The sequence below is a fragment of the Chenopodium quinoa genome, unplaced genomic scaffold (genome assembly GCF_001683475.1).
Source record: "Chenopodium quinoa cultivar QQ74 unplaced genomic scaffold, ASM168347v1, whole genome shotgun sequence".
In the NCBI taxonomy this organism is placed as follows: Eukaryota; Viridiplantae; Streptophyta; class Magnoliopsida; order Caryophyllales; family Amaranthaceae; genus Chenopodium; species Chenopodium quinoa.
In genome coordinates, this window is record NW_018742415.1 from 327,045 (window position 1) to 399,133 (window position 72,089).

The 72,089-nt window shown below is 34.3% G+C and overlaps 3 protein-coding genes across 3 annotated transcripts; all 3 read right to left on the minus strand.

The window, feature by feature from the left end:
* Positions 1–5,076: 5,076 nt before the first annotated feature.
* Positions 5,077–8,361, minus strand: LOC110706632 (dnaJ homolog subfamily B member 13-like). Its single transcript, XM_021884582.1, has 2 exons — positions 7,949–8,361; positions 5,077–5,521 (listed from the first exon to the last, which is right to left on the minus strand). The coding sequence occupies exons 1-2, from the start codon at positions 8,359–8,361 to the stop codon at positions 5,077–5,079; spliced, it is 858 nt and encodes a 285-aa protein (XP_021740274.1).
* Positions 8,362–19,124: 10,763 nt separating this feature from the next.
* On the minus strand, positions 19,125–22,971 carry LOC110706642 (glutamic acid-rich protein-like). The gene is made up of 14 exons (XM_021884594.1): positions 22,816–22,971; positions 22,575–22,683; positions 22,386–22,492; positions 22,269–22,298; positions 22,024–22,101; positions 21,515–21,577; positions 21,329–21,403; positions 20,843–21,244; positions 20,622–20,752; positions 20,323–20,512; positions 20,114–20,230; positions 19,797–19,929; positions 19,493–19,669; positions 19,125–19,404 (listed from the first exon to the last, which is right to left on the minus strand). The coding sequence occupies exons 1-12, from the start codon at positions 22,969–22,971 to the stop codon at positions 19,849–19,851; spliced, it is 1,539 nt and encodes a 512-aa protein (XP_021740286.1). The 3' UTR covers positions 19,125–19,404; positions 19,493–19,669; positions 19,797–19,848.
* LOC110706827 lies at positions 22,640–27,575 on the minus strand. The gene is made up of 10 exons (XM_021884794.1): positions 27,146–27,575; positions 26,598–26,852; positions 25,979–26,383; positions 25,608–25,727; positions 24,528–24,665; positions 24,129–24,257; positions 23,786–23,857; positions 23,061–23,668; positions 22,816–22,934; positions 22,640–22,683 (listed from the first exon to the last, which is right to left on the minus strand). Exons 2-8 carry the CDS (start codon positions 26,616–26,618, stop codon positions 23,477–23,479), a joined length of 1,077 nt encoding a protein of 358 aa, XP_021740486.1. The 5' UTR covers positions 26,619–26,852; positions 27,146–27,575; the 3' UTR covers positions 22,640–22,683; positions 22,816–22,934; positions 23,061–23,476.
* Positions 27,576–72,089: the final 44,514 nt, after the last annotated feature.

Here is a 72,089-nt window from a genome sequence, read left to right on the forward strand (position 1 = left end):
AATACAACTTTGGTGTACGACTCATTCGAGTCCCGTGTACTATGTAGACGAGCAACGCTTGGGCCTCAACTCTCTCCATAATTGGAAATCAATAGCAACGTGGAAATCACGCTACAAAGGTATAATTATGTGATTTTTGTGTTTTACATGCAATCTTATTTTAGGTGCGTATAATTGAGATTCATGAAATTCCACTTAGAGTAATAAAATCCCTACAATTATGCCCTCTTCTAACCATTATACTTTATGGAAACATTTTAAAAGGAAGAGAGTTATTAAAATGAGGTCTTATTGTAACTACTAGATTTGGGAAAACCACCTCATCCTAGCCGACTCTTCCATTTGCAATCGTGTTACTGTTGAAATTCATTTTATTATTGCTCGCTGGTGTATTTCAAATACTCGTATCATTTTTTATGGAGCTTGGAATCTTGATAGAATAACATACATTGTCCTTCCCACATCAAACACCAAATCTTGGCCACTCATCTTTCTTTAATTGTCCACCATCCTAATAGAATCGGATTAAAATATATTGCTAATGTCTTAAATCATCTTACACTACTTTTGCTACAAGCACCCTCTTTACCTCTTCTATAAATTACAACAAGAAAAGCATATGGGACATTTAAGTACCCTTTAAATATAAAATGTAATTCTAGTAAGTTGTGCACACTATTTTACTTGTGGAAACTAGATTTCATAAAAATTAGGATAATTTTCAAAAAACCACCCAAAAATGTGTTGAATTTCTAACTAACCACCCAAAAAAAAAATTATTTTAAAATACCACCCATTAAATTAATTTTTTGCTCAGATTCCCACCCAATTTGAAAATCCGGTGGTTTTTTAGCTTGTGGGGCCCACATAATGGCTAGTTTATGCTTTTATTTGTTTTCTTCCCCCGATTTTTCCTATAAAAGTGTATTCCTTATTCAATTTTTGCAATTAGAAGCAAGCTTAATTTTGTGTAATTTGGGAAAAAATTTTGTTTAGGAGCAAAAATTGAATAAGGAATACACTTTTATAGGAAAAATCGGGGGAAGAAAACAAATAAAAGCATAAACTAGCCGTTATGTGGGCCCCACAAGCTAAAAAACCACCGGATTTTCAAATTGGGTGGGAATCTGAGCAAAAAATTAATTTAATGGGTGGTATTTTAAAATAAAATTTTTTTTGGGTGGTTAGTTAGAAATTCAACACATTTTTGGGTGGTTTTTTGAAAATTTTCCTAAAAATTAATCACAAATTTATTTGAGCCCCGTATACTCTTTATGTGAAGGAGCTTCTAAGTGTTGAAATAAATAAAATATCAAAAGGCTAATAAACGAAAGTAGCAAGAGGAGAAAATGATAATACTGATTGTATATTCCACTCAATGCAAGTTACACAATTTATAGGAAACATAGTTAACAAACTAAGCCTAAGAATCAGGGGATAATCCTAAGATTAAACTACATAAAAATAGGCTGACTAAGCTCACCACTAACGGCATACTCCTAGATAATATTAAGCATATATAACTTATTAAAGACTAAATTCATTAAACAACTACTTCTAAAATTTAGCCACTACTAATTTTGAATCATTCAACTAACATTCCCCCTTGATTCAAAATTACTGAACTCGACTACGGACTACCAAGATACAACTTACACAACCACGACCATGAACATGCAAACACGACCTTGAGCTCGACATGCATTGACTCACGACACTTAAGGCACCACAACCACGACTTTCATGACATAACCACGACACTCGATTTTAGAAGAGCTTGCTCTCTTCTTCTTCGACCTTTTGAGCATAGTTGTTTTGTCCACCACTTTGCTCGTCCCTTTGCTTATCCCAACAACGATCTTCTTTGTGACTGTACCTCTTGCAATAATAGCATTGGACTCTACTCATGGATGAACGTTGACCTTCAAATTGATCACCACTATCATTTTCTTCACGACCACGACCGCGACCACGACCACCTCGACCATAACCACGACCACTTCCATCACGACCTCGACTACCCTCATAATACCTTCCATTTGACATTTGTCCTTCAACTTGAAAGGCTTTTTCATCTCCTTCATTCTCATGAGACTTTGAAATTCTATCTTCATGAGCTATAAGGGAACCCATTAATTCATCAAAACTATAATTAGACATGTCTTTAGACTCTTCGATTGCCGCAACAACATGATTGAAATTAGGATTTAAACTCCTTAACACCTTACACACAACAGTTTGATCACTAATATTTTCACCAAATGATCTCATTTGGTTAACAATATTTGATACTCTAGACAAATATTCTTGCACCGACTCTTTTTCTTTCATTAGTAGTGACTCAAAATTACGACGAAGGTTTTGTAATTTAACAGATATTACCTTACTGTCACCCCTATACTCAGTTTTTAGGATATCCCATGCCTTCTTAGATGTCTTTGCAGATGAAATTCTAGGGAAAATATCATTATCTACTCCTGATTGAATAAAAAACAATGCCTTTGCATCCCTTTTGCGATTTTCACGCAACTTTTGATTTGGCTCCGCCGGCGACTCCGTCGGTTCTATATACCCACACTCGACAATATCCCACAACTCTTGAGATTTGAACATTGTTTGTATTTTGATACTCCAAAGATGATGTTTTTCACCTTTGAAAACTGGAATTAAGGGTTGTGTATTTGCATTTGAACCATTGGTTGCCATACTTACTCAAAAAAACTTGCCCACAAAAAATACTACGACAATCATGCACTAAAAAAATAAAACACGACTTAACCTTTTGGTTTCACTCAAAACCAATCTCACGACACTCACGACATTTAATTTTGTTTTAGGATCGGAACCTGGATTAGCTCTGATACCATGTTGAAATAAATAAAATATCAAAAGGCTAATAAACAAAAGTAGCAAGAGGAGAAAATGATAATACTGATTGTATATTCCACTCAATGCAAGTTACACAATTTATAGGAAACATAGTTAACAAACTAAGCCTAAGAATCAGGGGATAATCCCAAGATTAAACTACATAAAAATAGGCTGACTAAGCTCACCACTAACGGCATGCTCCGAGATAATATTAAGCATCTATAACTTATTAAAGACTAAATTCATTAAACAACTACTTCTAAAATTTAGCCACTACTAATTTTGAATCATTCAACTAACACTAAGGATCATTTGCACCTTTTTAGAGACTATCCCTCCTCATCTGGATATTGGAGTATTGTTTTTGAGAAAAAAAATCAAATAAAATTGATTCCTATTTTGATTTGGCTCAATTCTAGAATTATCATGGTATGATTGGATTACTTTTAATTTAAATCAAGATAAAAAGTGGAAAACTTTGTTTTCATATCATAAGTTGTTTGGCATCGTTGGAGTTACTAAAATAAACCTGTCTTTGAGATATCTATGGCTCAAATATTATTATTATTTTTTTTTTTTGGCAAAGTTCAATTGAGATCTTTATCTCAATAATCAAATTTTACAAATAGAGAATGGCGATGATATTTCGAACATATTTGTAACTGAATGAAAATAATTTTAAATGGGCTACCAAAAATTGAAACGCATGGCAGCTGGTAGTGATATAGTAAAGTGGGTGGTGGGGGAGTAATTAGAAACAACATTGGTTTCTCCATGGAATTCTACCCGGTCTCCCCTGAAGAAGCAAGGTTTGGTGATAACAAAGAATTTTAATCCGGTTTTTAAATACTTGCTCCGATCCACTTTTCATTTACGACCGTTTTTAAATAATTTCTCTATTTCTTTATTTGAAAATCTTTTTACAATATTTAATTTATTTCTCTCACATAGTGGACCCAATATAAATTATATTCTATTAATTGTATATTCTCGCTTCTCCAATTTCTCCACAATTTTTTATTGTTTCACCAACCCCACTACCTCCATATTTTATTACTTAATCCAATTTCTCTTAGAACTCTGCGCATGGTGAAATGAAGCAAGTAATTAAAAACGAAGGGAGTATATGTCATCTCGAGCTTGAAACAAATGCAGATGCCTTGAAAAGGAATGTACAAAATGTAGAGGAGAATTTAAACCATGAGCTAGGGATGATTATTCAAGACATTGTTCAATAATTGAAGGAAGATTGGATGGTGATCATTCTTTATGCCCAAAGAGATTATAATGATGTGGTGCACAACCTTGCAATGTATGTTCTCACATGACTGATTAATTCCACTACTTGCCTTCTAATTGTAATGTTGATGCTTTCACGAAATATAAGAAGTGGGAATGATTTGTTGTCTTCTCTAGGAACTTCAAGCAAGCTTCTGGTTTGACGCCTTGCTATAGTACTATTTGTGGTAGTTGTGTTAGTTTATATGTTGTTTTATCGCTGCTATGAAAGCTTGTTATTATGTTCTTTTAAATAGCCTAAAGTTTCTTTTTCTTGTTTGGAAAAGGCAACCCTTAGACTTAGCCTCTTCGAACTTGATTATTAATAACTTGTTATGTGGGCCTTAGGCCATTAATATAAAATGTTTTCCTTTTTATGTTAAAATAAAGACAACAGAGGACAATATAAAGCATAGTCATGCTCCAATGAAATACTAATCTTCGAGCCAAATTAGGGTAACATGATGACACTTAATAAGATGGACAAAATCAATCCATGTAACATTTGTGTCTCTTAGTATATAGTTATTCGAATATATTTACTTTCAACTTCCTTCTATCGACTTACCACATACAGTCATTATAATTTATTTATATAGATTTTTAAAAATGTAAAGTTAATTTAAAGTTCTGTTAAAAAGGGTAAATTTTGGTTGCAATGTTTAAAGTTGCATTAGGGCAAAGTATATAACATTGAATTTCTTTTTTATTATTCTAATACAAAATAAAAGTAAAAATAATACAAAATTAATGTTGATGTTGATCTGATCTGTATTAAAAGGTTTACGTTTACTTCTCATGGTTCATCTAGGTAAAATGAATTAATTATGATGTGATATGATTTTAATGTAGAAAAATATAATAACTTTATGCTTAAGGAATTTAATAAAAGTTACACTTGAATACTTTGATAAACAAAATTTCATATCAAAAACAAGTTTCTAAGATGTTACAAATTTTTATACATTTATCATCACTTAATTTATTTGGAAAATTTACAATAAATTTTAGTCGTAGGTCACCTCGTTTTCCACATTCATTAGACATAGGCATTCCTTGATCTTGAATAACTTTTTCGTATCCTGGATACATTACGTCATCGACTCGCAAAAACATTTTTTTGCCCCCTAGTAATGGCAAGGTTATGCTACAACCAACAAGAGCGTTAAGTAGAGAGATTTCAACACCCAACTCTAAGTCATCGCCTACTCTTTTAAATAAAGCATGTCTTTTTTCATCTATCAAGAATATGATATCTGCAGGTAAATATCCTGGTTTTTCGTCACCTTTTCCTTCAAATATTATTGTTGTTCCTTTTCTCCAACTCGGCTTGACATTAATATGTAAAGTTTCCTCTTCTTGAACAATTATTCTACAATAAATAATTGATCATCAACAACACTAAGGCTTCAATTCTGACATGATTTGACAAAAAATGAGGGTGACAAAATTTTCAAACTAATACAATAAATTATGGAAGTGAAAAAAGGAAGTTAAATGTAGGACCCGACTTAAGTTAAAAGGTAGGAAGAATTTTGTATTTTATTTTACAAAGATGAGATATGTATATTTAGCCACTCCTTATATAGTAGGGCAAGGGAGTAATTAATTACTTTACACTACGGATGCTTTTTCACATCATATTGAACTAAAAACATGATACAATATTATAATAGATAGATGAGATATAATCAAATTGAAAAATACATTTGTGTTATATTGATATTAGGAAATTCATACATTTTAATTATATATGTTACGATATGATTTGCTTAATAATTTCTCTAATATAAAATATTTTTTTAATGTAACTTCCAACATACAATTAATTATTCAATAGGAATAACGCATATTAGTAGTTCATAGCTTGTCCATGAAAAACTTGAGGCACAACCCATCCAAATTGACATCAAGCTTGAATAAAATTTGTAAATTGCTAAAACAATATCCATACATTTCATTTCTATGCTTTTCACTTTCTATATGACTAGTTTGCAATTTTATGTTTCAAATAAAGTGAAACATTTTAGTAAGTGTGATTACTCACCATTTTTTTATTTTGTTGAAATATAATAAAAAATTGTGTTGTAATGTGTTGCACATAGTGCCTATGGTACTAATAAAATTTTTGTTAAATAATGCACGTAATACCCCACATTTTTATTTATTTTTCTAATCTTGGAAAATTGTATTTTCTTTTTGGTACAATAGGAAGAAACACAATTCCAATGATAACTCTTATTTCTTAATTATTATCATTCATAAAATTAAAGAAAATTTGTATGGAAAGGACATATATGTTCACTATTTTATTTGGAAGGACCTTATATGTTTAAAATGGTTTAAAAGAACCTTATAAGTTTATTTTGTTGTTTGGGGGACCTTGAGGTCATAATTCGACAATTATTGACTTTTTTCTCTAACGCTGACCTCTCATGTGACCTTAAAAAATGACCCCTTTTTCCGTGATTTCCATCGCGTGATCTTAAAAAATGACCTCACTAAAGGTGCACTTTGCACCTAAGTCATTAGTTTGTGGTGATTTGGACACTAAGAAAAGTATAGGGTGCTAGGTGCACCAAGCTATAGTTCAGAGTGTTGAGGCCAATTTTACCTAGAAAGGGGTTTCCATTTTTTTTATGAAGAATATAATTTTTAATTAATAGTACTGACATTAAGAAATTAGTCAATTTTATCAAAAGCAGATGCAATCTAATATATATATATATATATATATATATATATATATATATAAAGGGGAGTTTTTCCCCGAGTTTTTAGAGAGCCACGTAGGATTTAATTTTCTTAGCGCGCCACGTAGGATTATAAATTTAAGTTGTAACCAATGAAATAAGAGATTATTAATTTCTTTTACAATTAAAAATTCAAATGCCACGTAAGCAAAATTGACGAATGAGATTTTAAATTTTAAATTAATTATATACAAAATATTATCTTTTGAGATTAGGAATTATTCTAATATTTTAAAACTAATATAATAACAATTTTAATAACATAGATATGAAAAATATTTTCTTAAAAAAAATACTAACAAACCGTGCATCGCACTGGCTTCATCTAGTATAATATAATATTGTGTTGAGGTAAAAATGAAAATTACTTATGTATTATACTTTAGAATAATTTAAATAAATAATTTGATTTAATTACTATAAATATTATTTGCAAAAGTACGATATATTAGAAATTTTTTACTATTTATAAAAAAAATTCCTATTTAAATATAACAATTAGAAAGATTAGAAAAATGGTTAAAATTTTTACTTAATATTCACTATGTGTTTTTTTTTATAAGGTATCATCTGAGTTTTAACATTTGTCGAGACATAGTTTTGACCATCAATATCCTTAATTTGATATTAGCAAAACTTATATAAACAATTATATAAAAAAGTAGAAATTATATTAAAACCAACTACATGTTATAGATCATAGCTATATAGTATATTTTTGTTAAAATATTATGGCAAAGGTAACATATGAATAGTGAAAAATCTCAAGTAATGCTTAAAAAAACAGAAGGATTGCTACCATAATGTACCAATGGGGAGGTACGCCATGAAGAGTGTATTGGTAAAATATACTAGCAACAACATTGTCAAATCTAAATACACGTTTCTACAATGTGGGCATCATGTTACTATATAAGTTTGTAGTCTTTGTACTACACACACAGTATTAAGAATGATTCACAAATAAAAAATTTAACAAAATTTAAGATTCATATGTTATATAATGAAAATTCAATAACATATATAATAAGGAATAGAAGACATACCCTGCATCCGAAATAACATCTCTTTTTATCTTTACCTTCTTAGTAGCACCAAAGCACAATTCTTCTAATGAGCATTCAAGCCTCTTCTCAACTTGATGAGGTTTCTTCCGTGTTTTGGATTGAGAAAATATAATTGGAGTTGTGCTCCTACGACTTGTATTTCTTGACAAATCACCAGAAACATTTGTTGTATTTGTATGATTATGACTCATTAGTTTACTTAAAGTGATATTTGGAGTTTCCACAGGTGATGAGCTTGTTGCACCCTTCCTACTTATACTTCTTTTTAAGGAATCTATCATGTCGGCTGATCGACTATAGCTTCTATTTAAGTGAGGTGATGGAGTGTGACTTCTTCTACTATTAGCCCGTGAGAGTAATGAAGGAGATCGTATAAAGAAACTATCATCCATACTGCGTTTATGATGAAAACTTTCGTGTTTTGCAGATGTTGTTGGAGTATTCCAATTCCCTTCTTGTTTTTTGTCATTAGAATTCTATAAAATCAAAATGCATCAATGATAAGAATAAATAGTATGTAGCTATAAAATCGTATAAAAACTAAGTATGACTGAATATTTTACCTTATAATTTTGAGTGTTATCTTGAAATTTGGAGGATAATTCATGCTTATTGAAATTATTTTTATCATGATTCCATTTAATAACAAGGTTTTTATAAGCCTTGCCAATATCTTTAATGGATGCCGTTTTGTTTTGATAAAGATGATAATAAAGAATTTTAAGAAAGATACGGATAAATTTAAACAAGATAGTTTTGATGAATATGATTATGATTATTGGGTAAAGAAGAATGAGGAGAGCATATATTCAATATCAAGAACAATTATTTGATAAAAAAAATTTAGAGGTAACCAAAACTAAGAATAATATACAAACTTTAATTAGATGTTCTCTGTTTAAAGACACAAATTAATATCAACCTTCTTTTTAGGAACTAATTATAAGTTATTTTTGGAAAATACGACATGCCTCCTTCGAAATTAATGGGGATTTGTAGTGTAAATGAAAAAATAATAAAGGATCCATGCATCAATAAAACTAAATATAAACCCCCTTTATTTAGAATGTTAAACTACATAGTGCATATATTTAGTTTTGTTAACTAATCTTAAATTTTTTTTTCATTATTACTTTTTCCCTCTCCCTTAAACATCTCCTTTTATCTTTCTCTCTCTTATTAAAATAACCTCTATGCTTGTATAGTAATCTAACAGTTAAAAATGGGGGGAATTTTTTGTTGGTAACATAATTATTATATACTCCATACATACTTTTACTAGTATTTAGTCGTGCAATTCACAGATTAAACTTTTTGGTTAAATTTAAATTTATTGAGGGACTATATTCTATCGTATTTTTTAGAAGATGTGAAATTGGGTTAAAGCTAAAATTTGTGTTTGTAGTTAATGAAATAAATTGTATTGCCTCATATGTCAAATATTTAAATACAAATAACATCATAATAACAACCTACCCCACATGACAACATGCTACAAACTTTATTTAACCTTACTAGGCCATCATTTTTAATTTTATATTCCCTAAATCTAAAATTTTATAGATAGAGGAAGCGATTTTAGTGCTTAGATAATGCAATGAGCAAATTAAAATATATATTGCTTTAAGAAAAACTTAATTATTATAGACTATGTAAATAACAACCATTTTTCATATCAAGAAAGTAGTACACAAGAATTAAAAAAAAAAAAAATTAAGTTCACCTTTAAGAAAACTTCATACTTTTTATGTTTGTATTTTAATACCAAATGACAAAATAATCTTACAGCCTAATTATGAATTTTTATGAATTCATTACAATAACCAATTGTAGAATCATTCAATGATCCGAATAATTTAACCTTAAACTCACATGCAACACTACCTAGAAATGATACAATTATTGCTGAAAACTTTAATCAGACTATAGATCTACTTAATCGGACAGTGATACACATACATTCACTGTATGTGGGCTCCATATACATTTCCAATGAGGTGCTGCCACATAAGCAAGAGCCAAAAAAAAGATGAGGGAATTTTAGGGGGGAAATTTCACCCTCATTGGCACTAACAAGCTACTGGAAGCGGGAAAATGGCTAGCGAAAATTCTTGGCGCCTAACTGCATTTAATGCACAAATTTTTATTTTTATTTTTTCTGAAATTTCTATTATTTTATCATTGATGGTATCACAACCATTATACAGGTTAATATGATAAGGACGTCGTAGAAGATGAGCACGACGCCGGAGAAGATGAACAGGACGCCGGTGAAGATTACGGAATCCAGCGCCGACAATTGTTACTCAGATGAAGTTATAAGAATTTTCTATTCGCGAGCATGTTTACTAGACAAACGAATTCGATTTTGAACAATCAACAATCCACCATGATCGATTTATTTCTAACATGTGTTTAATTTAATTAAATGAATTTCACTGCTCTTATCTATCTCGTTTTTCCAGATTCAACAATTGACGTTGAACATTCCAGTATATGATATCAATTTAGATAAAATATACTTTATATTGAATTAATGTCATTCGATTCTCGTATTAAGATTTCCACAAAATTTCAAACAGGATTCTGAACTTGAATGGGTAATTAATTTTTAGTCCTTGCGACTTTCTTGGATGATACATAGATACATATATATTTAGTAACAATAACAATTGTTTAAGTAAAATCATATTTTTCCATAAATCATGTTCAAATTCAAATATGTTGGATACTAATCAATTACTAATTTAATCAGTAAAAAATCCTACACCGACCTTGATTATTAACAAAAAATTAACTATTTATATTAGTGTTTACTAGTATGAGTATAGTAAATAACTTTTTATATTAGCAATTTGTAGACTATATACCCTGAAACCCCGAAAACAAATGGACTTGTTAGGTTATGTTATATGTACAGAAATTGACACTTATCAAACAGTTGTTCCTAAATAATCATGTAAAAATCAAATTAATCTTAAACAACGACTATAAACGACATAGCTATCCTTCAATAAGAACTGGTAATAATAGTTATCCTACGATATATAATAATAATAATTATTATTATTATAATAGTAGAAGGTTACAAAATTTGAATTTATAATTTATGGTAGAAAATAGAATATTGGAGTATATTTGCATATATGGTTAAGTAAAATCATATCATTTGATTGATCGTGTAAAAAGTAAAACGTCGTAGATAAAATCTTAATTTCGTATTATTCATTTCATATTTATTTGCTACTTAATTGAGTAAATTTACCTATCCCAACATGTACTATGTACAAATTAACTACTTATACTAACGTTTTTTAAACTTTAGTACATATGAATGAGATATGTATATATACTCCGTAACATAGAACAACTTACTATCTCTTAACTAGTTTTTGGCTCTGGCGATGCTCCGGTCATTGTTTGTAAATAAAAGAAAGTACAATAATAAGAAGTGAAATATATAGTTTGCTTTATTAGTTTATAAAAAAGGCCACTTATATATATTGATAATATCTTGTCCTTAGATTATAACTAGATTTTTTAAAATAATTTTTTTTAATTAATGTGCTAAAATTGGTTATATATTTAGATAAAGTTCTTAATATCAAAACATTTTATTTTATGTTTAATTAATTTAAATTTAAAAACTCTCATTCGCCAATTTTTCTTACGTGACATTTGAATTATTTAATTATAATTTAAATATTAAAATCACATTTGTCAATTTTGCTTACGTGTCATGTGAATTATTTAATTATAAAAGATTTAATAATATATTATTTATTTAGATACTAATAAAATTTATATTCTTACATTGCACAATAAGAAAATTAGATCCTATGCGGCTCTCTAAAACCTCGGGAAAAAACTCCCCTTTACATAGATATATTAGATTTATTACTTTTTGTTTCATGTCCTCGAGGAAAAGGAGTCTTAAATAAAGGGGGTGGCCTGGAGGAGCTAAAACTAAAAAGAGAAAAGAAAAAAGTTGAATTGAAGAGGAGAGGTGAAGATGAAGTATAAATTTAATGAAAGACGACTTAGAAATAGACTTAAAATATTAATAAATGCAATAACACATGCGGTACTTGGATTAGAGAATAATATAGAGAAGTGTAATTAAATGGGAACATGTGTCGTTTCTGGTTAGAGTTTTTTTATTACTTATAGATATAGATAGATTTAATTTGTTAATTTGATTTCCTTTAACTACTAATACGTAACATTTGATTACAAAGATTTAGAGAGCCCCATTAAGAATATGTAAAAAGTTGTAGTTGATTTTATCACGATACATATTATTTTGGTAAATACGAAGTACTTCAATTCACATATGCTATTAGATACATAATATTATAGTAACCTAAAAGTGTTGTAGTTGATTTTATCACGATACATATTATTTTGGTAAATACGAAGTACTTCAATTCACATATGCTATTAGATACATAATATTATAGTAACCTAAAAGTGTTGTAGTTGATTTTATCACGATACATATTATTTTGGTAAATACGAAGTACTTCAATTCACATATGCTATTAGATACATAATATTATAGTAACCTAAAAGTGTTGTAGTTGATTTTATCACGATACATATTATTTTGGTAAATACGAAGTACTTCAATTCACATATGCTATTAGATACATAATATTATAGTAACCTAAAAGTATTCATTAATATTCATTATTCATACTATTATATATATATATATATATATATATATATATATATATATATATATATATATTACATAGGCTAAAACTACATATGAATGCTGTATTACAATGAGTTGCTATTAGATACATAATATTATAGTAACCTAAAATTATTCATTGATATTTACACTTCATACTATTATAAATTTATACATTAATATAAATTTAACTTTATATATATATACTACCTCCGTTTCGTTTTAGTTGACACTATTCCTTTTTAGGAAGTTTCTTTTTAGTTGACACGTTTCCTTTTTGGGTAAATATTTTACCTTGCATTTACAAGCTACTCCACTTGCTTTTTCATTCTCTATCACTCTCTCTCTCCTCTCCTTAAATTTATGTGCCTAAATCAAACGCGTCAACTGAATAGCAACGGAGGAAGTATATATATAACAGGGAAGAATATATATATATATATATATATATATATATATATATATTACATAGGCTAAAACTACATATCGGTACCGGAAGTCATTACAAATTTAAATATCACCGATACTACATAATTAACTAAAAATGAATCTAGGCTTTTTTTATTAAACATAGACCTGACGATGATATTGCAATATAATATATGAAAAAAATATACATGACAATTTGATTTAATTATGTTCCGATCATATTTGAAATATTTTCGTATTGATACAGTTTTTATTATGTAAAGACTTTCAGTAGCTTTATTCATGGACTGGATTATGTTTTATGTAGTTTAACAATTTAATAATCAGCTATAAATTTATGTATTCGGAGTTTTAAAATGAATTATATACTTTTGTGACTGGAATATGAAAATCAACTATAAGTATTTTTAGGAATTAATTATGATCAATGGAAAAAAAAATTAGGGAAATTCTCAATGGTGCTCTTGAAGTTTTTATTTTTCTCAATGGTAAACAACAAAAAATCAAATTATCTTTGGTAATCAACTATTTGTGTTATTATTTCAATGGTGACATTAATGAAATTAATCTACAATTATAAGCTTAACCATAGTTAACTAAAGGCAAAAAAACCTAATATAACCTTGAAAATAAGATTTTCCTTTATTTTTTTAACAATTAAATTATTATTTTTTTTTTAAAAAAAGCCACCAATTAGACTTTCCCCAAACCACCACAGCTAGCCAACCGGCAGCCACTACCCACGTCCACTACCCACGTCCAGACCCTCTTTCACCCTTCCCCCGGCGCCGACACGGAAGGAACCACTAGCCCCCCTCCCTACCCCCATAAACTATAAACCCTTTAAAACAATGGTGTTAACAACGCACGAACCACCAGCCCCCTCCCTACCTCCCATTCACCTAATTCACCCTTGATTTCCTCAATTACAACAACTAGCCCACTAACAATGGCGTCGAAAAACCTTAAACCCCAAATATCATCTGAAATTTCAACTCCGATGCCGACAAATACTCAACAACCTCATCGATCTCGACCTATCATTCGTGTAGTTAGCTCCAGATTTTTGACCGCCGCGATTGAGATACGCTTACGAAAATTGACCCAATGAGTTGAACCGGAAATCCGTTAGCCCGATTCTATCTTCGTCGAAACCTAAGGCTACTATTAATGATGAAAATGATGATGGTGATGAGATGGTGGGTGTTTTGTTAATGGTGAAAATGATGATCATGATGGTGGTGGTGGGCGTCGCGAAAGAGAGAGAGGAAATGACCGGTGGTCGTTGCCGGCGCCGGGGTCGTGGGTAGGCGGGGCTACGCTGGGCTGGGTTGGGATAAGGGGTAAGAAGTGGGTGGGTTTTTTTTTTTTTTTAAAAAAGGGGTATTTTAGGGATTTTACTTTTTCATCCCTTTTAAAACATTAACTATAGTTAATATTTCCTTAAAATGCTTAACTAATGTTACTACTGAATTAGTTTTACAAATTAAAGATTACCAAAAATAATTTGATATTTTAGTGTTTACCATTGAGAATAAATAAAACCTGATGAGTACTATTGAGAATTTCCCAAAAAATTAAAATTAATGAATCTTCTTCGGTATTAGTCCCTTAATTTTTATATTTCTTTCTTCTAATATTGTCCAGTAATGAATTTAAAAATATTATTATTCTATTAATAAAAAAAAATATTCAGTCTTTTGTAAATACTGATTAATTTAGGTTCTTCTAACAATGATAAATTAATATCTAATCAAATTTTTAAAGAACATAAATCTTTAACTAAAACAGAAATATGTTCACATACATTGAATTATTTATTAAAATTTAATTAGCAACAAATTATTGAATCATTTTTCACGTCCACCACTACTACAAAATTGACCAAAGAGACCATATCAAAATGGCCAATTTCATCAAAATGACCATAGGGGTGGTCTCTAGTTCACAAGTCTCTTTGGCCTAAGAGACCATTTCATCAAAAGTGGTCTCTTGGTTTAAAAAGAGAGACCACACTTATTTAGAATAGATGGTCTCAGTTTTTTAAATTTGAGACCACCTATTTCAAATAGATGATCTCAGTTTTTCAAATTATGAGACCACCTATTTCAAATAGATGGTCTCGGTTTTTCAAAAAATGAGTCCATCTATTTGAAATAGGTGGTCTCTTTCTTTCTTTTTTTATTAAAAAAAAATTAATCGTATTTTAATATATATATATATAATATTAATTAAACAAAAAAATACAATTCCTATACTTGTCACACTTACAACAAAGTACAAGTAGTTTATACTTTATACAAAACCCATACTTAAAACATACTCACAAATATTACAATCAATATCTTATAAAAAAATTTACAAAACCCACTTCAACCTACACCACTCCTTCATAATCGCCTATGCCAAATTCCGTGAGTTTGAAGAGTAGGCATATTGAGACCTGAATTTACAACTCTGAAACAACAAAAGGGAAAAAAAATTAGAAATATATGAACAAGGATTTCAAATTAAAATTTCAATTTTAATATCAACCTTTCAATCAAATGGAAAATATATTAGTAGGGTCAGCGGTTTGAAGCCATTTAAATAGGTGTTGACCAGTTTTAATAGACCATAACTCCATAATCTATATTAATGTATAATCCATAACCCATAATCCATTTCATGGTGCCGTTTGCGAACTTTCTTAGTAGGGTCAGACATAAATTTTTCTCATTGAATATTCAAATTAAACTATAGAGTACAAAATTCACCAAAAAGCATAAAAACCAAATAAATCAACCGATAAAACGACAGTAGCAAAATGAACTTCAAATTCAACAAAGCCAAAATAACCGCAATTTCTTATTCAATTGCTTTACATACTGTCAATATATAACCTTCCCATTAAACTCAACATGCATCAATTTCCCTCACTGTATAACTGAAACAAATCATCAAATAGCACAAAATCCAGAAAAATCAACAAAAAAAAACACAATGAATCAAAAACGAAGGAGAGAGAAAGACCTAAGATGCTTGAAAGTGACAGAAAGATCGGCAACATGAGATTTAATTTTGAGAAAAGCCATAACTTCGGAGTTGCGCTTGATATTCTCGATTCGCTGGAGTTAGTACTCCGTCATTTGATCGAAATCCGCCATTGCAGCCGGCGAAGAGAGAGAAAGACAAGGGTGAATAAGTGATTCTACTCTAAAATATGGTGATTTTTATGCCGTGTTTAATTGATTCGACATAAACACACCTTGAAGTTTAACCTCCATTGTTGTAGATTAAAGAAATAGGTGGGGTGAGACTTGAGAGTGGGTATTTGAGAGATGAAAGAGATAGAGAGTATAGAGGAGAGTGGAGGGTGGCGGCTACTCAAATGAGAGTAAAATATATAGTAACCCTAATTAAAATGGTAAAGTGAATTCCAGTTAGAAAATAAACTTAAAAAAAAAAGGTAAATGGGTGTCTCCTAAATAAATATTTTTTTATTTAATTAAGGAGAGACCATATCTCCTAAATAAATGGTGTTTTTTTTATTTAATTAATTAAAAATAAGGAGAGACCACTTCTTTTAAATAGATGGTCTCCTCCATTATTTATTTATTTAATTAATAAAAGGAGAGACCACTTATCCTAAATAAATGGTCTTTCTTTCATTTATTTTATTCATTAATAAAAGGAGAGACCACTTATCTTATATAAAGGGTCTCTCTCTTTATTTATTTATTTGATTAAAAAAAAGAGACTATTTAGTTAAAATATTGGGTCTCATGAAACCAAGAGACCACATATTTAATTAAATGATCTCTTGTTTGAGGTCTCTTTGGCCAATTTTGTAGTAGTGCACCCAACTAAAAACTTGGAAACAACAACTGTTATTTATTAATGATTTAAAATAAAGCTGTCTTTTATGTCCCAATGAAAATGTTACGCGTTACACTTAATTGAAATTAAATAATGAAGTAAATAGATTTTAGTAGTAACACATAATACAAGAAGTGTTATCAATTTAAACACTAATTGTGTCAAATTAAAAAGAATTGGAATTTAAATAATTAAAAAACTTTTCATATCCATAAGCCATGGTTTTTTTTTTTGTAACACAATATTAAATAATGATAGAAATAGATTATAATAGTAACCCATAATACAAGAAGTGCTATCAATTTAAATACTAATTGTGTCAAATTATAAAGAATTAAAATTTACATAATTGCTAAACTTTTCATATCCATCACCTATTTTTTTATGTAACATAATATTATTTAATTAGTGAAATTGTAGGAGAGATTTGTGAAATTTGATATGATACAATTTTAATTTGAGTAGTATATCACAATATTATCTAAAAGCTACTTAATTAATTACTAGATCGCAATGTTCAACCATTTACAATATGATAGACGTGTAAAATACTTTCGTTCCGTCAGTAGTTCATTTTTCTATTATCAAGAAATTATATTTGTAACTACTTTAATTCTAAAACCACTATATTTTGTTGTTCTTTGTTTTTATGATGGAATTACAAAACCATTTGCTCACCAATAGATTACAAAAGCCATTGCTCGTTAGCCCCTAGTACCTAGCCCCCAACCAGTTCTACCATTTGCACTTTCAAATCAATTATACAACATCTGAAATTTGCAAATTTATTTAAAATTACCCGTTAGCCCCTACTAATCCCCTAGGAGTTTTTATGCGTTGTTAATCGAATTTTCATTGAAGAAAACCTTATATAGAACATGCAAATTTAAATTTAGTGCTAATGTGTTAATGTTTAAAATTAATCAACAGAGACAACGACGTACCTTATATTCAAATAAATTCAAATGTGGGATGTGGCTTCTATGGTTGGTACTTAAATCACACACTTCAGAACTTCATTCTTGTAGAAATTTTGTTCGAATGGTAGGCAATGAAAGGATGTTTCTTTTAATGGCACTTTATGCCTAATTGTTGTTGAATAATGGTGAGCCTATGTTTAAAAAGGAATGCGAAAGGTTATTCATAAGAAAGTGGAGAAAGTGTACTTAAGAAATAAGTAATGGACCACATTCCCAAATTAATTTTTTTTAAAGGACTAAATCATTTAATTAAAATGAAGAGGTTGGTTGTCTTTTATGGCAATATTATGTCTTATTGTTTTAATTAATTTTCCATCTCCATATTTAATATTTGTTTATAAATATTAGGACATTTGATAATTACTTATTATAATTTTATAATAGGTTTTTTTGTTAATTTTTTTATAGAACTTTTTGGGGTACAAATAAAATTAAATTAAAATGATTTGTATTACACTAGGAAAAGAAAAACAAAAATACTTAATCGTAGTTGGTAATTATGGTTAATTTTACAAAAATGAATATACAAATTGGCTAAAAATATGAAATAATCATTTCTTATATTAAAAAAAAATAGAAAGTTGGATGATAATTTTACTTACACCGTTTAATAGTAATTTGTGTTCCATTATTATATTATTTTGACTCCAAACATAAGATCCATTTCGTTTGTACTCCCATAGCCGTTGTTAATCAATTTGTTATTCATTTGTCAATGCGCATTCATTGAATACAAATTCTAGATTGGACCTGTTATACATTAATTCTTAAGTCGTAAAAGTAATTCTTTGTTTACTAAGTATACTAAGTATACTAAATTTTGAATTGACCTTTAAATTACAAGGACCTTACATTTATACATTTCTAACCAATTACTAGTACATTAAAGTTATCATGTAACGGTTACTAATATATTAAGTAATTTTAATAGACTAAATTTTGAATTGATCTTTGAATTTACAAGGACCTCGGTTACTAATATATTAAGTAATTTATGCCGATATAAAGTGAGAAGGGGTTTTGGTTGATAAATTTCACTTTCCTAGAATACCCTTCTCATTTTCTTTTTCGTGTTCTTTTAAATTTTTGAAAAAACTACCACCTTTGAAAAAAAAATACCAGCTAGCTAATTTTTTTTTATTGCACACGCACGCCAATAATAATAATAAAAAAAATGAAACTTCACCAGTTTGCACAATGCCCAACTATAAAGTAGCAATATTGAAATAACAAACAGCAACCATGTCAATAAGTCGTAATTATCCATTCTATCTAATACTAATATAAGTACTTTATGCCAGACAGGTACATTAATCAACCATCAATGAAAGCTGTATCAATACATAAAAACCAATATCCAACCCTTCTTAAACGTCCTTCATAGTGTCTGCTAACTCTTTACTAAGCTCGTTCAAATCAGCCAACAGAATGTTGGTGCACAGTACCTTTCTGTAGAGCTCTTCATGCCCCTGGTAAGCAATTGTTTGAAAACAATTCTTAGATTACAAACATAAAACTACTGGCACCAAAGTACATAGTTATCTAACTACTACTTACATGCATCCAATCGTTAACATCGGTGAAGATGTTGTATAAAAATAGCAGGCAGAGCATCCCTGAGTCATGAGCTTTCTTTTCCTTGGGCAATTTACTGAAATTTGACACTTCATACAACTCTAACTTACTGGGTATTTTGGTTACTATGGAGGAAAAAACACCTTCTGCAAATTCCAGCTGAATATAATTTAGGCAATAGTTAGTTACATAAAACACTAAACAATTACTAATTTTCAATCTAAGAAATGAACAAGATAAAAAATATGTCATTAACAATAGCCAATGGTAGGATATAGTGAATTACCACCATCGGGAGTACTTTTGAATGAATTGAATGGGGATATGGATTCTTGGTGTCAAAGACAACAACCATTTTTGCTACTTAAACTTATCAAGTACAATGTTCTTCTTCCATTATGCAACACCGGAAAGAAGACCTGCATGTGTGTGAAATCATGCGAAACCAAAATAATTTAATTAGTTTTGTCAAATTAAATCACCATACGACATATTTAATTAGTAACCTAATCAATTCTTTTAATAACAAAAAAATAGATATATGCTAAACATAAACAACCAAACTTAAATCGAAAAATTAAAAATTGAGCATGATTGTGTTACCCTTTTATGGTTTTCCAATCGATCACAAACTGCAGTATCAAGTGCAATGTCCTTCACACATCTATTCACAATGTCCCCAACATCGCCTTGGGCACTTAGTTTCTTTATAGCCTCATCCTGCATGGATATGGGGACATAATGTGTTTAGCATATTATACTTACTACTGCCTACATCCCAACAACATATGACTAAGTTTGAAAGTATTTACCACGTAAGTTGCTGGCATCACGTAAACGTGTCTCCCATTCTTTGGATCTCCACCAGTGAATTCATTCAACAACTTCCCAAAGGCTTCCATAATAAGCTCAGATATCGACCCATTCTTCTTAAACGAATCGTATATAATGCCGCGAGTCACAGTTAATGTTCCAAACTTAAACATCACTGAATTTCTCAACCTTATTATTTCAATAAAAAAAATTGTATCAAAAATACAATTCAGTCTTTGACACATAATTGGTCAATTATAACAATGCATGTAATATTGTCTTTGATAATGACACTTACGATTCATCTCCTTTTTTCTGCAGTATGTTCTCAGCAAGTCTTCTAGCGGTTGGGGACATACTAGGTCGTTTTTTAGATTGAGGTCGATCGAGGTCTTGATGAGGATCTGCTATACGTTCTCCCTCATCCTCCTAAAATGGCAAACAACAAAAAATTATCACTAAAACTAGTTGCATATTAGCATGTAACAAATGTATAAATAGTAGCTTTTTTTGAGGTACCTCATCTTGAGGTCCTACCTCCCCATCAGGGCTATCATCTTCGGATGGTCCATCTTCACCATCAGGTTCATCTTCCTCAGGATCCTCCCCAACAGGTGTATCATCCTCAGAAGGTCCATCATCACCATCAGGTTCATCTTCCTCAGCAGGTTCATCATCATCTTCAGGTTCATCTTCCTCAGCAGGTTCATCGTCACCTTCAGGTTCATCATCACCATCAGTTTCATTGTCTCCATCAGGTCCATCTTCCCCTTCAGTGCTTTCATCATCATCATCTTCCCCGTTGGTGTCCTTGTCTGATTCATTATCGTCGCTTTCATACTTTTTCTTCTTGGCAGCCCTCTCTAAAACCCTTCTTTTTTTTGTATAGTTGGTACTTTTCCGGGGTTTCAATTTTTCTTCCTGGAAAAGATTATATAACACAAATAAGCAATTTAAATAATACTCATATCGAGTCAGTAACCATTATTTCAAACAGGATAACACCTTATCAGAGTCTGACTTAGATTTAGATATTTTCCTCTTATCACCCAATTTGGCAGATAATTCCTCTGGGTCGTCCTGCAACATTTAAAATGCAATTTTCAAAGTGTATTTATGTGGGATAATTAAGTAACATTCTAATATTCATTTTAAAAAATATATAGTTCCATAAAATTCTATAACAATCACCTCATCCTCATCCTCATTCCTTCTCTTCTTACCCAACTTGCCTCCTTTCTTTTGTCTTTTGGCCTGCGACATTGATAAAAATATTTATTGTTATTAATTTAGTAACGTTGATCAAAATAATTCTAGCTTAGCTGTCACATTGACAATCAAATTAATTGTGATTAAAATAATAACCATGATAAGCAAAATTATTATGTGATGACTATATTAATAACCACAAAATATATGAATGTGGTCAATCTATAAATTCATAAATAGATTAGCCACACTCATATAAACAAACTTATAGATTAGCCCCATTCATAAATAGATTAGGTATAGCTAAATTTGGAACAATGAGAAACATATTTCTAAATTACGAGTAACTAAATATATGTAATTCTATATTAATTGTGATTAATTTAGTAACCATGGAAAACATAATCCAAGAAGAATTAATCATGTGTACTATTAGAATAGTTACTAGATCAAACATGTTTATACTTGCTACTATTCACGAAAAACTATACCTGCTCATCTCTTGAAGATGAAGCTGCCTTAGATCTTTTCTTCCCAACTGAAATGCCCTTTTGTGGCAGTCCTTGTCCCTGCTAAATAATTTAAACCAATAAATGTTGGTTAAAGTACCAAAAATGTCAATAAAAATTCATTGAACTGAAACAATAAGTCAATAATCATTCCACATCAAACCGTTAATTAGCATAACTATCACCTCTGTTGTACTTGCATTCTTCGACCTTCTTTAATTAGCTACCACTGTACCTTTTCTCTTACCATTGTCATCCTGACATGTAGTTCAAAACAATGTTAGTTTTTAACCTAGTAACTCTATCAACAAGATAAAAAATAATTGACCAAATGGAGATAGCACCTCATTGTGTCCTTTATTCTTACTATTGACCTCTTTGGCCTTTCCTTTTTTTGGAGGCCTTTTTCTGATATTATCCACTCTCGTCTCACGTAATTTTTTTATTTCACCTTCATGCAATACAGATTTTGATGTAAAGCATGGTAAATTTGGAACAAAGGCAAAACATATCTTAATATATGATTATAAGACTTAGACTGTCACTAAGTTCTGAACCAGAACTGCAATCTCTCAGCCACTCTGGAGACTCGAATGACTCACCGATCGGATATGCTTTTCCATAAACGACATCACGCACTACCTAATATTATGACACGATGTATTAACTTTTATGAACACACTTGTACTTTTTTTATCTCATTGTTTGCTTAAAAATTATGTATATTATTAGTTGTATGGTACGACATAATTAAATAACGATCTTGTGTTATACCTCAGCTGCACCAAATTTTCCATCTGTTCCCTTATCAGCGGCAATAGCAGCATTAACACACCATTGTTCCCAAGCCCCTAGCCTTGGTACACTTTTGTCCCACATCATCCCTCTTCCATCTATGTTAAGACGATCAAGGTATGAAATATGCCACATAGTGTGAGTAACTATAGTCAGTTTGCATGAAAAGAAGTCAATTTGCACTTAAAATACAAAGGTTAGCACTATTAAAGAACTGCACCTACCACAAGAACCAAAGGAGATCCCTTAAATCCCTTGGCAGGATCACTTCCTCCATACTTGACCATCCAATCAAGTATGTATTTGGACCAGTTATACCTCTTTGCTTCATTTATGTACTTGTCTTTCAGCAACCAACAAAGGCTAGGGCTAATGTTGTTACTTGTTGTAGTGCATAAAACATTACCCAAAACACAGAGGACAAAGTGTTTAAGAAAGTCTTTGTTTTCCACAGATGTACCATGCACTTGTTGTGGACAACTGCAAAGCAGATCCCCCCTGAATTATTGTAACTGCTCTTCAAGTCTTGGAATTTTTTGTCAGTGACATCCATTTCAGGAATGCTCAAAGTCAGGGGTCCATATGGAAGTCCAGTGATCCAACCCACCATCTCCTCGTTTATTGTTATTTCATAGTCGTCTCAGATTCGTAACACTTTTCGTTGTGGATCCCATCGACTGTATAAATATGCCAAAAAGTCCCTGTCAAAGTGCTTAATTTTTATGTTGAGAAATGTCCTGAAAATTGTTTTCTTCACAAACTTCTTTCGCCCTTCAGTCATGGCTTTGATAGCAACTTGCACATCTTTGGGATATGCTCGTACGATCGGATACTGTAAGACGAAAATTAATCAAATAATCAAAATTATTTCTAAAAAACAGATACATTTAAACTACACAATGTCAAAATAAAAAAGTCTGAGAAACTATAAATTTAAATTTGTTCTTACGTTCTTATTTCCCTCTGACACTCTCGGTATTCCACGCGGCCTCTTTTGTACTTCCTCGGCTTCAGCATCCCCCTAACAACACACCATCATTGATTCAGAAAATATGTCTACTTAATTTAGTTCATTTTATCATATCAATTACCATGATGGATCCAAACAAAGTTAACAGTAACACTACACACAACTATTAGTAGGTTACTACAAATATAAAAGTCGTTACCAAAAAATAAAACAAAAAATATAATCTATACAGTACTACCATTGAGTAATCTATATTTGCTATCATAATCCGATTTTCATTCATTAATTGAACACCATTTAACAGAAGAGTTTGGAACCATACTTCTGTACTTGCCTTCATCTTTGGTCTTCCCGGTTTGCGTTTTGGTTTATCAGTTGTTGCAGATACATTATCATCAATCTTCGACGAACTAGATTTGTCAAATGGAACAACTTGTGGAGAATGAATTTCCTGTGTAACAAATGAATGAAATTTTGTTCTGAGCTAAATAAATGCAACAAGAGATCCAAACAAGTTACACAAAATCAATCTTGCTCTTTCCTATGTCACACACAATTAATCTTCCGCTCTACTATGTTACTAAACAAATGATTTACTATTATCACATAAAGTCACAACGCTTAAAGTGTAGAATTCTTGTATAACGCGACTGATATCATTTACAATGTAATCGTTACTAAATAAAAAAACTAATTATTATTACAATAAGCAATTTACTACCTGAGGTCGTTTATTTTTCCTCCCTTGCTGACTTGCACCTCCTGGTTGCTTGTTCATGGCCATTTCCTTATCCCCAGTTAGATCTACAACTAATGTAGCTGCTGCGCTTTCATTTGTCTTGCCCACAACATACTCAGGCTACAATAATATTTCAGCAATTAGCACACAAATTCACATATCCATATCACTATTTAGTCTTTAGAAAAGACATCCAAATACGGCAATCAACATTTGCTCCAAATCATTTAGTATTATTATGCGTTGCAATTACACTTCAAAACAAAGAAATCATGACAGAATACAATTTAAGAACTTTTAATGTATAGCTAAGCGACCATACTTGCATGGCCATATCATTTGGTTGGATGGTTGCATCATCCTTTCCTGGACCAGCATCCTTCTCTTAAGCACCATCCTTTCCTGCACCATCATGTTTCTCTTCAGCTGCATCCTTTGAACCATCCTTTCCTGCACCATCCCTTTTCTCTTTTTCACCATCCTTTGCACCATTCTTTCCCGCACCATCCTTTCTCTCTTCATCACCATTCTTTGCACCATCCTTTCCTGCACCATCATGTTTCTCTTCAGCACCATCCTTTGAACCATCCTTTCCTACACCATCACTTTTCTCTTCTTCACCATCCTTTGAACCATCCTTTCCTGCACCATCACTTTTCTCTTCTTCACCATCCTTTGCACCATCCTTTCCTGCACTATCATCTCTCTCTTCATCACCATTCTTTGCACCATCCTTTCCTGCACCATCACCCTTCTCTAGATCACCTCCCTTTGCACCTCCTGCCATCTTATCTGCCATGTCTTTACTTGGTTGACGTTCCTCTCCTCACTGGTTGTGGGAATGTTGTCATGACCTTGTAGTAGTTTAAATATGAAAAAGGGGTTCAAAGTTATAATTTACATAAAAAAAATTAATATTTAGCATATACATCCAACATACAATATCAATCTTTTGCATTAAAACCCTATGTTTTATTATATGATGCAAAGGATATGTGATACTAAACAAATGGTTACCGAATACTATTTCATAACTATTAATCTAAAGCTGAAAGACCATACCTGCATGGCCATATCAACTCTTTGGGAAGGCACATCATCCTTTTGTGCGTCTTCCACCATTTTCTTTGCTTGACGTTCTTTCCCCCCCTCCTCATTGACTTTTGGAATGTTGTCTTGACCCTAAAATAGTTGGAATATGAAATTTTAATGTACATACAAAATTAATATTTAGTATATACATCCAACATCATCAATCATTTGCATTTAACCCCTTTGTTTTATTATAATTGTCAAAGGATATGTGATATACAAAATTAATGTACAAACAAAATTAATATTTAGTATATACATGCAAATAATTGTAAAAGGATATGTGATACAAAACAAATCGTTACAGAATAAAATTTAATAACTATTAATATAAAGCTTACCTTTATGGCCATAACCATTGCTTGGGGGGGCACATCATCCTTTTGTGGATCAATTGGCTGTGAACCTCTTGCCACCACATCTCCACTGGCTTCTTCTTCCATTGGACCACCAGTATCTTCCCCAAATCCTTTTAGGGTAGCCAGATGATTCCCTGCACCACTTTCATTTATCCTATCTCCAACATCCTCATTTTTCGTCAAATCACCCTTACCTGACACAACTACAACACCTACATTCTTGTTCCCTTCCCCAATAACCTTCTCTGTCTCATTACCCTTCTCCATCCCTTCCACAATACCCTTCTCTTTCTCCATACCCTTCTCTTTCCCTTCCTCAACACCCTTCCCTTCACCATCAATCGGATGTAGTCCACTTAACGCCATTGCATTTGATTCTGGAACAACCTATACCACAACAGTACCAATTACAATCTTCAATATGTAATGAATTGCTAGATAATTTGTTTCTAAACAATTAACAATTATATACAAAGCCCAAAGTACTAAATTGACTTTAACATTAATTTCAATACACATAAATACATTATATTTCCAGATTTTTATAGTAATTAGAAAATCCCTATGTCAAGTACTTAAACAAAAAAGTTTGTAAGCAAACCTTGCTAGACGAGTCACCCATGGTGATGTCTACATCTTGTGTTGATGGTGTTGCTTGCGAAACTTGCCCTGTTCCACTTTCATCTATTACTCTTTCGTTCCCTGACCCTCCTACATTAATACTTTGTGCGTTTTGCGATAAACTTTGCTGGTTTTTTCCTCTACTTTTGCATCCCCTAAAGCCTTTGTATCATCATCACCATCTACCTCGACATAATCGTGTGGCGGGGCAACTAATTCCTTTTGATCTTTTAAACTGTAGGCCCAAAAAAAAAAACTTTTAATTTCATTGGATTTCCATGACATTAGTGGTTATGATAAACGAGACAAAATTATATACAATTGAATTTAACTAGATAATATTTGTATATATCATGCAAAATTTATGTTCAAACCCACGGCAAAAACTCTACAACAAGATTTTTTTGGAGGTTCTTCTTGATAATTGGTAAAAACAATTAATTAAACCCAGAACTTCATTAGTTATCACAAACTTGAGAAACAACTTTGCATTTTTAATCAATGAAAATTGTGTACAATTTGACTTACCTTGACGATGATTCTTCCATACTCTCCAACTATTGAAATGCTTCACTAAAAAACCGCTCTTGAAGTTTACAAAAGATAGAATACTAGAGATTTCTTTTTTTGTTGAAAATATATTTGTGGTTAGTTTTGTTTATTTACCTTTGTTTTTGACAGAAAATTTTAAAAATGTTGCTAAGTATGGTTTTCTTGATTTGAGAAGGAACAATTTTTTTTTTTTTTTTACTTTTTTGTTCTGACAAAAGAAGAATTAATGGGGATGGTGAACCGTCATAATTATCTCTCCTTGGTTTTATTTTTTTTAATCAAGTCATAATTGCCATTTACTAGCGTTTTTATTAACTTTTACCAAAAAAATTGAATCCACCACTAAAAATTCAAATAAAAAATAAATGAAATTTATTTTCATTCTAGGGCTCCGTGAAGACGTCAGCACTGGTACAATGGGTTTTCTAAAGTTACACTCTACCTTTACCATCTATCAAATCAAAAATTTTAGCCTTTTAAGATTTTTTTTGGTTACCCCATTAAATTGAATAAAAAAATATTTTCTGGGATTTACAAACAGGGGTGTACAAAAATTGGCCCGGACCTGAACCGACCTGAACCGGACCGGACCTGACCCAGACCTGTTGATTCAGGTCCGGTCCCGGTTTCTTAAAAATCCAGGTTTCCGGTCTCGGTCCAAACCCGGGGTTTTCAGGTCCGGACCTGAAACCCGGGAAAATCGTAATTAAAAAAAAAAAAAAAAAGAAGAAAACCAAACTCTGAAAAATTGAAATTGAGTTTTCGTGGACTTATTTGTATTTTCGGTGGACTCATTTGTATTTTTGGTGTTTGAGAATCGGGACTTTATAGACTTTATGTAGTTTTGTAATTGATAATTTTGGTTTGTATGTAATTATTAAATTATGCAACAGGTCTAAAAATCACAAAACAGGTCCATATGCAGGTCCAACGGGTTTTGTATTAAAAAAAAACGAAAAAGACACAAAACAGGTCCATTCAGGTCCAAAGCCGGACCGGACCTGATTTTTCAGGTCTGGCCCGGAACCGACCTGTTAATTCAGGTCCGGTCCCCGGTCCTCATAATTACCCAATTCAGGTCCCCGGTCCAAACAGGTCCGGTCCAGGTCCTGTCCGGTTTTGGACCGGTGTACACCCCTATTTACAAACCCTATTTAAGTTAATTTTTTCGTTTCTAAAAAGTACAAAAACTGATTTTTGTTACGAAATTGTATATTGATAAAGGTGTACAAAACTTACTAAGTAAGTCTGAAAAAATAAAAATTTAACATGTCATATTTATTTGTAAAATGATTTATTTTTTTTTACAAAGACTTAGTCATATGAAATTATTTTTTCTAAACTTGGAGAATTAAAATTGTTTAGCAAGTATAAATACCACTTGCTACAATTAAGCATATCACAATTATAGCTGCTAAAAGATGACACGACACGGGAGTAACTTTTTTTTTTTTTGTAGTGTTCCACAAGGTTCATCAATTGGCATACTCCGGATTTACAATGTATCGTATGGGTCCATAATTTACAATTACATCGTCAATATTGAGCCTAATTGCAGAAGAGATCAAATACATGTGTTTTACGTTTGTATCAAGATGATGTCAACAATTGTTACCTTTGTACAATTGTGGACACTAGGAATTTAAAAAGTTGATGATTGTTACCAAATATTAAAGCATATTTACATAGAACCAATAGATATTTGATATTAAAAAAATGTGCAATCGAGTAATATAGATATCTTACGTTGGACACCAGATATGCGTGTATTTGACAGCTTATTTCGTAATAAAACTATTACGCTTTAGATCCCACAATAAACATTACAATTTAGGAGATGGGTAAATCCCTAATAAAGAAAACAAAAACAACGAATGACATTAAAAAGGAAAAAATAAGATTCACGAATTGAAGCTAAATGTTATTAATAGTAAAAGATTAAATTTAAGATATCCAACATAGTGATCAATAAAATACGTTTTTAAAAAAAAAACATAAACAAAAATTTGCAACATTCTTTTTAATTTTTTTAAAAAAATTTCCTTTATTTGAGGGCAAATTATTTCCACCTTATGACAAGTATTAGGAAGTTTAAAAATAATTTTCAAATAAACAAAAGTAACAAAGAAGTAAGTAAAATTGTTTTCCCTATATAAAAAAAAGGAAATAAATAGAATTAGTTCATGGACTTGAAATTTTATTAACCGTTTTCCATAATGAATTGAAATACAATTTCTCATTTCAAATAAAACCCTATTGAAACTGCATCTAACCTCCCAACTTCATTCTTATCCCATTTTATCCCTTTATTTTTCTATCTCCAACTTCCTTTTACCTTATTATCCTTTCTCTTTACATTTAATGGCAAAGTTAACCATGTGGTATGGCGGTGCACTTGAAACAAATCCGATTCGAAGGTATGTCGGCGGGTCCGCTCATAATTTTACCTTTGAAAAGGAAGAGTTCACAATCGATAATTTCAAATCAAAGATTCACGACTTGGGGTTCCCAGGTATAAATTAAGGTTCGTAGCGTCCATGGAAGATTTACCAATTCAGCTTTACGAAATTGATAAGATGAGGGACTTCAAGCAACTCAGAAAGATGGTGTTCGAAAGCGGACATGTGAATGTTTTCATTGAAGACAAATCTAAGAGAGCCAGACCAAATGAACCTCAAGTTGAACACCTCAGTTCATCGTCACAGCATGAACAAGTGGGGTCCATGGTGGGAAAACACGATAACAGAGGTCAAACAGGGCAAAGTTCGACAAATCCTACTGGAAATCCAAATTGTGGAATAGATAACGATCAGGTTAATTTTTTTTTTCACACATGGGAGTTATATTTTATACGGGTTTTGTTGTGAGTAAATTGTTAGTCTTTTTTTGTCTATAATGTTTTAAAAAAATTATTTGGTGATATCAAATATTATTCTTATTATTTTTTGGGTGATTTTATTGTTTAATTCAGTCTGCATTTTTTGCTATTTCACCATTGTTCATGCTATTTATTGGCACATATATTTACAAATGTATAGAAAAGTAATTGGTGTACTTGTTCGTCATGAATATATTTTTGTCCCTTTTATAATATAATATCGTAATGGACATTACTGTTACTAAATAATTTACTATCAATGTCAATTTATCAGTCAACTAGCACTATAGGTAGTGAAGTCATATTGTTTGCGACACTTCAACTAAAGTCTATTTTTTAAGACTATTATATTTGTGTACATTGATTGCATTTCAACATGTTTATATAACAAACTCAGATTTTAACAAAGTTTACATAATTGAATATCATGCATAATAACCAGTTTTACTATATAATGTTCTATTAATTCTAATATAACTATCGTAGTAATGCCCATTATTGTTACTATATAATGTTCTATTAATTCTAATATAACTCATTAATGGTACTAGTGCTCAATATTTGCCAGTCCAATACTGACGAGGGTTAAATCGGTCGCTACAATCTAACTCTCAATCAAACAATACTTATAAGAACACCCTATAACCAAGTACAATGGCAAATAAAGGTTCGGTCCACGAGGAACGAGAGTAATTGCAAATCAATCTTAAACCTAAGCTAGTTCGAAATCAATGGAAAATGGTGTTCTAAAATACTACTAATAAGATGGGATAAACCAGATAAACTAAGACACTAGGGAAGACGGGAATTCACCAAACCATTGGTAACTACGCAACAAGGAATCACAGAGACAAACGGGATATGCAAAGACTATATGTCTGATCAATATCATGAGGTAGGAAGACAACGGGCAATATTAAGCTTGGATTTCTCATGCACTTAACATTACTCGATACATAATCAAACCACATTCAACAATGAAATACTCAATTCACAATCTCTTGTTCAAATCAAGGATATCATGCAATCAAATTCAAGATTCTAGGTTAGCTACTCCTATTATAATGAATTAACATGCAATCGCATATAATCAATTTAATCACAATCCGTTTATCAAAATCAATCCTCAATTACATAGGTTACCTAGGCCGGGTTTCATCCCGAAACCCTAGCTAGGAGACTACTCACACATATTCATAATCAAAGCAATAATGAATTCCAAAAGCATAATAGATATAAACATGAATTCTGATTAAGGAATAATAAAGCTTGATTAATAAACAAGAATGAATAATACCAATTGTATTGATGCGAATCAATGGAAAAGTTCAGAACTTTGATATCCGTCGTCAATGAATAATACAAAGAATCTTCACAAATCTTGCTTCAAATCAATCCAAGAAAACTAAAATCGCTAGAATAACCTCTAAGAAAACTAATGAATCTCTAATACTAAGAACGTTCTCCAATAACTCTCTACAAAGGCTCTCAAAAACTATCTCTAAAACTGTCCCTGCAATCCTCTTAAAGTCGGGCCTTATATACGTCTTCTAATTCGGAGAAGTCAAGCGCGCAGTCAACCCTGGATCAGCACGGCCGTGCTGTATTTGGCACGGCCGTGCTAGCTTGTCAGTAGGTAAACCGGATTTCTTCTTCAATTTGGCACAGCCGTGCTATATATGGCACGACCGTGCAGCTTCCTGGCACGGCCGTGCTAAAAATGACACGGCCGTGCTGAATATGCTCTAGCACGGGGCTCATACTGAAGCTGACACGGGCACGGGCAACATCTGGCACGGCCGTGCTAACGGCCTGCACGGCCGTGCGGGTGCGTGGATACTGACACGGCCGTGTTATTGGCTTGCACGGCCGTGCTGCCTTGCCTAGGGTTGCTTGCTTATAGGCCAGCACGGGTGTGCCTATGGTAACACAGCCGTCCTGCCTGTGCTATGTAATCAATGCACGACACTTGAACTTCCTTAACTCCTCGGACTTCGGTCAAGGCTAGCTCGGTTACGCATCAAGGGCTCGGGATCCGATTAAACTCGGTTGATATTACCTGAAAACACATCAAAAACAAACCGAAAACCCGTGAAGCACGTAATATGGGGGACGTAAGCATAACAAGGTAATATTCGGCCAAAACGGCCCCAAATACATCCAAAATCATCCTAAAATATGCTCTAAAGCGCGCCCTAAAGTGCGCTTGTCAAAACCCCCCAAGCTACACTTTTGCTAGTCCTCGAGCAAAAACCAAGGGAAACACACACAAGATCAAATAAACTATGCCATTGCGTACAAATCAAATTAAGCACGGAATGAAATCAATGGATCCTACTTAGAACAACCATGCACAGAATGAAAACTCACTCAAACAAGCAACGAGACACACAATCCAAGATATCGTTGATCAAATGCGAACAAAACCTAAACCAAGCATAGAGAACAAAGAAATCATGCTTCCCTCTAAACCCAACCAAACCGGCCACGTCCTCCCCTTTTGCTTCAAATCACCACCCTAATTGGCCCCTCGTGATTCCTCGAAGGAACCGGAAAAAGTGATGTTTTGAGGAAATAACAAAGGTATCCCGACATCTCGATTACGCATAATCTTTCCATAGGGTTGAAAGGTATCTCCCTCCACCGTTTGAGAACCGAACACCTCTAAAGTCTAAGGGTCTTAAAGGGTTGTAATGTATTGGCAATGGGTAAGGTAGGTGAAAACAATTTAAAAAGTGGGGTTAATTCCTAAATGAAGCGCAAGAATCACAATTCTCAAAAACAATAGTTCAAAAGATGTAATTCACTTTCCACAATCTCATTGATTCACATTCTTACACATCCCAAATTATCCATATAATACACACTCAAATGACCTCTTTCAAACTTCAAAACTTTATTTATGTGTCCTTGCCTTTTTCACAATTCGGACGGGTTTTCTCTTCTTCTTTTTTTTCTTTTTAAATTCTTTTTTTCTCTTTTTTTTCTCTTTTTTTATTGATGGCAAAATGACTTTCACATTACATATTTACAATTAGGCTCACTTTCACACCTGCTCAAACCAACTATCAAACTTTATTTCTTGATTAGTAAACAATAAGCTCAACAAACCTATCTAGGTAAACGCTTCACAACTAAGGGTTGGTAAAACATTGGCCATCGGGTTTGTAACACGGTTAACCAAGAATGGAATTAAAGCTCAACATGGTTAGCAAGTAAGATGATGTAAAAAGAAAATCAATTTGTAACAAAACAAAAGGAACAAAATAAGAAAAATGAAAAAGGTGCCCTCTTCCTCCCTTAAAAGTGTCAAGTCGGTCTCGGGAGCTACTAGTCAACACAAAGATCGAAAAATGCGTAATCAAGGATCCAAATATGCCACTCAACAAGAATGATGAAGGCTAGAACAAATAAACCTCACGGGATCTAACAAATAAAGCAACTACCAATCAAGGGGGTCAAATCCACAACCGGGAAGCGACTCCATCTTACCACAGCCCAAAGGCATAGAGTTTCACATGACAAAAGTGTTCTATCCCTACCCTTCGCCTAGACTCGTCTACATTGATCAACAATAGACTCAAACTGTGTATTCATCACTGGCTTAAGTGGAAATAGACATTCCATACACATTCATTCACATTTCGAATCCAACATGAACAATATTCCAAAATTTTGCAATTAGACAAGTTTATTATGATCCAAAAACATAGGAAAAGACTACGAGGCATATCATATAAGCTAAGCCACACATCCTCATAGTAGAAGCTTTTCCTATCTAACACAAACATATGTACAACTAAGCCAACTGAATAAGTTGAAAGGCACATAACGAGGCATAAAAATCACATAAAATCCCAATCGACAAACAAGTGATCGAATGATATCAACATCAACGATCCCAGGTTCCTTAGAACCGATCAAACATCCTCGAACCATTCAACTTCTTCCTAAACTAAACTATCCTAAGCACTAAAAAAAAAAGGAAAAGATCTCACCAAATTTGCTTCCCGGGAGCTCCAATTAACGGCCATAGCATCGTTCTTCAAACTCATGCCGCGTCTCGAATGTTCCCAATCTGCAAAAAGGAAAGACATACTAGCAAACAAGTTAAGGTTAGTCTAGGAAAGCAGTAAATCTTTTTGTCTTTTTTTTTTTTTTTTTTTTAAAAAAAAAAAAAATACAAGTAAGACCCCCCCCCCAAGCTAGAATCAAACATTGTCCTCAATGTTTATACATCAAGGACTTACAATAGTAAGGAGAGGGAGGTAACTAAAGGGAAAGGGAAAAGGGATCACGAGCTAGGCCCGCCCGGGCCATAAGGGAAACGGGAGGGCATATCATCAACACTCCTCTTCAGGTCTCTGAAGGCGGAGGTCATATCCTCGTTCGACCGGCGCAAATGCGCTGCCTCGAGCTTCAAATCTTCCATTCCTTGGCGGAGCCAAGTGAAGTCTTGCGCCGGGATCTGCTGGGCCGCATCCGGGCCACCCTCCTCGTCATCATCATCATCATCAGCATCATCACCTCCTTGGCCCCCGTGGGCCTGCTCATCCCCCTGGTGAGTCTGGGAACTGCGGTCTACATACTCCGTGCCTCCGTCCTCGTGCCAGGCGAAGTCGGGGTCGAAGATCCAGTTGTCCTTGTTGTAAACCACCATCCTCTCCGGATCGGGCAAGTAGGCGTATGGCTTGCCTGCTACGAGCCACAAATAGCAATCCGGCTGGGATGTCCCTTCAAGCCACTGCATGGCTCTCAGCGTGCGCATATCAAGCCTCGTAGTTCCTAGGATAGCCTGCAAGTCGGAAAAATCAATCCCATTATATTGCGCAAGAATGGTGATCATGCCACCGATAGTAATATCACCCCTACCCCGGGCTACACCGTCGAGGTGGTCTAGTAACCACGCTCCCATGTCTAGACGCCCGTCCCCACGGGTGAGGTGCCAAATAAACTGTAACTCCCTAGTGGAGACTACACCCGAACTATCTCCTCTAGCAAAGATATTAGAGGAGAAGGTCCTGTGGGACAACCGAAAGGCGGGATTGACAATGGAAGTCGCCTTATCCCTACGGGGTTCTCTATCCATCTTCCCCGTGATTTGCCGCCAAAACAACCCGGAGTTGTAGTGTTTTGAGTGGCCATCCTTAGGACCATATTTCAGGTCGGATGTCCAGCCAAAGGCGGCATTAACTTGGGCCACCGACATTTGAATGGTGCCCGAGTTCATTAGTTGAAAGGACAAGTACCGGGGTGAGTTATGCTCATCCCGATGCACGTACAAAGAAGACAAAAATTTGAGGGTAAGCCTCTTGTAAGTGAGAGCATGCATGGTAAGGAAAGAATCAAAGTTGGTAAATGAAAATAGTTGAACCATGTCGCTTTCGATCCCTAGAGCCCTAGCGGCTAAAGGGTCGTAAAACTTTGTAGGCCGGATCGGTCGGTGGGATAGTCCTGCAAATTTGTCCAAAAAGGACGGGTTATTAAAAACAATACCCATGGTATCCACCGTGGGTGGAACCATGGATGAGGATGCATCATCCCGACCCGGCCTCCTAGTCGATGTCTTTGTTCTAGGCATGTTTGATTCAAGAAATTAAGCACAATATACCAATTAACAAGCAAGAAACTATCCTAGCATGCAATGTACTACCCTAACACTACTAGTTCACCCAAACTTGCAACAATAAAGCACAATTCAACAACAAATATTCAATAAAACTAATGAAATTGGACAAAAATTGCGAAAATCAATGAGTTTAAGAACGAATTCACCGAGGACTCCACGAAGTGGAGTTGTGGCGAGCTCAAAGAGGGCCGAATTTTGCTTCCAATCACTTGAAAAATGCTCCAATGCAAGGAGGATGCCGAGATCTTGAAAGAAGAATATGGGGAATTAGGGTTTGATTTGAGGAATTGGGGGAGGAGGTTGGGGGTTTGGGTTAGTTTAGAGAGAAAAAGGGTAGGAAAGAGTGTTAGAGAGTTGGGGAATAATGAGAGATTTTGAGTGAAATTGTGTTTAAAAACACGAAATACTATCCGGAACCCGCGCTGCACGGCCGTGCTATAACTGGCACGGCCGTGCTATAACTGGCACGGCCGTGCTGAGGTTTGGCACGGCCGTGCCGAATTTGGCACGGCCGTGTTGGCTTGTCAGGCTTTTTGCGAAATTGAATTTCAGATGGCACGGCCGTGCTAGAATTAGCACGGCCGTGCTAGTACTTGACACGACCGTGCTGAAAATGGCACGGCCGTGCTAGAATGTCAGTGGGCTTTTGAGGTTTGGCACGGCCGTGCAGACTTTGGCACGGCCGTGTTGGATTATGGCACGACCGTGCTGTCTGATGGCACGGCCGTGCTGTCTGCTGCAGTCTGCAGGTTTTCTTTTCCTTCAAGGCGCGCATCACTCTCTTCATTCCGACTTCTAACCAATCTTCTACCTGCACAAAAAACACACAAGAGCACACAAAACTCACACAAATTAGGAGCTAAACCAACTACAAAACAAAAGAAACTACTCTAGTAAAAGCAAGAAAATCGGGTTGCCTCCCGGAAGCGCTAAGTTTAACGTCGATAGCTTGACGTGGTCACATTCAACTCTTGTGACCGCATTTGAACACATCTATCACACCAACATGGGCTCCCTCATAGTATGTCTTCAACCTTTGCCCATTAACCACGAAGGATTGCAACCCACTAGAATCATAAAGCTCAACCGCACCGGAAGGGAAAACATCTTTGACAGTGAATGGACCCCTCCATCTTGACATCAACTTACCGGGGAAGAGCTTCATCCTAGAGTTATATAAGAGGACTTTGTCACCAACATTGAACACCTTCCGCTCTATCTTCCGGTCATGGAACTCCTTAGATCGGGACTTGTATAGGTTCGCACTGTCATATGCGTCCATCCGAAGCTCCTCCAATTCATGAAGGTCCAACATCCGTTGCTCTCCCGCGCTTGCTAGATCAAAATTTATCTTCTTGATAGCCCATTGAGCGCGGTGCTCTAGTTTGACCGGGAGGTGACATGCTTTCCCGTAGACCAAGCGGTATGGGGTGGTGCCTATTGGGGTCTTGAAAGCAGTCCGGTATGCCCAAAGTGCATCATCAAGCTTATCGGACCAATCTTTCCTATTCTTCGCCACTGTCTTCTCAAGGATGGACTTTATCTGTCGATTGGAGACTTCCGCTTGCCCACTAGATTGAGGGTGATAGGTTGTCCCAAACCTTTGATGTACTCCATTCTTTCGAAGCATCCTTTGAAAGACCCCATGCACAAAGTGTGACCCGTTGTCACTTATAACCGCCCTAGGAACCCCGAACCTTGGAAATATAATCTTCTTGAAGAGTTTCACCACCACCTTGTGATCATTTGTAGGGGAGGCAATTGCTTCCACCCACTTAGACACGTAATCCACAGCCACAAGTATGTATTGGTTCCCACGGGAGGAAGGGAAGGGTCCCATGAAGTCAATGCCCCACACATCAAAGATCTCAAGTTCAAGTATGGGTTTTTGAGGCATTTCATTCTTCTTGGAAATGTTTCCACTCCGTTGGCAAGCATCGCAAGTCTTCACAAATGCCCACGCGTCCCTAAAGATATGGGGCCACCATAGCCCACATTGCAAAACCTTTTGGGCTGTTTTATTAGCCCCCATGTGACCTCCGCAAGGGTCGGAGTGGTACATTTTAAGCACACTATGAACTTCTTCCTCCGGAACGCACCTTCTTAGGAGACCATCTACACCTCTCTTGAACAAAATTGGATCATCCCATATGTAATGCCTTGCATCTCTCCTAATCTTCTTCCGTTGGTTCTTGGAGTAATCGGGGGGAAACTCCTCACAAGCCAAGTAGTTTACCATATCCGCAAACCATGGTAGAATCTTCTCCTTGAGGAGGTATAAAACATCATCCTTCAACTCATCACAAATGGGCAGCCCATCATCTTCTTGTTGCTCCCTCTCCATGCGCGAAAGGTGATCTGTAACCACATTCTCGGCTCCCTTCTTGTCCCGGATCTCCACATGAAATTGTTGTAAAGAGAGGACCCATCAGAGGAGGCGTGGTTTGGATTCCTTCTTCGAAATTAGGTACTTGATGGCTGCATGGTCGGTATAAACAATCGTTTTGGAACCAATGAGGTAGTCCCAAAATTTCTCAAATGCATGAACAATGGCTAGGAACTCTTTCTCTGTAGTGGTGTAGTTCCTTTGTGCTTCATTTAAGGTCTTGGACATGTAATAGATCACGTGAAGCCTCTTCTCAACTCGTTGCCCAAGAACACCTCCAATAGCCGTATCACTAGCATCGCACATCAACTCAAAAGGTAGATCCCACCGTGGTCCTTGCACAATCGGTGCCGAAATCAAAGCTTTCTTAAGTGTGTTAAAAGCTTGTAGGCACTCTTTGTCGAACTTGAAAGTCGACTTCCTTTTGCAATAAGGCATTCAAAGGCTTGGCTATAAGAGAGAAATCTTTTATGAATCGCCGGTAGAACCCCGCATGCCCTAGGAATTGTCTTACCCCTTTTGCATTGACCGGTGGTGGTAGCTTTGCTATAACTTCAACCTTTGCTTTGTCCACCTCTATGCCTGCATTTGAGATCTTGTGACCGAGGACAATACCTTCTTCAACCATGAAGTGACACTTCTCCTAGTTCAGGACTAAATTCACTCTCTCACACCGTTGTAGGCACTTCCCCAAGTTCACTAGGCAATCATCAAAGGAGGCTCCTCCAACAGAAAAATCGTCCATGAAAACCTCCATCTCGGCCTCCAAAATGTCCCCAAAAATGCTCATCATACACCGTTGAAAGGTGCCCGGTGCATTGCAAAGTCCAAAAGGCATTCTCCTGTAGGCAAAAGTACCATATGGACAAGTAAAAGTCGTCTTCTCTTGGTCATCCAGGTTTATAGGTATTTGGAAAAACCCCGAATAACCGTCAAGAAAGCAATAATACTTGTGCCTAGTTAGTCTTTCGAGCATTTGATCAATAAAAGGGAGGGGAAAATGGTCCTTTTTGGTAGATGCGTTTAGACGTCTATAGTCTATGCACATCCGCCAACCGGTCACCGTTCTAGTTGAGATGAGCTCACCATTCTCATTCTCAACTACAGTCATTCCCCCCTTCTTAGGGACAACATGCACAGGGGAAACCCATCTAGAGCTTGAAATGGGGAAGATGATACCTGCATCAAGGAGTTTGGTGATCTCTTTCTTCACCACCTCCCCCATTTGAGGATTGAGTTTCCTCTGCCTCTCAATAGAAGGCCTCGCACCATCCTCGAGAGTTATGTGATGCATACATATAGCGGGGCTAATACCCTTGAGGTTATCAATGGTATATCCTATGGCACTTTGATGCTCTCTCAATACATCACACAACTTCCGAGTTTGATCCGCATCTAAAGAAGAATTCACAATGACAGGATAAGTTGAATCAGGGCCAAGAAATTCGTACCTTAGATGTGATGGTAGAGGTTTCAATTCTACCTTAGGGGCCTCATTTACCTCTTTTGTGGTGGCCATAGCAAGTGCATACATGGGTGTAATTTCCTTGAAACCGTTATCACCATCATCTTCCTCTAGCATTTGCTCCTCTATGTACCTGCTCTCATCGGTATCACTTGGCTCAAGATCATGGTTAGTAGAAAGCAATAGTGTATGCATACTAGAGACAATCGAATCAATAGTGTCAATCATCATGCAGTTTTCGGAAGTAGACAAAGGATATTGCATGCTTTTGTTCAGATCAAATTCAAGGACCTCCTCTCCTACCTTTAAAGAAATCTTGGCACTCTTCACATCAATGAGAGCACCAGAGGTAGCTAGGAAAGGTCGCCCAAGAATAATAGGTATATGATTATCTTCATCCATTTCCAAAACTACAAAATCCACAGGTATCACAAATTTCCCAACTCGTAGGGGAACATCTTCTACCTTACCCTTAGGAAATTTGATCGAACGATCAGCTAACTGTAGGGTAATGTTGGTAGGAAGAAGTTCTCCTACCCCTAATCTTTGATATAAAGAATATGGCATAAGACTAACACTAGCCCCAAGATCACATAATGCATTATCAATTTTCATTTTATTAATAGCACAAGGGATTGAGAAATTACCTGGGTCTCCCAATTTGGGAGGCATCTTGTTCATGATGATTGCACTACAATTCGCGGTGAGGTTAACAGTTTCCACCCCATCACAATTCCTCCTGCCACTCAAAATATCTTTCAAAAACCTAGCATAGTTAGGCATTTGTTTTATAGCGTCGGTGAATGGTATGGAAAGGTGAATTTGCTTCAAAGTCTCTAAAAACTTACCGAATTGAACATCCAACTTATGTCTCACAAACTTATGGGGGTAAGGAAGTTTTTGCAGTAGATTGGGTTCTTTGACTTGTGTTACTTCCTTTTCATTTAGGACCTCTACAGTTTTATCATTCTCTCCGGTCCTCTCCTCCTCACTCTCTATAACAGTATCAGTGGTAGGTGTAGTCACAGATTGACTCCTAGGGGGTACTACTTCATCGCTCCCCCTCAATGTCTTTCCACTCCTAGTGGTGATAGCATTTACAGAGTTTTTAGGGTCAATACCTTGAGGTGGGAGTTTTGACACTCCAACCCCATCCTTTATAGCACTAGCCAACTGAGAAATCTGGGTTTCAAGCATTTTATTATGTGTCATCACTTCATTAAACTTTTTGTCACTGGTGGCCATGAAAGTGTTGAACATTTTGGTCTGTGCTTCCATCATCTCCTCCAAACTAGTCCTTTGCGATGGTCCTTGAGCATTGTAGTTGTCATTAGAGGCTCGGGAGCCACGCGCATTAGACTGTTGGGGATTTTGATTTTGGAAGTTGTTCCTGTTACCATTGTTATTCCAATTTCCCCTGTTATTGGCATTCATGTTCTGATTGTATTGCCCTTGATTACCTTGATTACCTGCATTTTGTTGGTAATTATTCTGATTACCAAAATTACCATGTTGATTATAGGACCCTTGGGGATTTTGGTCCCTTTGGTTCCTGTTTCCCCACTGGTTTTGCTGTTGGTAGTCTGAATTGTTACCCTGTTGATTATAATTGTTCCCTCTTTGATTAGGTGGTAAATATCTGTTGTTGTCATTCCTAGGTCTATTATCATAAGACAAGGCATTGACTTGTTCATTATCACACTCATTACATCATTATAGTTGGATTGAAATTGGGAATCTACGTTGCAGGCACAGGTATCATGGTCATAAGACCCACAGTTTTCACAGAATATACATCCAGCAGGCATATTATTAGAGTTAGAGTGCATACCTGCTCCCTTAGAATGGGATGGAAGATTTTGATGCGGTGGAGCGTTGAGCTTCTCTTTGATAATTGACATTTCCTTACCTAGATTTACAATTTGCGATGTCAAATTCCCGATTGCATTAAGATGGTCTACCGAATAGCCCGCTCCTCCACTCTTGCTCGTGGCCTCTCGCTCTCCATCTTGCCAATCCATGTGGTGTCGTACCACATCTTCTATGATATCAATGACTTCTTCTTCGGTTTTGTTCATAATGGGGCCACCTGCTCCCGCATCCAAACTGGTCTTCCCTTGAGGACTCAATCCTCCATAGAAAATCTGTAAAACTTGATATGTTGGGATTCCGTGGTGTGGGCACTCTCTTTGGTACTCCTTGTACCTTTCCCATGCTTCGTATATTGACTCCCCACTCCTTTGCCGAAATCCCTGGATCAAAGCTCTAGCATCGGCCGTCTTCTTTTGGGAATAAAATCTTCCCAAGAATGCTGTCGTGACATCATCCCAAGTGTGTAGAGAGTTCGGCTTCACCTCCTTCTCTAACCATTCGAGAGCTCTCCCAATAAGTGAAAAGGGGAAAAGCTTCAATCTCACGAACTCTTGATTCACCCCATTAACCTTGATGGTATTGCAGTACTTCTCAAATTCGTTCAAATGAGCCAAAGGGCTCTCATGCTTGGCACCACTAAACTGCCTTCTCTCGATGAGGGTGATCATAGCCGGCCGGATCTCGAAATCATTGGCCTCAGTAGTGGGTGGAGCAATCCCACTTGAAGCTCTATACGCCCCAGGAGTTCCCAACTCCTTAAGGGGTCGTGGTGCTGGCCGATTAGGTTGGCGCGGTATGTCTGTCATTGGAACCTGTTGTGTGTTGTGTTCCTTTCCTTGAGAGTTTGATGACGTCAATCGAGATTTAAGATTGCTCTTCAAAGTTCTTTCGATTTCTGGATCGAAGGGTATTAATTCTCTCTGTTTAGACCTGCGCATACACACTAACCAAACCAATTAAATAGCGGGGCTACAAGTGTAGCCAAAAGGGAAAAATCTTTTTGTGCTTTTTTTATGAACTAGACTCAAGAAATCAAAAAGCAATTAACAAACACCGCTCCCCGGCAACGGCGCCATTTTGACGAGGGTTAAATCGGTCGCTACAATCTAACTCTCAATCAAACAATACTTATAAGAACACCCTATAACCAAGTACAATGGCAAATAAAGGTTCGGTCCACGAGGAACGAGAGTAATTGCAAATCAATCTTAAACCTAAGCTAGTTCGAAATCAATGGAAAATGGTGTTCTAAAATACTACTAATAAGATGGGATAAACCAGATAAACTAAGACACTAGGGAAGACGGGAATTCACCAAACCATTGGTAACTACGCAACAAGGAATCACAGAGACAAACGGGATATGCAAAGACTATATGTCTGATCAATATCATGAGGTAGGAAGACAACGGGAAATATTAAGCTTGGATTTCTCATGCACTTAACATTACTCGATACATAATCAAACCACATTCAACAATGAAATACTCAATTCACAATCTCTTGTTCAAATCAAGGATATCATGCAATCAAATTCAAGATTCTAGGTTAGCTACTCCTATTATAATGAATTAACATGCAATCGCATATAATCAATTTAATCACAATCCGTTTATCAAAATCAATCCTCAATTACATAGGTTACCTAGGCCGGGTTTCATCCCGAAACCCTAGCTAGGAGACTACTCACACATATTCATAATCAAAGCAATAATGAATTCCAAAAGCATAATAGATATAAACATGAATTCTGATTAAGGAATAATAAAGCTTGATTAATAAACAAGAATGAATAATACCAATTGTATTGATGCGAATCAATGGAAAAGTTCAGAACTTTGATATCCGTCGTCAATGAATAATACAAAGAATCTTCACAAATCTTTCTTCAAATCAATCCAAGAAAACTAAAATCGCTAGAATAACCTCTAAGAAAACTAATGAATCTCTAATACTAAGAACGTTCTCCAATAACTCTCTACAAAGGCTCTCAAAAACTATCTCTAAAACTGTCCCTGCAATCCTCTTAAAGTCGGGCCTTATATACGTCTTCTAATTCGGAGAAGTCAAGCGCGCAGTCAACCCTGGATCAGCACGACCGTGCTGTATTTGGCACGGCCGTGCTATCTTGTCAGTAGGTAAACCGGATTTCTTCTTCAATTTGGCACGACCGTGCTATATATGGCACGGCCGTGCTAAAAATGACACGGCCGTGCTGAATATGCTCTAGCACGGGGCTCATACTGAAGCTGACACGGGCACGGGCAACATCTGGCACGGCCGTGCTAATGGCCTGCACGGCCGTGCGGGTGCGTGGATACTGACACGGCCGTGTTATTGGCTTGCACGGCCGTGCTGCCTTGCCTGGGGTTGCTTGCTTATAGGCCAGCACGGGTGTGCATATGGTAACACAGCCGTGCTGCCTGTGCTATGTAATCAATGCACGACACTTGAACTTCCTTAACTCCTCGGACTTCGGTCAAGGCTAGCTCGGTTACGCATCAAGGGCTCGGGATCCGATTAAACTCGGTTGATATTACCTGAAAACACATCAAAAACAAACCGAAAACCCGTGAAGCACGTAATATGGGGGACGTAAGCATAACAAGGTAATAATCGGCCAAAACGGCCCAAATACATCCAAAATCATCCTAAAATATGCTCTAAAGCGCGCCCTAAAGTGCGCTAGTCAAATACCAATGATGATAATAACGTTGACAATCAATAAGAACAAGTTTCGGATGATGCAGCAAACATTCCTCATCCTCCCGTTAATAACAGGGTACGCTTATTGTAATCTGATTTATATATGCTATTACACGTAACATCTTTGTTTGAACATAAATTGAACTACTTGGCATAGTATTTGCATTTGAAAATGTAAAACAGTGGCCCTCTGTGAACTGTGATGTTGCTAGATATGCAAAACTTATAAGTAAACTGTCAAGAGGTCAACAAGAATGGGTTAAGCAGATGGGCTTAAGACTCTTGCTAAAAATAAAGATAACCCACATCGAACCATCATTTGTCGTTTGGGTAACATCTATGTTTAACGCTCAAACGAAGACTCTTACAATTAGGGACAACATAAAAGTTCCCATAGATGATTTAATGGTGTAGGGAATAAATTCAAGCGTTAACCCCTTGCTTGAACCCCACTGTGATCATACACTAAAGTACGGTGGCGTCCAAAAGGGAAGAAGATAGAGCAAAAGAGTCGCCAACAAGTTTTAGGAACTTGTTAACCTTTCACAGGTGAAGGTTACACCCCTTAACGTTCCAAGAGATCGTCAACTCCATAAGGTCTAGAACCAAATAAGGGTTCGGGGATGAAGATACAAATCCAACCTAAAAGAGATTGAACCTGCCCTAATAATAGGCCTCTACTTTATTCAATTCGTATTCATATGCGCTTTTCAATTAACATGCAATCAATAAGTTTAACCCTAAACCTGTTTATCTATGTTGGTTGAATGTTAATGCACAAATAAAACTATTATTGGCGATCACTTGAATTATAACCACATTAACCCTAACAAGATTATTAAATATCTTATTAAGCGTGATTACAAGTACAAATTCCCTTTAAACATGCATAAAAGGCGTGATCAAGCAATAACAATAAATATAATCAAGCAACATAAAAAATAAAAATAATCATGACAATAAAAAAAATAATCATCATCAAGATAATAATAAAACTAATAATCATCATAATAATAATCGTCATAAATAAAATAATAATAATAATATTCATAATCATCATAAATTATAACAATTATATTCATAGTCATGTTCATGTTAATATTAAAGCATAATAATAGCAAGATCCTAAGCATGATACTAACAAGATTAATAACAAACCCTAGCATGTCACTAACCAATAAAAATCAAATCTTTAACCCTAACATGATACTAACAATCATAAATATTATGAAGAACATAGGAAGCATCTTAACAATCATATTTAATATTAAAATTACCCTAGACATGATACTAGGAATATCATAATAACAACATAAACATGATTTCTACATCATAACATCAATAAAAACCATTAAATTACTTACTTTGATGCCTCGTACCTCTTTCTAATAACAAAATACACACGTTAGTAACTTCAAGGAAAATAATAATCAAACAATTAAATTAAATAATTGAAAGAGAGATTTGGGACCAAACCCTCAGAAATTAAACCTTTCACGTCTAGGGAGAAGGCAACTTCAAATATGGCTAGGTGTTTCTAGATCTTGCAAATGCGGAATTTTGTATGTAAAAGCAAGTTTTAGAAAAAGAGAGAGATGGATGAATGAAAATTAATGATTGCGAATGAAAACTGGTTGTAGATGAGAATTGGTGAAAACTGGTTGTTGATGAATGTAGATGAATGAAAACGGAGTTTTTAATACGTTATTTATAGAGAATTCAGCCAAAAAGATAAATTTACAAAACAGAGCATCTGGCGCACCTAAAATAGAGCTGGCGCCAGCACTAGCTGATTGGCGCCAGGCGCCAACACTAGCGCCAGGCACCAATGGCTGGCGCCAGGTTCTGTTTTTGATTCTTTTTCGAAAATCAGATAAGTTTTGCCGTTCAGGAGGATAAAATCGTATATTTTCCTTGAAAATGCTCTTTGATTTTAATTAAAACTCTGAAAAGTCAACAAAAGTCAATTTATCAATGCTAATTGAATTAGGAATGAAAAGAATAGTCTTCTAGAAGAATGTAGAAGACTAAAACCATTCCTAATTACATTAGGAATGATAAATCATATTAGGCCTTCCCCTAGATCATTGGGCCGCATATAAGCTCAAAACGGGCCTAGTTTGGTAAATTGGCCATAACTTCCTCAATATTCATCGGAATTGGGCTTATAATATATCGTTGGAAAGGTCTTTGCAAGCCCCATCCAACTACACAACTATTGGACCCATATCATGGACCAACAAAACTAGATTAGCTGTTTTCTTAAAATAAGTTTTCAAAAACAGAGAGAAAAGAAAAGAATTAAAACTATCCGCAACACTAAACTTTCCACACTTTCGCTTCATTCGATTGTGATTCGACGCGAAAGGTATTCATCACTGGGTTTGGTTTTGGGGAGACACAAATGGGTGTCTACAGAAGCCCCCACTTTGACTGAGTTTGGAGAAACGCAAGTTTCGAAAACAAAAGTCAAAGTATCGATAGGGACGGAGAATTATTCAGAACGTTCTGCGATCCTAAATCACTCTTGTAACGCCGATACCTGTAAACTAGCGTTAGTTAAACAAATAAAAGAGTTAAGAAACGCGTATCTTGCACCGTCGAGCACACGTCTCTGAAAGTAACCGATTGTTTTGATGACCTCCTGCAAGCTAGAGAATGCCATCCCGCTTGAAAACCGCTACGCCTGTAACTGCTTCCAATATAGAAGATTGCTTCGCCTGAAACGATCCTCCTCCGCTTTGATAATATTCCACGTCCAAGGAATACTATCAAAGATTGTTTCTTTTGAAACAATCCTCAGTTGTTTGTGACAACTCTCCACAATCTAGGGAACGCCACCTTGCTGTTTCGATGTTCACTCGTCTCTGAACAAAGAGCTTCCTTTTGATATGTTCACGCGCCTCTGAACAAAGAGCTTCTTTTTGATATGTTCACGCGCCTCTGAACAAAGAGCTTATTTTTGATATGTTCTTCTAAATGATGTGTCCACGCGTCTCTGAACGAAGAGCTTGATAATAGGATGCCCACGCGTCTCTGAGCAAAAGAGCTTGTACGAAATGTCCACGCATTTCTGAACAAAAGAGCTTGAATGATATGCCCACGCGTCTCTGGAGCAACAGAGCTTTGATGGAAATGTTCACGCGTCTCTGAACAAAAGAGCTTTGATGATATGTCCACGCGTCTCTGAACAAAAGAGCTTGAATGAAATGTCCACGCGTCTCTGAACAAAAGAACTTTGAATGATATGCCCACGCTCTCTGGAGCAAAAGAGCTTTGATGGAGATGTTCACGCGTCTCTGAACAAAAGAGCTTGAATAATATGCCCACGCGTCTCTGGAGCAAAGAGCTTTCGATGGAGATGTTCACGCGTCTCTGAACAATAGAGCTTCGGTACTTGAACGTTTGTTGTGATAATGTTCTGAAGAAAAATTTCCGAAGACCAACGTTTGTCGATCTCTAAAGCTCGCCTGAACTTTTCTTCCGCTAAAACCAGTATGTCGGTGTTTCCGTGATGAGCCAATTCTTAGGTGCTTTAAGCTAAGTGAGACGATCTTTCATCAAGTCGACCACTTATTGCAATTGTAATCAAACTGACTACTTAATCATGTCAAATTGCTTATAGGGGCTAACTGGCGTACCAAGGAACCCGAAATTGCTGTATGAGGTCGGCTTCGAGCTCTGTCGCTGCTGAGATATCTCTAGCGCCAAGAATTGGAGTAGGGTCTTCCCTATTCTGCTGCTCCTGTATTTATTTTGACTATAGAACTTTGCCAATTTCCTTAACCATCTTAGGGTTGACCTAAGGCTTAATTATCTTAGGGTTGACCTAAGGCTTAATGTTGCTTGACTCAATAACTTGACACGACTCAAGGTATAAACTTGACTCGCTGTGATCGACTGACTCGAGGTTGACTCGACTCGAAGTGAAATGACACGTGTGACTCATGACCCGTGTGTGCATTGTATTATGATTGTGCAACTCGAAAAATGCAAAAAAGCAAAAATTTTCCGTCATTTTGTGGAGGGTATCGACTTTCTCCCGAAAAAGAAAGACGTGAAAAAGAAAATCGAAAATTTGAAGATGCATGTTGAATGAGCTTAGTCAAATGTTGTTTGATACTATCTCTCAAGGTGCAAGGATTAATCCATCCTAGGCTATCTCAATGGTTGACTCAATGAAGAAAGCATTTGGGTAACTTAGGCATGCACGGAGGCTAAGCACTTCATACTTCGTGATGCGATGATGATTATGAGTGATTTTGACGAAGCATGCTTCAGCGTTAAGATTTCATGGCAAAGGGTTCCTAAGGGAAATATATTTGGTCATGTATCTGTGATGTGTGTGAAAGTGACACTAAAGCTAGGCCGTAAGGGCTAAGTATGTGGAAAGATATTATTTATTAAAAGAGTCAAATGGTGGTGATCTTAGGCTAGGTAAGCTAATGATGAAGGGATCAATCCCCCAAGTCTAGCTCTAAGTAGATAGGGATGAGCATAGGAGATCCCTTGATATGATCATGGTGTGCGAATGTGAATATGAATGCATGTTTATTACGGCCGCACCTCAATGTGAGGTTGCCTACGTATCCGTTAGGAATCAGGCCGAACGTAGCTCTAGCTGAACCTTGCACAAGTGTGTATACCTCAAAAAGGTCTTTTTAAGGGTTGTAACGTGGTTAGGCTAAAGGCTGAAGAAGAAGGGGATAGAGGCTCAAGACCCTAGATAAGCCCCCAAGGTGTGCAACCTCGCTTTTGAATCTTTATATTTCCATGCTTGAGGTTTTCTACTCTTTTTTAGCTCTTTTTTTTTTTGTTTTAGCATTTATTTTATTTTTATAAGTGTGGGCAATCCCGATCATGCGGTCTATCACTCACTTGGCATTCATGTTTCTCAGGCACGGTACCGAGCACTCGATAAGAGACGAAATCTGAGACGTGTTCTTATCAAAGACATTTTCATGTCAAAGACATTGGAACACTTACCCTTTTGTACACTTTTATGATTATTTTTTTCCATTTTTGCTATTTTAATCTTTAAAAATCGCTCAAGCTTTTTTAGAATTGCATAAGTTACACACCATCCCATCCCAAGGTTAGGTATATGTAGGTTGAAAGAAGAAAGGCCTATCGTTAGACGAGGCTCAAAGTGGTTTAAGAAGAAAGGATTGCATAATTGAAAGGTGAAAGGAGATATGACGTGGCTACAAGGGGTACCTCAAATCATTGTTATACCTTGTGCTTAATTCGACATGGATTTTTATTTATTTATTTATATTATTATTATTATTTTATTTTTATTTTTTTTTTGAAATGAAATGAAATGATCATATATAAGGAAATAAATGCTCATTTTATTAAAAAGGGGAAAAGGAAAAAAAAACTATAAAATTAATCTAAAGGAAAAGAAAAGGTGCCTATGCGTTTGATTAATCCTCGATCATAGAGACGATCGAAAGCAGCATCGTAGGTCATTCCAATGGGTGTGAACTCTCGCCTGGGTTTCTTTTTAGATCCTTGATTGTCCATGGCTAAGACACCATTATGGTCAAAGGTACTAACATTATTACTAGAGTGGGCGTTTTCGGGAGAAGAAGGATTGTCGTTCTTCTTTCCTTTCCAGCCACCGTGGTTACTATTGTTAGTAGCTTTTTGCTTTGCGAGGTCATCTTCGATCTTGATACCTATGTCATAGACGGCTCTAAAAGTATTCAAGTTGTGTTGATATTTTAAGTGCTTTGAATACTTTTCTTGGATATTCTTGATAAACATCCTCACAGACTCCTTTTCGGTGGGGACCTCAATCATCTTGGCGGAAGTTTCCCTCCATTTATTAAAGAAAGAAGTAAAGCCTTCATTCTCTTTTTGTCTTAGCATCTCAAGTTGTCTATGGTCGGTTTCAACTTGGATATTGCACTTGTACCTATCAACGAAAGCGTTTACTATCGATTCCCAGGTAGAGGTTTTCTCCTTGTCAAGGGAGAAGAACCATTGTTGGCAAACGGTTTCAATAGATAGTGGGAACAGAGAGGGGAAAACCTTGTTATCGATACCCTTAATGCTCATTATAGTTTCGAAAGCTCTTAGATGGAAGTAAGGGTTATCTTTTGCCTTGAATTTTGGGATGTCAGTGGCGTTGAACTTATGTGAAAGAAGTTCCTTGTCCAGCGAGACCCCTTGTGAACTCATGCCCTGAAATTTATAGTCACTAGATAGCTTGCTTAGACTCTCTTGCATGAGGTACATCTGTTGTTGCTTCACAGGATCATTGATCTTGAGTGTGAGTTGCTTTAGTGTCTCAGTCACGGTAACCAATTGGTTCCTAAGCTCATTGACTTCCTCTTGAGTTGCCATTATCTTCTTAGCCATCCTCTTTTGACGAATCGGTTTATCAAAAAGCGAGACCTGAATAAAGAGCTTGTTCTTGATTAATCGCCCTTCTCTCCTCGACCAAGTACTGTGGAAAAGGAATTTGGGGATATTTATTATTAATTATTTGACTCAAACTTTATTCAACATGCAATGGATGGATGAAGTGAAGAAAGATTGGAATAGAATGTGAAAGAAGATTTAGATGGAGGGATATGAATATTTAGGAATAGAATGTACCTTCCAACTCAAATGACGGAAAGACCGACTCATGCATGAGCCTAAAACATGGTCATGGTGATATGTGTACTCAAAGTGTGTGCTAAGACTAGTGAGTGTAGGTGACATGTTAAGACTCGTGTCATGGCCATGTGGCTAGACTATGTGACTAGACTCAATTAATGACTCGAGAAGGTGTTATTGACAGTGAAAATTAACCGAATTAATTAGCGAACTGGTTAATTAGACCCTAGGTGATGACTCGACCAATAATCCAAACTGTCGGCCAAACGACAGAACTGGCGCCGCACTGTGTAGCTTGGCACCAGACGACAGAGCTTTCGCCAAGCGCCACACTCCACAGAGTGGCGCTACAGCTCAGATTTTGGCGCCAATGGTGGAGCTTCAATCTGAGACTGTTTTCGGTGTTATTAGTCAACTGGGGTATGCCTAAAGTCGTACTAGGTCAATTCCGATTAAAATATTAGACTTTATTTACTCTAATTAATTATATAATTAATTAATTAGGCAAAGTTCTTTACGTCATTATTTTATTTAATCTCAACACAATTCAAACAAACGGTTAAGAGAAACATAGAATATATGCACAACAAATAATGCACAATTAGTCAAGTAGGCACGATATGATGCAATGAGTTTGCAACCTAACCATGGCTCTAGTTCTCTAAAGTTTGGGATATGGTTTAGTCAATAGAGGGTCCATGGTTAATTGTCCGGATGCACCGCGCGGAAGCCTAATCGTAGAGGGTTGGCGCGAGTGGATGGGACACCGCGAGTTTTAGAAAAAACTCGCTTCCATGGTTTGGTGAATTCAACATTCTCGGATGTACCCTTTGTTGCACGGAGCGTTCAATCGGGTAGATGGAGCATGAATTCCCAGAGGGTTATGTCCATATTTAGAACACATATAAGTTTCAAAAAAGTGAGAAAAAAATTCAATCAGGAAGTAGGATCAAGCAAACAATACGAAAAACTGGTCGAAATTAGAACGCATATTTCTGGCTCGGTATTGGGGGAGGTTGGCACCAGCAATATGAGACTGGCGCCAGTTTTTAACTGTAGCGCCTGTTGCCAATGCTAGCGTCTGGCGCTACGGCTAAAAGTCTGGCGCCAAGCTCTGGCCTCTGGCGCTACTTCCCACATTCCTCAGCAGCAGTCTGTGCTCGATAAAATTTTCCAGTTTCACGCGGTGTTATTTTGGTCCTAGTTGTGAAAGATATTTCTCAAATTTCCTACGTGTAAAATCCTATGTTTTTAACTCATTACGGATGGTCTTTCCAATGAGATATTTTTTATGTATATGACAACAATGTTAATCAAAATTACGCACATGAAGTACTTAGAACGTTTCGAGTCTCATCCACTCATTCTAAATCATTGCCGAAACAAATTCAGGAATTAAAATAGAAATTCTCCCCAGTGGAGTCGCCAAAAACTGTAGGGAATAAATTCAAGCATTAACCCCTTGCTTGAACCCCACTGTGATCATACACTAAAGTACGGTGGCGTCCAAAAGGGAAGAAGATAGAGCAAAAGAGTCGCCAACAAGTTTTAGGAACTTGTAAACCGTTCACAGGGTGAAGGTTACACCCCTTAACGATCCAAGAGATCGTCAACTCCATAAGGTCTAGAACCAAATAAGGGTTCGGGGATGAAGGTACAAATCCAACCTAAAAGAGATTGAACCTGCCCTAATAATAGGCCTCTACTTTATTCAGATCGTATTCATGTGCGCTTTTCAATTAACATGCAATCAATAAGTTTAACCCTAAACCTGTTTATCTATGTTGGTTGAATATTAATGCACAAACAAAACTATTGTTGGCGATCACTTGAATTATAACCACATTAACCCTAACAAGATTATTAAATATCTTATTAAGCGTGATTACAAGTACAAATTCCCTTTAAACATGCATAAAAGGCGTGATCAATCAATAACAATAAATATAGTCAAGAAACATAAAAAATAAAAATATTCATGACAATAAAATTATAATCATCATCAAGATAATAATAAAAATAATAATCATCATAATAATAATCGTCATAAATAAAATAATAATAATAATATTCATAATCATCATAAATTATAATAATTATATTCATAGTCATGTTCATGTTAATATTAAAGCATAATAATAGCAAGATCCTAGGCATGATACTAACAAGATTAATAACAAACCCTAGCATGTCACTAACCAATAAAAATCAAATCTTTAACCCTAACATGATACTAACAATCATAAATGTTAGGAAGAACATAGGAAGCATCGTAACAATTATATTTAATATTAAAATTACCCTAGACATGATACTAGGAATATCATAATAACAACATAAACATGATTTCTACATCATAACATCAATAAAAACCACTAAAGTACTTACTTTGATGCCTCGTACCTCTTTCGAATAACAAAATACACACGTTAGTAACTTCAAGGAAAATAATAATCAAACAATTAAATTAAATAATTGAAAGAGAGATTTGGGACCAAACCCTCATAAATTAAACCTTTCACGTCTAGGGCGAAGGCAACTTCGAATATGGCTAGGTGTTTCTAGATCTTGCGAATGCGGAATTTTGTATGTAAAAGCAAGTTTTAGAAAAAGAGAGAGATGGATGAATGAAAATTGATGATAGCGTATGAAAACTGGTTGTAGATGAGAATTGGTGAAAACTGGTTGTTGATGAATGTAGATGAATGAAAATGGAGTTTTTAATACGTTATTTATAGAGAAATCAGCCAAAAAGATAAAATTTACAAAACAGAGCATCTGGCGCACCTAAAATAGAGCTGGCGCCACCACCAGCTGATTGGCGTCAGGCGCCAACACTAGCGCCTGGCGCCAGGTCCTGTTTTTGATGCGTTTTCGAAAATCAGATAAGTTTTGCCGTTCAGGAGGATAAAATCGTATATTTTCCTCGAAAATGCTCTTTGATTTTAATTAAAACTCTGAAAAGTCAACAAAAGTCAATTTATCAATGCTAATTGAATTAGGAATGAAAAGAACCTTCTAGAAGAATCTAGAAAACTAAAACAATTCCTAATTACATTAGGAATGATAAATCATATTAGGCCCTCCCCTAGATCATTGGGCCGCATATAAGGCTCAAAACGGGCCCAGTTTGGTAAATTGGCCATAACTTCCTCAATATTCATCGGAATTGGGCTTATAATATATCGTTGGAAAGGTCTTTGCAAGCCCCATCCAACTACACTACTATTGGACCCATATCATGGACCAACCAAACTGGATTGGCTGTTTTCTTAAAATAAGTTTTCAAAAATAGAGAGAAGAAAAAAGAATTAAAACTATCCGCAACACTAAACTTTCCACACTTTCGCTTCATTCGATTGTGATTCGACGCGAAAGGTATTCATCACTGGGTTTGGTTTTGGGGAGACACAAATGGGTGTCTACAAATGGTAGGTTGGGTTTTAGGATTACCTGCTGGCCCCACTGTATTTCATCTTGAAGAATAGACTACAAAAAAGTGCAAGGAGTGGAAGATGCAATACAAGAAAGATACTACTGTCTATGGTGCAATAAAGGAGTCAGTAGTGTACAAGATGATTCTGTCTGAGAAGAGTAATAATATCAGGTTTCAACGGCATTTCTTGTTGTACACGTTAGGGATTCTTCTATGTCCTACGCAGAAGCATGGGTGGATTAGTCCCCTGCATGTGTCTGTCTTAGGTAATGCATCGAAGGCATACAAATATAATTGGGGGAAGTATGTGCTTGATTGGCTGGTGAAATACCGGGTTAAATTTGACACAACAATCGACGGCCTAGGTGGATGCACACTACTGCTTTTGGTAAAACGAATACACATCTCCTTCTTGATCATTTACTTTTGTTCAGTTGTCACTTTACATGACTACATCTGTATTTGTGTATGTTTAGGTGATTTATTTAGATCGAATTGCTCATGGGAGAAACATTGAATGGAGCACCAGTTCATGCAGAGTACACTACTAGGACCAACCTGATGTTGATTCTGCTTTAACTGCTGACATGGGTAGTGATGGAGTCTATGGTTTTGCACAGGTAAGAACATTGCCTTTTTAGAAATGATAACACATTTTTCGAACACCATATTAAACAGTATTCTTTATTGTTTGTGTTTTTTACAGGCTGTAGAAAATATGGTTTATGGACAGGAGTTCCCTACGGAAAAGAGATCCTGAATACAAAAGCCTCAATTATTAGTTGTTTATTTAGTATCTGGACAAATGTTATTATGTAATGACTTTTAGAAGCTTTGTTTTTCATCATGTGCTGAATTCTTATTAATTACGTAGTTATTTAGTATCGTTTATTTAGATATGCAGTATCACATATCTGTAGCTGATAATTCACACCTTTTTAATTAGCTACTACATATTTAGATATCCGTATGAAGTTGTTTAGATCTTGAACTGAAATTTTACTTATTCATTTAAAATCCTCTACAGCGTTTTAATGTAGATTATATCTTGATTTCGTAAGTTATTATTTTAATTTCGACACCACATAGTGTTTAAGTATACATAAGTAATCGGTTAACTACGGCCACAATTTTTTTTTAATCACAACAAATTGATATCCTTACGAATTGACTTCCAGTAGCTAGATTGATCAACGTGTGCTCTATGGTGAATACACAAGCACCTATTAATTATTAGTTAATTATATAGTATCAAGAACGTTTTATTTTGTAACAACTTCCAGTAAGTATCAATGTACCACTAGTCAAGTGCAATTTTATTAAAATATTATTTTTATTTTTTTTTACCGTTACTACACACCTCTCATAAAACGGTCATTTGACTCAATATCATCTTTATAAATTCACATCTTGATTATTTCACATTTACATCTAAAAGACCAATTTTAAAACTTGATAGAGCTTATCATTTCTTTATCCTTACCATTCAAAACATCCCAAAATGACTATTGTAGAGCAAGTTTCTCAGTCCGTCGAGTCTTCAACCAATCCAACCTCAATAGTTTTGTGTAAACACGATATTCATGCCAGATTAAAACTATGCAAGAACACCAAAAACGCTGGGCGTAAGTTTTATTGTTGCTCGAAATGGAAGGTAATGTGTGCGTTCATGTAAATATTTGAATTTCACTCGTTATAACTTTAACCTTTCATTATTATTTTTAAATCTTTTAGGAATATGATTGCGGGTTTTGTGCTTGGGAAGATGAATTCAGTTGGAGTGACTCTCGCAGTTTACGAATTCAAATTCTGCACCTCAAAGAACAACTACTTATGATAAATACTGAATTTGACAAACTTATTGTGGAGAATATGATACTCAAATCAAAAATAGAACAAACAAATAAAATGATGGTAGATTTTAAAATTCAAAAACAAAGGTTCGAAGAGGTGAATATGAAGTTGATAGCGCAAATCGGTGAAGGTGCCAACTACAACGAACTCAAGATTAGTGTGTTACTAGTTAGCTTCTTTATTATTTTATCGTTGTTTGTCATGTTTAAGTGGGTGTAATGATGTTGTAATTTTGTTATTTGATCGAATTTAAGTTTAAGACAATTGTGTCAATGAATTTTATTTAATATTATGTATTTAAGTACAAATAAGTTTTTTGCATCAAAAAAAAATTATATATAAATTTTCCATTTTTGAATGTAACTTTGCAATATAAATATTATATTTGGTAACCAAAATATTGTAATTAGTATCATAATCCTTTTCATTTGTTGTATAGACAACCTAACGACTCACATTGCTTTTCCAATTTGTAATTTAATTAATTTTTCAATAGATTGCAACAAATGACCTTATTACTATAATTAATTAAAAAAAAACAAATTAATTACTATCATATATGTCTTTTCATTTGTTGAATTTTTTACAACCTAACGACTCACATCGTTTTGTTTTTTTTTTACAGAAGTAATAATAATATACTAAACTCATTTTCACTTTTCAAAAACAAAAAAATGTTTACCCCATAATAAAATTTAAAATAAAGTATTATTTCTTTATTTTTAAAAAATTATATACTACCTCTTAATCAGTTTTCAAAAACAACATATATTTAACCAATAAGAAATTTAAATCGAAATACTATTGCTTTTTTTTTTTTTTTTAAGAAAGTAATAGTGTACAATTAATATTTAGTAGACATATTTCCCAAGAATGTAGTAGTGTAGTACACCATTTTTCACAAGTAACTTTTATTTTTCAAAAAAAAATAGTACGAATTTTTTCCAAAAACCTTTTCTCCTTCCAACACATTTCAGTTTATCGCCAAGAACAAGTTTCACTAACCATTCTTGAATCACTTGAATTACACATTTACATACAGCAATTACAAAAATTAGAAATAATGTCGAACGTGATTGAAATTGTTGAGGAAGATGCATACTACCCAAACCATGATGCCTACGGTAAGTGGGATGAAATATTTGAACACGAAATCTACCCCAAAATTACGGGATGTTTTGACATCATGAAACTTCAGCATCTAAATAAACATTGGAAGGAGAAGGCAGGTTTGAGAATAAACTCCAATTATGACGTAGATTGGAGCGATCTTGAAAAGATATTATGCCAAAACTCTTTGCCATCTTGTTCAAATACACACAACACACTAGTTGAGGTTTACAACTGCAGGGTTTGTTCGTGGTCCGCGAATGGGAAGACTTACGCTTTCAACAAAGGGGTTGAATACTACATCAAAACTCATGGGGGATTACGAGAAAAAAGCAACGCTAACAAGGGGAATTATTGGAACCACATCGTCGAATACCAATTGAAGAAGAAGTGAATTTTAAGATGGGTGGATATTGATGTCTAATATCTTTATTATTAATTTTTTTTTAGTTTTTTTTAAAGCCTCTGCATTAGTTTTCCTTATCTGCATTATAATTAGTTTTCCCTTACTGTTTCAATTACTTATCTTTTGCAAGTTCAAGGATGTTATATTTTTTCAATTTGCGTAAATTAATTTTGTTTTCTGTTTTACTATTGCGTAAAATATTTTCCAATATCCATCTTTACACTACCGTAATTTTATTCATTTGGCTGAATTAATCCCTGATACTAAAAATAAAAAATTTATATACTAAGTATATTTACATAGATGGTAAATTAAGAAAATTAAGTTAATTATGGGGGTAGCTTAAAAAAAATTAAAAAAAACCACTGTTGTAAATAATTAAAAAATATTTAGTGACTGGGCGGATAAACAAATTAAATATGGCAATTGAATTAAATTTATTTACTCAATAAATCTGTATTACGGAGTATTCAAAATTTTTAAGGGAACTAGAATAAAATAAAATTTGAATTAAGCATTGAATAGAATCACCTTTCATTCATTAGTCAAGTGTTGTCCCAATAGAAGCCTCTACAACTTTCTAGATAATTTTTTTTTTCGGTTCTTGTGCTTTATTGGGTGCAAGTAATTACTTCCAACTCTGGTTCATGATCGATATTATGTGCCAAATTCATATTCACATCAGCTATGGTTACTGAAGTATCACAAATCTTTTCAGTACATGCTATATATTAATGTGCCTCTCACCTTTTTTTTGCATGTTAAGAAATATATATTTTCCCCTTACGTTAATAGGTAAATCTTCAACAAATCACTAATTACATATTAAATTAGTATCATGTATTTACTAGTTAGTAATGTAATCTTTTCATTTTTTTGTAATTATTATTTGGTAGTGATGTTCTATAGTTATATAGTTTTTAAAATAAAATAATTACCATCGAAAAAAGTTTACGTACTATTTACAGGGTAGGCGAGTATATCAAAGATTTTAATAATGACCTTACATTAATTACAATAGTGTTGTCCTGAAATAAACCTTTACAACTTCTAAGACTTAGGTCTTTTTAAGAAGCCATTAACATTCTAAAAAGCTCAAAACAAGAAACAAATTCAAACTATTAAAAAAAACAAATCAAAAGAAAGCTACGAATATGTCATCTTTAGAAGGAAATTTAGAGGAAGGACCGTACTATCCAGACCACGATGCTTACGGTAAGTGGGACGAGATTTTTGAACAAGAAATCTTCCCTAAAATTTCTGGAATCTTTGACCTCATGAAGGTTCAGCAACTGAACAAATACTGGATGGAAAAGGCCGGTAAGAAAATCAACAACAACAATGGTATTGACTGGAGTGCTCTTGAGAAGGTTTGCAGTAGGCCACATAATAATCTTTCTGAGGTTTTTAGTTGCAGGTCCTGTGCTTGGAGTGCGAATTGGAAGACTTATGCTTTCGGCCTCGGCGTTTAATACTCTACCCATACTCATGGTGGCTCCAAAAAAATAACCTATGGTGATAAGGGCTTCTACTGGACGATTATTCTCAATTACCAATTTCAAAACAGGAAATAACTATTTGGCATGGAAGTTGATCTCCCTTTTAAGTCAAGGTTCATTTTTCGTTTTTAATTAAGACTATGAAGTGCTCGGATTAAGTGTTGTTTGTGTAGAAAGTTTTTGTACTGGTATCGCTAAAAAAAATTCGAATTTTAAGATTATATATGATGTATTTTCGTTTATCAATAGTGTTGATAAATTTTGTCAAATTTTTTTTTTGTTGTTTCGTACGTACTTACATGAGATCGATAAGCAAACTATGAATCGGCTACTAATCCTTTCAAGTAATTTACATCACCTATGTGATTGTGTATTATTTCATAATCACCTATCTGATTCTTTTACTCCACAATCTTCTTATGTTAAATTTGATAGGTTTTTGTGTAAATTTATCCTTTTAATTTACGCATGGATATGAATTTGATTTTGAACGTAAACGGATTGAGACGTAAAATATTTTATAAAATAGTAAAAATAGTACTTATCTAGTAGTACACAAAAAGTTAAGATTGTAAAGTTTATTTGTATTGCTTCGTCAAGGAAATATATAATTTCCAATTGGAAAATTATGAAGGCATATGAGTATAAGGACCTTTAAATAAACATCTAATGTATAAGGAATTTTATAACACTGTTTAAGTGTTTAGTTTATAAATACTTACAAATCAATAAAAAAATATAAGGTTAGGTTACTAATTAATTGGTAAATAAATTACAAGAATCGACCAATAGCCAAGTCTAAACCTAAATAATTCGCATACATATTATTGTTTAGAATAATAAAACAAATAATTACTTATTTCATCCTGGTTATAAAATAAATTATTATTATACACAAAAAGCACATGCTACTAATGTTTATTTTTATTTATTTTAACCTGGTTACCAAGAAAACAAGTAACTACTTATTTTTTAAAACCTTGCTTTCGTAATTTTCAAATTACTCACAAAGAACACATACATGTTAATACTAGTATGTAAAACATAAAAATAAAAAATAAAAAAAAATCATATACACCCAAAAGAATTTAAACTAGTAGAAAATAATTTTATTCAATCTTTTGATTACATCGTCCGATCAAAAGTACCGATTCTTAATACTAACATATATAATAGCAGTAACAATGGAACATCAAAATCTTCTATTACATTAGAAGGAACCTATTCTTTCTTCAAAACAAAAAAATAAAATAAAAAAAAGGAACCTATTAATATGGGAAATAAGAAAACATAGTAACATCATAGGTTCATAATAACTAATTTAATTTTTGGCTACTTTCCATTGGTAATTTCCTTCCACCAATTCTCAAGACAATGGTTCAGTCCATGTCTTCTGACAAAAAAAAACCTTCCCGACCAAGATTGATAACGACGGTAATATGGTCTTATACCACCGTGAGTGGTTACAAAGAATTCTACAGCGGTCATGAAAATCCTATTCCTCTAATTCGCCGTCCACCATCAACTATCACAGCGGCACACATCTTGAATTGTTGAGTGAATGATTTGACAATTGAACATAGGTCTGCAACAAAAACTTTCAAGATCACTCCAATCCACGTCCACGTTCCTGTTAATCCTTTCACCTGCCTTTACTGACAACTTCCGATTGAGCGCTTGTATCTTCAAGAGGTCGGAGATACCAGTAACCTTTGGGAATATTTCATACTCAAATATATCATCCCATTGACCAAAGGCATCATGATCTGGGATGTATAATTATTGAGGCTGATCTTGTTCAGGCTGCTCTTCTTGAGGCTGCTGCTCTTCTTGATGCCCCTCTTGTTGTGGCTGCTGGTCTGGTAGAACAATTAGCAGTAGTTGAAGCTGTTGCGCTTGTTGAGGTTGCTCCATTGAAGTTGTATATTATGTTTAGTGAAGATAGGATTTTTTTTGTGTGTTATAAAGGAAAACCCTAATATTGGTTTTTATAGAGTACATATATTACACCAAACAGTGCCAATCCCTTCTCATTCCAAAAAAAAATTCAAAATAAAAATTAAACAGCAAATTGTTCGAATTTCGTGCCTTGTAGTCAATTATTTCTATTATTTAATTTTATTTGTATTTGATTTTACTAATATGCTTTTTTTAAGGAACCTTTTTGTATTATATTATTATTTTATTAATCAAAAATAGTAAAATACATAAATGCATTCATTTTCCGAAAATACAATATGATGGCCACGGTTTTCAATTTTCATAATACGTTGAGTTTCTTATTTTTTTTCCATTAATTATCTAATTGTCTTAAAAATACAGTTAAATAATTTTTTTTTCTTAATTCCTTAATTATCTGTACAATCAATATAATTTATATGTGACATGTATTATTTATTTATTTTGCTTAATTTTTAACGCACAAATCTGTTCATTTATTTTTTTAAATTTTTTTTCAAATGTAACTAACTACAAATTGAATAAAACTATTTAAATTAATAATGAAATTTAATTAGGTTATTATATGGTTGTAATGAACGTGTGTGTGTAGGTCCTTTCCCTCAAAGCCTCTTATCTTTGGCGGAAATTGACCTCTATTAATAATATTATCCGCGGGTGGTTTCAAAAAAAAAGGTTATTATATTACAAGAACTGAGTACAACTTACATAAATACTAAATAATAATCCATATTGTGTTACTAAATATTACACTAATATTAGTACAATAAATTACACTAATATTGTGTGAATATTTCCATGTTGAATTACTCTTTCCCTTCATCTTCGGAGTAGAAATCTTCACTGGTGTCTGTATCGTCGTCACTGGAATCCGTATATATGTATGGCATTCTAATGTCCTTCCCATGCCCTAATCCTCCATGGTTATGGCCATACCAACATCTCATAGCCATAGTGTGCCTCCAATGTGGAATTGCTCTTCCCCATTCCCTACACACTGTCATGCACCTTGCAAGATCAAATTCACGCAATTTCATCCAAACGTGGTGCATAACAGATTCAAGTCCTAAGAAGGCCGGTACTTTATTATTATCACACGTCTTAATAGAGTGGTGGTCGCACAATTGGAAGTATAGTCCCTAAGGCTTAATATGTCCGTCCCAAGTAGTCTTTTTTTCTCCTTCTTGATTCTTCTGTGGCAAGAACATACAACTTGTTTGCTTTTAGAAGATTCTCCAACAAAATATTCTCCACATGTGACGGAACAATAATCCACCTACAAAACAACAACAACGCATTTAATATTAATAAAAAAAATAAATATATCGTGTCCTTCCCTTATATATTATGATTCCTTTCGAATTAAAACATAAACAACTACTATGTTTTAATTTCGGAACAACTTACTACGTACAATTGGGTTAAAACTAACCTTTCGTATTTTATTAGCCCTAGGCAAATTGGGATCACCCTTGTCTGATGATGATTCATCGGCAACCGGCCTCTTTCCCTTATTTTTCTTAGAATTATTAGATATAGAATCATTTCCTTTGTCTCCACCCTCCATTTTGTTTTAACCAGATATTTTGTTTTAATCAAAACTTAAGTTATATATAAAGGTTATAAAACAGTTAATAGAAACGCAACGCTTCACAATGTTACCCCTTGTCGGTGATGTCATATTTTTAATTAAAAGCAAATATTTTAGTAACAACGTCTAGTTAATTCCATAAACTTAAGACACAATTTAGTGTCGATACTTTCTCCTATTTGTTACTATATTAAATACTAACTAGTATCGGTTTCAAAAAAAAATTATACTACGTATTAACTAGTTCAAATATTGAACGGAGTATATCTCATTTGTTTAAAATATTTGAAATTAAAGCAATCACACAAGTTCATACTTCTATATTACAGGCATATGATAAAAAAAATTTAATCACATTTAGGTTTGATACCTTTTAAACCATATTACAATCGTTATCATCTAATTTTATCGTTTGTTTCTTTTTTTGGTTAAATAAAAATGTGATGTATGGAGATATCGAATAAATAATTGCAATGTGGTAATTGTTGTTACAAGTGTACAATATTATGAATACGTCTTTAGGTATACAAATAACTTACAATCCCACATACATTTAAAATTAGCACGAGTTTAATTTTTAAAGCTAGGGACATATTTGACATAATTCTATTTAAAAAAAGTAACCTATAAAATAAATAGTACATTGGAGTTAATAGTTGAAAACCCATTCTTTATAAAAATGTTGTTAATTAAATTTTTTATTTTTATTTTTTTGAAACTTTATTAATTTAATTTAAATTATGAATACATAATTATACTTTCACATTATCCTATAAAAAAGCTTGGGGTAATAACAAAAAAAATTTATAAAAAGAAAAGGCTACCTTTCTTAGGGTCCCAATGCATAATTACAGGAATATGCATGCATTAACCGTCCTTCCAACTGCTGCATTATGACAATGCATTGTACTCTTTGATTAGTGGCGCGAACTGAATATTGTACAATATTACCCTCGTGATATACGGGTATATGACGTTATTTTTTTTTACTAAACAATTATATTTCTTGCACGAAAAAATAATTCATACCAATTACACCACGGCCACTGTTACTATATAATGTATCCGATTATGCTACATTCTAATTAACTATTAATTATGAAAAAATAAAATAATAACAACAATAAGTTACAAGTTTGGCGGGAAAACACACCAAGTTACTCACTATTTTTAGGTCAAATTAACACTAATGTCCACCCTATATATATGAAATTTGTGATCTTAAAAAAAGTCACTCAATTAAACTTTGTCTCTCAAAAGCTATTGTAGAGCTAATAATAATATTCTCTCAAAAAAGAAAAAAATAATAATAATTTCTATAAGTTTTTGTTTAGAGTTGCTCACCCATCTATTCTAATGGCTCGACCAAGCAAAAGATGCATGGGTATAATACTTTGTTCTGTATACTTTATATTTTTTGCAATTTTTAAAAGATTTATTTTTTTTCTTTTATAGAAAACATTATACATATTTCCATTGTATAAGGTGTACGAAGTTATTTTTTTAATTTAAAAGCCATATTATTTACTAATTACTTCCTTGTGTAGCTCCAAGAATGACCAAGAAGCAGAAAGAAGAAATGGAGCGCGCCAACGAGGACCAATGCTTTCGAAGGTTCATTCGCTAAGTAATATGGCATCTGGGCGCTCTAGAAGTTGGTATGCTCATGAAAAGAGTTGGTCATGCACCAAGCGTCGAGAGGGTCTTTGAGGAAGAGCGGTACTGCATGAATCATTTGTACTTCCGACAAGAACCAAAGAACTCAAGGGCTGAATTTAGTCAATCCTTAGCTGAAGTGGATAATTGCTTCAGCGGGCCTTCACCAATGGAGATTAGTGATGACGAACAAAAATGTCAAAAAGGTTCAAAAAGATTCACTTTGTTGACCTAACCGAAGACGAGTAGGCCTAGAAAGCCCATAATTAGTCGTTGTTAGTGAAGATGGATAAACGCTAAATTGCATTTGGTTTTTTATGGTTTGATTGTAGTTTTTTCGATCGTGTAGTTAATGCTAGGATCCCTAGTATTAGCATTATCTTTTAAATTGTCAAAAACAAAAAAAAAAAAAGCATTATCAATGAAGTATGCCTTTTTTTGAATTAAAACATTTAATATCAGTTTACAAGTTAATTTCGTTGTTGCATTTTTTAGTTATTTAATTGCTTTTTAAAACTATAAACTTGAATTAATTATAAATATCTCACCTAGGTGATTTATTAAGCAAGACATGTATGATTAATATAAGGTGTTGTTCTCAACTTATTGTCTAAATTATAAGACATTGTTCTTAAATTATTGTCTAAATTATTAAATTAGCCTCGTATAATTTAATTACAACATTAGTAACAACAAGAACAATTATACTATATTGTATGAAGTATTTTCATTTTTTTAAAACCAAAAAAATACTTCTCAATACTTTTTTGTAGATACAAAAGATAAGTTCAAATTAAAATTTGTACATGTTTTATGTAAATTATTTTTGTGAAAATAACATTTTTTTTATTCCAAACATAATAATGTATAATAAAATCAATAAATAAAAATTAATATAAAAAAAACATACAATTTAATGAACTAGGCGTGTAGTACAATAGGCCCTCGCATTTAATGGATAACATTTGTCCCAAGAGCCTTTACGAATTCCAATACGTAGCAATTTCTTCCTTTATTTTTTTTATTATTATTCTTTCTTACTATACACTTGATGAATAACTACACTCAAACAAAATATTTATGATATAATGTTACTAATTATGTAATATATTATCCAATCCATTTTTCATTTTTAATTTTTGAAATTTATTTTTTTTCCCGTCAACAACGTTCCAATTAAGCCATGTCATCTCTGTATAAATATTTATCCCATCATTCGAAAGTTTTTAAGACATATAGTTTGTTAATATATTGGTGTAAAAGTACTTCTAACAAAACAATTGATGTGGTTTCATACACCGTTTTAAAACACGTATTATAACAAACAAGCTTAGACCAGCGTCAGCTGTTCATATGTGTACAAACAAATGATAATCTTGAATTATCATTATAAGAAAAATAACGATCATAAATCCATCACCAACGTTGACACATCATCTTTAACCTCGTTCACTTTATCCATCAGAATGTAAGTGCACATTTCTGACCAGTAACACTCCTCATCTTCCTTGAACCTCTGCACTCATGTAAATCAACATATGTTACTGTAAGTAATAAACAGTTATACTTGCATGTAGTTAGATGGATACTCACTTCTATCCACGATGGGACATCATTGTATCTGTTTGTCAGGAATAGCATACAGAGCATCCCAGAGTCATTAGGTTTTTTCTCTTTGGGTACTGATTTAAAACTTCTAACTTTAAAGCTGCCAATCTTCGGGAGATCATCTTCCAAAATCACGGACAGAACTCTAGTTGCATACTTAAGCTGTTAAATCATGAAGCACAATTTAGTAACCTAAACGATTAATCTAGTAACATAGATGTTCTTTAGTAATAATAACTTCGTTAAGTTGTGTTACTAGTAAATTACTAACAACACAAGTTATCTTACCGCGTGAGGTAGTAACTTGTCGTGGTAAGTGTGTGGATATCCGTGTAAGGTGTCAAAGACATAAACTCCTGTTTCATCCAAACTGATGAGGTATATGATCCATCTACCTTTGAGTAGGAATGGGAAGAAAATCTGCAATTATAAAATTCAGCCTTAATGAATAATGTAACTGTGGTTACAAAGTAATCAGATAATTAAATAATTGTATTTAAAGAATTTATAATTGTCAACCCTTTTGTGATACTTCAGTCTGCATGCAATTGCATCATCATCAGCAATTTGAGAAATACATCGATTGATAATGTCCTCTGCATCCTCATCTCTATAGAGTTTGTCAATAGCATTAGACTTCATGGGCCAACAATATACAAAACGTATTAGTGATATATGTATAATAATCATTATCATGTGTTTAATATGGAACCTGTTATACGGGGCATTTTATTTTATCTTACCGTAGTCATGGGGGGCATGATGTAGGCGTGTTTTCCCAACTTAGGATCACCACCGCTGAATTCATTCATAATTTAAGCAAAAACATCCATGACCTCTTCACTGATTGCCCCATCACTTTTAAATGAATTTCACAGGGCCTCACGAGTTAGAGTAAACCCTTTACGCTTAAACAACACTTGGGATTTCAGTCTATAAGGATGTATCATAAATAATCAGTTAGGGGTAAATACTTTACACCATAAATTACATGATGAACTTGTATGTTTATATTGATCATACGCGGGCACATTGTTTAATTTATGTGATTGAACTTACGATTCATCGGCTGTAGTCATCCTACCAATTACTTGATGAACAAAACTTTTCCAAGTGGGTGAGATAGAGGGTGGAGCATTGGACTTAATTTCACGCGCACTCTGTTTAGTCCAAATAACATCGAATAAAAAGTCAAAACATTAGTAACCATTAAGTTGTCAACAAATTACTTAGGGCTAGGAAATATTAGATAATTTCTTTGTAACCATGAATATGCATCCTAATATAATTTGCCATATATAGTTTCCAATGAAAAGCTAATACATTGGTAATCATATAGTACTGTAGGCGTCGTTCGAAGTGCGCCTACATAAAAGCATGTTGTGAATATGCTTGGCACTCATAGGAAGTGGGAATTGACATATATGATTAGGGACAAAAAAGTAGGGAGCTGCCAACAAGTTTTTAAGGAACTTGTAAACCGTTCACGGATCATAAAAAGGTAACCACGATAAGGGACAACGATAGGCAACAACGATTGACCCGTGAAGGTTACACCCCATTCATAATCCATGAGATTACTAACTCCATATGGTTCGGAACCACGAAAGGAGGATCGGGGATGATGGTACGAAGTGAGTCATGGAGTCACATTCGCCCGTATTGGCCTCTACTCGATTCTTATATTGAAAAGCATTCATGTGATCTCAAAGGCGTACAAACAATAATTCAATTCGCTCCAAAATATTATTTAACTAAATTGGTTTAATATTAATGCACACATAATTCTAAAATATTGGTGATCACTTCAATTAATAATAAGATTAAAAGGAACCTAAACCGGTTGTCCAAATTATCTTATTAGGCGTGGTTTTCAATTACATATTCCCTTTAAACATGCAATATGGTGATCAATAAAAAAAAAAAGAATAAACATTAATATTGGAAGCAATTTAACAATAATAGTGTTAGCCAAATCAAATATAAAATAACCCTAATCATGATACTAGCAGTATTAAAAATAAAATAAGAGCAATTAAATTAATTAATTACTCACATTCCGCGCGTTCCTTTAAATTGCTACATCATGAATAAACTGTTAGCAACTTCAATAAAAAAAATATAAAGTAAATGAAAATTAAATCAAATAAAAAGTAGAGTTGATTTGGTCCAAACCCTCAGTTATTTGTACCTTTCACGCCTTGGTTCTAGGGCAATTGGCACAACCAGGCATCTCAAACATTGATAAGGGGGTTCGATGGAACGGGATGCCCTAAGACACATCTCCTCATGTATGCCGGGAACATGCAACCTTTGGGTGCTTCCTTCGGAACCCGAGGACGGAACCTCGGGTTAAGTATAGACTCCTTGGAGTGCTTAGGGGAATTGTTGTGGAAGAATAAAGAGGCTAGAAATTAGGTTAAAGAGGGAGAAGAGAATGATTTTTGGTGTAAGGTGAGAGAGAATGATTATTGGTGCCCCGAACTGCAGAAAGGAGGGGGGTATTTATAGGGAAAATGAGCAGAGGGAACACATGGAACCCTAAAAAGATAAAAACCCTAAAAAAAGGCTACCGCGACACGGTAGATTCTACCGCGACACGGCAGGTTCTACCGTGTCACAGGGGAAATTAGCGTGACGCGGTGAAAAATAGAGTGACGCGGGAAATATTTGACCTACGGGAGTAAAAACGCGTGAAGGGATTACGCGGAAAAGACACGGAGTTGTCCCGTGTCACAACACTGGCACCGTGACATGGGAATTCCTACCGTGACACGGCAGTAATTCCCGTGTCTCGGCACAGTTCCCCGTGACGCGAGAAAGTTTTAAGCACCGTGACACGTCAGCAACCCACCGTGACACGGCAGAAAACGTCGTGACGCGGCAAAGTCCACCGTGTCACGACATATGGCGCCGGGTCACGGTACTTATGCCAAGTCACGGGGCACTAAAAAACATGAAAATCCCCTCCAAATTACCGTGTCACGGGAATTTCTCCCGTGCCACGTCAGATCTTGCCGCGTCGCGACATTTTAGCTACTGCGCGGTAATTCCAGTTTTTTACGCGTTTTTAAAATCATCATAACTTTTGATCCGTAACTTGGAATAAAGAATATAATATATCATTGGAAATCTTATCAAGTCTAAGTTCCAACCCAATTAGAATCAGGTCAAAATAAATTGTAGATTTTAAGATATGGCCGTTTTAGTAGAAGGGTGTCGGTTTTGGGCCGAGTTTAATGTTTTGCTCATATCTTTTTCGTTATAGCTCGGAATTGGGCTTATGATATATGGTTGGAAATATTATTTAAAGGCCTATCCAAAAAAATAATAATTGGATCAAAATTTTATATCCATAAAATCAGTTTCTCTCAGTTTTGCGATGTGGACACGAAAAGTGGAGAATAGGTTATGGTTTAGGGAAATGAGCTAGAAATTGGATTGGTTCATGAAATATATTGGATAGAACATGGATTTAAGCACTCCAAAGATTAAATACTCAAATCGACCAATAATGGCGGTGAAAGGTGTTCATCAACGGGTTTGGTTTTGGGGAGACATTTTTAGGTGTCTACAAGTACCATTCATTAATAGATCTTGTAATTGGTTCATGGTAAGTTAGTAACCAAATTTATAACATAACCAAAACATTACCCTTTTTTTTCATCAGTACTCGATGGAATGATAGTTTTTGTGTCACTAGTCGTATTCTTCATCTTAGCCTTCTCATCTCTGGTAGAAGAAGCTGGAGCCAAAGAAGGAGGAATATGCTTCGCCTTTGATTTCAGCCCAACCGTTAATAAGTTCAATTTTTTGACGTTAATTTAGTAACTAATTAAACCTTAAAATCTATTCAAACACAAAGCACCTGATTCGCCTCCTTAGAAATATTTCTGCTTAAATAATAGGTGGGAGCGTTCTTGTTTTTAGATTTTGTCAGTGTCTTGGCCTGCTGATTCTGTTCGAGTAACTACTCAGATATTGTACTTACATTATCATTTAATCAACAACTAAAAAATCATAAATATTTATAATAAACCACAATTAACCTCAAAAGTATCATAAGAACGCTGAGTCTTAGATAAAGTTGAAAACTTCTCTATTCCCTTCTTCCCAAGCAAACTTCCCTTCAATCTTTGATCAGGTTCCTGCCACAGATTTCAACATGTTGGTTAGTAGGGTTTGAATGGTAGGGTTTCAATTCAAAACAACAACAATTGATAATTTTCATCACGTAACTTACCTGCTCATCACTACTAGAAGTATCTAGAGTTATAATTCTTTTTTTCTTCCCCAGCATTTCACTCTTTGCGTTTCCTTGTGTTTTTTTCCTAAAACTCAGATATATCTCTTCATCTTTTGAATCCTTTTTTTCGTCATAACATGCACAACAATATATATAAGAATAACAGTTTGAGCATATTAAATAAGTCAAGGGTTACTAATAAAAGATACCTGGTTACTGGTTGTCAAAGAAACCTCTTATTTGCCTTTTTTTTTTAACAGCCTTTCCATAACCTTTTGGTTGAGGTACTTTCCTGGCACTCTGAACTCGATGTTGAAATGATTCTTTATCCACAGAATCCTTAATTGTAAGGGATGATTTTACACGCTTACTTACAGGAGTCTTGACTAAAGGGCTTGGTTCGGACTGTATCAAAAATTGATCGTAAGTGGGATGATTATTCTACACAATAAGGCAATCATAGACTTCATAAAATTACAAATCCAAATTTGTTTAGGTTATTTAAAGGGACAGTAATTTTCACTGACCTTGTTATTTTTTCTTCTGCATTTTCTTCCAATGTTCTTCTTATACTCAATTGTAAATGGCTTAAACACATTTAAAATAGCCATACCTCATGTTATTGGACCTATTGAACCACCCCCATCCAACTACACACAAAAAATGGAATATTGAATGTTAAATGTAAATATAAATACAAGTTAGTGCAGATTATTCAATGTCGTGTTACTAGATACTTTGGTATTAAGTATGTGGTGTTACACACTTACACTTCGAGGTATTTTATCTAAATTGGCTTCCCTTTCAGCAATGGTAGAATTCTGTAGATTCATCTGTTAACGTATTATATTTAAATAAGATTTAATGTAAAGTGAATTCTACGTAAAAAAAACTAAAACAAAAATCATACATTGTTCTTATATAATTTGGAAGCAAGGGTTATGTGGTGTTACACACTTACACTTAGAGGTATTTGACCTACATTGGGTTCCGTTTTAGCATTGGTAGTATTCTGTAAGATCATCTGTTATTATCAAAGAAAAACAAATATTTTACATTTAGTATGCATTGTCATTGTACTTTAACAATTAGCATTAGGTATTGACCTTCAAAATAAAGTACCCATATGTTTTACCAAAAAACTTTATACATGAATTCATAATTCAATACTAGGAATCTGCTAATTTACCCTTTTAGGAGTCTGCTTTCTTTTCCTCTTCCTCCTTACAACTCCTTCTTGTGGTGGTATGTATAAACTACAACCTGATTACCACTATTCACCATTTGTAACACACTCTCAACAAAAGTATTAATGTTTTTCGGGTTGATTTCTACCTGCATATAAGTCAACACATTACATCATATGTTTAATGGTGTATATGATTGAAAATATTAATAATGTTTAGTCACAATATTAAGTAGTGCGAGTAACCATAATCACCTCATTAGTAACATGAGCACCATCCTTACATCCTTCAATTGTATTTACATTGTGTTGGCAACCAATATTGGTAGTTGCAATGTGTGTTACAGCATCATCTCCTTTGTCATCAATCATTTCACCATGACCCTGTACCATCATTCTCAATGTTTTATTAACTATAACAACAAATAGCAAATTCATTTACACTAGTACCTTATTGGTAACATTTTCACTGTCGTTACTTCCTTAATTTTCAACTTCGGTGGGCTGATTAACATATTCATTCACAGAGGAATCAAAATTTACTTAACCATGGGATTCTTTGGGAATATCTTGTTAAGATGGTTAAACATTTTTCAAAATAAAATTAATTGTGAATAATGTAATTACTTGATAAATTAGTAACATCAACTTAATTGTGTATAATGTATTTACTCTATTAATTATGACCATTGTAACTTAATTAAATATCATGACGTTCAATTCGACATGAACTCCAAAACGGTTAGAAAATTCCAAGTTCAATTTTATTTCAGTAATTTTTATTCACTGGAAAATTTGCAAATCAAAATTACAAATAGAGA

Bases quoted from the DNA above. Each gene is read 5' to 3' on its own strand.
- LOC110706632 (XM_021884582.1), bottom strand. From the start codon at position 8,361: ATGGATGATAGTTTCTTTATACGATCTCCTTCATTACTCTCACGGGCT. The intron at 5,522-7,948 runs GTATGTCTTCTA...TATTTATTGTAG, and splicing joins GATGTTATTTCGGATGCAGG to AATAATTGTTCAAGAAGAGG.
- LOC110706642 (XM_021884594.1), bottom strand. From the start codon at position 22,971: ATGTGGCATATTTCATACCTTGATCGTCTTAACATAGATGGAAGAGGG. The intron at 21,578-22,023 runs GTATAGTTTTTC...TCAATGTCGCAG, and splicing joins CATCTTCAAGAGATGAGCAG to GCCAAAAGACAAAAGAAAGG. The intron at 20,513-20,621 runs GTAAGTGTCATT...TGAAATAATAAG, and splicing joins CAGAAAAAAGGAGATGAATC to GTTGAGAAATTCAGTGATGT.
- LOC110706827 (XM_021884794.1), bottom strand. From the start codon at position 26,618: ATGGGTGACTCGTCTAGCAAG. The intron at 24,258-24,527 runs GTAGTAAATTGC...TTTGTTACACAG, and splicing joins GGAAAAATAAACGACCTCAG to GAAATTCATTCTCCACAAGT. The intron at 23,858-24,128 runs GTATGGTTCCAA...GTGTGTTGTTAG, and splicing joins AGATGAAGGCAAGTACAGAA to GGGGATGCTGAAGCCGAGGA.